Source organism: Gossypium arboreum, chromosome 5, assembly GCF_025698485.1.
Source record: "Gossypium arboreum isolate Shixiya-1 chromosome 5, ASM2569848v2, whole genome shotgun sequence".
Classification (NCBI taxonomy): Eukaryota; Viridiplantae; Streptophyta; class Magnoliopsida; order Malvales; family Malvaceae; genus Gossypium; species Gossypium arboreum.
Genome location: NC_069074.1, coordinates 13,125,469 through 13,197,557, shown reverse-complemented (window position 1 = coordinate 13,197,557; position 72,089 = coordinate 13,125,469). Strand labels below are relative to the sequence as shown.

The window sequence follows — 72,089 nt, the reverse complement described above, 5'->3', positions numbered from 1 at the left end:
TAATGAAATGATTGATATATACTTATGAAGAAACGGTAAGAGAATGATATATTTCATGACATGTACATATATGATTATCTTTGATATGTTGATACAAGGAAATTATGTAAGTAAAGACAATTATTAAACTCAAGTGTGACATGTCGAGAAAATAAGTATATCAATGTTGAATTTATATGAAATATGTGCAAGTATACTAACAATGATGTTGTTTGACACTTAGACAAGTGCTAAGCTATTGATTGAATGGTAACATGTTTAATTATAAGGAGCATTGAAATGGTAAGTACTTAGATGAAAATAAAATTTAAGATTTTGCGAAATTTTTTTCTATAATCCCGATTTAATTCCGGTTGGTTTTTAATGTATGTTTGGGGCTTCGAGGGCCCAATTGAGAGACGTTATGATTATTTTCAAAATATGAATAATAAATGACTCAGAATTATCTGAAAATATTCAGTAAACTTCGGTAATGCCTCGTACCCTATTCCGGCAATGAATACGGGTAGAGGGTGTTACACGGGAAGCTCGAGAGGGCTAATAACGGGACGCTCTTTCAAGTTGTGGTGTGTCCGCAACATATGCAGGACCACAACTAATACAGGAACCCTGTATCCAATCAAATGAAATTTATTTAAATAGGACTTATTATTTATCGGGCATCATCAAATATGTGATCAATTTTTTACATACGACATTTATACAATTCACATATACAACATCCAATTCAAACATATAAATATACACAATTTAGTTACACGAACTTACCTCGACAATGTTCGTGAACTTGAATGCTACTAATCCGTTACTTTTTCTTTACCTCGATCTAGCTCCGTATTTGATCTATCCTAATCTATACGAGTAAATTTAGCTTAATTTAATACAATTCATATTCAATTAAATACAATTCACATCCTAGACAAAATTACCATTTTTGTAACAGCCCGATTTTCAGTTGTGTCAGAAATAGTGGCTTCAGGGTCACCAAATTCGGTAAGTAAGTTTGTAAATATTAATTGTTATTTAATATTTACGGGTCAAATATGATTTTAGAAAGGTTTTTGAATTAGTAATTTGTGTTTTATAAAGATTTATTCGGTTAATTGGTTTTAGAAAATGAGGTGTCGGGACCTCGATTCTATAAATCAAGTTGTAAATATTTTTATAAATATTTACAGAGTGTCTTTAGGGTGGGATTAAAGTTTCGTTAAAAAGTTTTAACGTTTCGATTGTTAATTGATTAAAAAGAACCAAATTGAAAAAAAAGAGTGCATTCCTAGGACTCCGTTTTGGTAAATCAGATTCGTAAATATTTTTAATAAATATTTACGAAGTTAGTTGTGTAGTTAATTAGGTTTTGGTTAAGTGAAATTTGCTTGAATTAAAAATAATTAAGTAAAAGATTAAATTACAATAGAGGTGAAAGTTTAATTATATATTAAAGAAAAGCTAAAGGGACTAAAAGGCAATTATGCCATTCTTTATAATTGAGGCGGCATACATATAAAAATATCAAAGATTTTATGATTAAAATATATATATGTTTACTTAATAAATAAGAATATTATTATATATTATATTATATTAAATTATATATATTATATAAATAGGTAAAGAAACATAAGAAACAGAATGAAATTGAAACGAAACAGAGAAGAAACAGGGGAGAAAGAAAGAAAGAAAAAGAAAAAGAAAAAATTGGGGTTTCAAGGTTCAAAGTTAATTTGGTAAGTAAATTTAATCAATTTTCTTATAATTTTTGAGTTTTTAGAAACCTAGAACAATATATTATTGGATTTATGTTGAAAATTTGAAAGTTGGTGGATTTTTGGATATAGTGCATGTTGAATTAATTGATGAATTAGGGGTTAAATTGATAGAATTTCAAGTTAGAATTGGGTAAAGGATTTAATTGTAAAGTAAATTATAAGTTTTGAGTAATAGAGACTAAATTGAGAAAATTTTGAAATTTAGGGATTTAAGTGAAATTAGAGAGTTGAAATTAGTTAAAAGTGGAAATTGAATGAAAATATGGAATTAGTTTAAAGGAAATAAAGTTAGTCTCAGTTTAGGGACTAAATTGGAATTTGGGCAAAAGATGAATAAAAAAATGAAATATTTAATATGAGATTGAATTGTGTTGTATTGATAAATTTTAATTGTTTTAATTCCGTAGCTAACGTCGTACCGGAATTCTCGACTAAAAAGGGAAGGATAAAATCTACGTTGAATAACTCAGAATTCCTGATTTGTATTTCTATAATCTGAATCGAATTATTAATTGTTGTATTTTGATTAATTATTATGGTAAGTGATTGTTTTGGTATGTGATGAAATTATATTGATTGAATTAAATTGAAATATATATATTATGAATATATATGTGTAAATGTGGAATTGTGGAAATATGATAATTGAATTATTTTTTATATGTATGAAATTCAGTTTTATTGCCCAAGTAGACAGAATTTAAAACTACTAGGATATTAGTGGCATGCCATTAAGGAACTTTAGCACACTCTCTTATAAATAGCACATTAGTGCTCTCCGATTACTGGAACATTAGTGCTCTCTGTTTAGCACATTCGTGCTCTCTGTATAGCACTTTAGTGCTCTCTGTTTAATAGTTGTAATACCCCTACCCGTATTCATTGCCGGAATAGGGTACGAAGTATTACCGAAGTTTACAAATTTAATTTTTTTTAACTCAATATAACCCCTTTATAGATATCTAACCTTCCTTGAAATTTTAAACCAAAAACAATCCACATCAACCAATCCAATTTAACATATTTTCAAGATAAATTCATGCATATTTATAAAATAATGTCATCACATACCCAAAACCAGGTTTGTTAGCCATACTAATGGCTAATTTTACATTCATTTCACGTTAACATTTACTTTATTAGCTTATACATGCCATTGATTTCCAAAATAAAGTTTCTTTATATACCGAAATCCTGAGGTTGATAGTGTGATGTGTCTCCGACTAAATCCGACCTCCGAGCTCTTAACACTACAAAACGGGGAAAATGAAACAGAGTAAGCACTTTGTGCTTAGTAAACTCATGTAACAAGAATTATACTTACCTAATATTTTCAAAACAATACAATAAACATTCATATATCCATTTAATGCATTATTACCCTAATATGCACAAACTCAACATTCAAGTTAGTACAATAATTTTCATGTACCAATAATATATACCATGATTGATGAGCTCATCAATATCATAATTTCCATTTCCTTGTTATTTTTCCATATTTATCCCGTTGAATTTATCAGAATTTCGATAGATTTTTAGAGGTACACTTTTAGTGTACAATTCCGGGTCCGTCAAATCATATTCATGTGCGCACATTTCCATTTCAGAGAGCACACTCCCGCGAACCTCAACCTTGCAGCAGGACTACCAGTCCAGGCTAAATCCCCTGCAATATAAACTCATAGAGTATTGTCGGGATTACCGGTCGAGCTAAATCCCACAGCGACAATTACTCTAATGAGCTTGGATCTGAATTACCAGTCAAGGCTAAATTCAGACCCTAATTTGGATTACCCGTCCGGGCTAAATCCATTTTACACATATTCTTCGGGAGGGCTATATCAGGATAGGATCACCCGTCCGGGCTAGATCCTTTTTACCGTCAATTCCTTTTCAGAGATCCATCGAATTTTCCTTCCATCCAACAGGGATTTCTTCCGCTTTTTATCAAATATATCAATGTTTCATCAATTTTCATACAATGAACATTCAAATCATATTCACATCAATAACATACATTTCAAGCATTTAAGAATATAATTCAAGTTACACGTACTTACCTTGATACTTGTTTGTAAACAAAAAAAATCTACTAATCCCGAACTTTTCCCTTTCCTCGATCTAGCTTCGTATTTGAATCTTATGGATCTAAATAAATAAATTTAATTATCAATTTAATACATTTCATGTTCATATGCAGCATTCTCTATAATTCAACTATTATTATTTATAGTTTATTCAAAGTTGTCTATTTGAGTTATAGTCACTAAATTATTTATAACTCGAGCTACGGAACTCCAAATTAAGATCCGTTAATTTTCCCTGAAACAAGACTCATATATATTCTTACCATAAAATTTCAGAATTTTTTGGTTTACCCAATAAGTACAGTTTATTCTTTAAAGTCACCCCTACTCTGCTGTCTGACATATCTGACCCTTCTTCACTAAAAATTAATTATCTCTTCATACAGGATTCAAATGGTGTTCTTGTTTTTTCTATTAAAAATAGACTCATTCAGAATTCTATACATATAAATTTAAGCCCATAATTAATTTTCTTCAATTTTTTATGATTTGTCAAAGTTAGAACAGGGGAACCCGAATTCATTCTGACCTTGTCTCACAAAATTTATTATATCTCAAAATTTACAAATCCATTGCTTACACTATTTCTTCTATGAGAAACTAGACTCAACAAGCTTTAATTCCATATTTTGTTCATCTTCTAATTTTCGATTTCTAAAACTTATGGTGATTTTTCAAAGTTAGTCTACTGCTGCTGTCCAAACTGTTTTTGTGCAAGCTGTTTATTACCATTTTTCCCCTAAGCTTTTAATAAATGATAATTTCATCCCTACTCAATTAGCCTCTCAATTGAGCTGATTTTTCTCAATTAACATTTTATTCTATCACCTTAAACTAGTTTACAACCTTTAGGAATCAGAATTTCAGCAATAGACTTTAATTCCAAGCATTTTCATAATTAGGTCCTAAAAATCAATTTCTATTGAAATTACCTAATAAAATCATCTCATAAACAAATTAAAGCTTTAATTTCATTCTATTTCATCATAAACTTACAACACTCAACCATGGTGACTTTCAATTTCATCCATGAAATCAAAAACTAATGAATTTAATAGTAGGACCTAGTTGTAAAAGTCTTAAAAACACAAAAATTACAAGAAAAGGGCAAGGATTAACTCACTTGGTGCAAAAATTATGGAATACCAGCTTAGAGAACCCTCCTATGGCGTTTTTAGCTGCTGGAATTGAAGAGAAATGAAGAGAAATCTAGATATTTCCTATTTAGTCCTAGCTTTATTTAGTTAATTTTGCAATATTCCAATTTTGCCCTTAATTTATCAATTTTCCTGCTGATTTCATGCCCTTTCCGTCCAGCCATAATAAATTTTGGGTCTAATTGCCTTTTAAATCCTTTCTCATTAGACTCTTAAGCTATTTAATCATTATAGCAACTTTTACACCTATTACAATTTAGTCCTTTTCATTTAATTGACTACCCACACATTAAAATTTCCTATCGAAATTTTAATACCACATTACTAACATTTCATAAATATTTATAAAATTATTTTCGACTCGGTTTTACGAGATAGAGGTCCCGATACCTTGTTTTTACCCAATTTCTTCAATAATTTCTTTTTCTAACTAACCACTAAATCGGTAAATTTTTTCTATCAATATTTTCATACGATTTTCCTATCATATCAATTTTCACGCAAAAATATTGAAATAAATTTCTCTTTAAATCGGATTTGTGGTTACGAAATCACTGTTCCGATAACTTTGAATTTAGGCCTTTACAATAGTGCATAATAATTGACCTCTGTATTTGTTCCGTATATTCGGTGTGTTCTCTGAAATCTACTTTGGGCTAAGAATATGAGATAGTGAACTGAAAATAGAATGTGAAATATGTTGTAAATACATGGAATACACGAGTTATATATTCATGAATTGAATGTGGAATGGATAGTATCATTATTTAAATGATACGTGAATAAATTATGGAAAACTATTATATATAGCAAGCGATGAAAATTGAGTATTGTATGGTTTTAAATGTTCAATTGTGCTTAACATTTTATTATACATATTTTATTGTTAATTTTTTTAAATATTAGGATTATAGAAATACCACTGAGTTTTTACTCAGCGTACGGTTTTATTTCCTGTGTGTAGGTTAAATACTTAAGTTTGATCGCTATTTCAGCATCCAACAACGATCCCAAACTCAAAAATGGATATGTTTATTTATTTGTGTCTGTATGTACCTAGAGTGTCTAAATAATAGTTATTTTATGGTTTGATTGTAAATGAAGTTATAAGATTAATTTTGGAAAGTTTATAATCTAGATTAAAATGATGCTTTGATGTCTTATTTCGCTGATATAAAATGTTTGAGATTTCTGTCTGTTTGATCTGTAAGCTCCGGTAATACTCCGTAAGCCGGTTCCGGCGAGGGATACTAGTTGAATTTATTGGTATCAGAGCTTTGCAGGTTTAGCCGATTCTCGGACTAAATCAAGCTTAGAATTGAGTCTAGAGGTACATGCCAAAATTGAGTCGAATTGAGTTGGGATTTGGATGCTGATATATTTGTTTTTGTTTTAGAGTTGAAAATGTCAAATGATTAAAATGATTATGTTGATGATAAATGTTATATTATACGTGTGTATATATGAGAATTAAAATTTTGAAGCTTTACGACCTTCATCCCCTCATCTGTACACTATTATACAATGGTATTTACAAGATTTATATTCATTGAGCTTACAAGTGTGAAACTAAAGAGCTCAATATTTGAATGAATAATAATGCGGTTAGAGCTGAGGATGGGTTAGCAAGTAAAAAGAGTTCTAGAAGAGATATTAGATTTTTCTAAAGATTATTCGGGATACACAATGTCACTATTAAGGAAGAAGTTATTCACAAGTAATCGACTTATTCAGGTATGGTATTTAAAGAACGAGTTAACTGGAATTTCTTCTGAATTGATTTCTTTAGTGATTGGGTTAGTGTGAGATCATTGATGATTGTAATAGTTAGTGGGATCGTGTCAGAATCGCAAAGATATTTGAATGCAGCTGTTATAATGTTAGAATTGCAAAGATATTCTCAGAGGTATATGTAATAATTCATCTTCAAAGGTGATTTTTTATCATAAGATAACGTTAGCTAATCATAATGTTAGATAGAATTATTATTAGTCTGGTCATCTTTCAACTAAGGCCGATATTAAATCGGCACAGAGGTCAGGTATCTGAATGTACGTGTAACGCCCCTAACCCAAATCCGTCACCAGAATAGAGTTACGGAGCATTACCGGAGTTACCGATTCATTTATCAGATATTTCATTAATCCGATATCTTTTCTTTTCCATGTTCAAGTCTCGTATTCAAGTCATCCAGTTCATTTATTTCATGTTATAATACATTCAACTAATGCTCTAAACAAAATTATCATTTTACCCCTAAACTTTTAATTAATGACGATTTCATCCTTAGGTTAAAATAAAATAAAATTATTGCAATTTAATCCTTATTTCCAGCCGTTATTCTCACACAAATTGATAACAACCTATGAATTCTATAAAATGTCAGAATTTTCCATAATTTCAACACTTTTCAATTTAATCCTTAAAACATGTTTTTCCCTTATCTTGAGCTAAATTAATAATTTCATTCAATTTTTGTAATTTAAATAATAAAATAATCCATTTCATGCAAATTGGTCATTTCTAACATTTTTTTTACAAAATTGCCCATAAAATTTTACTTTTATTCAATTTAGTCCATGAGCCTAAAACATACAAATTAGCCATGCTAGCTGAATATTCATACATATTTTCCTCTTCCTCTACATTCCACATCCTTAATTTATATAACATGCAACAAGTAACATTATCAATAATTTCGCTATTTACTTATGTATATTCAAAATTGTCCATTTGCGTCATAGTCACTAAATTATTTATATCTTAAGCTACAGAACTCAAAATTAAGATCCACTAATTTTCCCTGAAACTAGACTTACTTATCTTATTACCATAAAATTTTCAGAATTTTTGGTTTAGCCAATAAGTACGGTTTATTCTTTAAAGTTTCCCCTATTTTGCTGTCTGACAGTTCCGACCCTTCTTCACTAAGAATTAATTATCTCATCGTACGAGATTCGGATGATGTTCCCACTTATTTCTATTGAAAATAGACTCTTTAATGATTTTAAACATATAAATTTAATCCCTTAATTATTTTTATCCAATTTTTGATGATTTTCCAAAATCAGAACAGGGGAACCCAAAATCATTCTGACATTGTCTCACAAAACTTATTATATCTCATGATTTACAATTCCATTGCTTACACCGTTTCTTCTATAAGAAACTAGACTCAATAAGATTTAATTTCATATTTTATTCATCCTCTAATTAGATTTTTACAATTTTTGGAGATTTTTCAAAGTTAGACTATTGCTGCTGTCCAAAACTGTTTTAGTGGAAAATGTTGATTTTCATTTTGCCCCAAATTTCACAGTTCATACAATTCAGTCCTTACTTAATTAACCCCTCAATTAAACTAATTTTCTCAATTAATACTTTTCCTAGACATTATAAGTTATTTCATAACTATTGAAATTCAGAATTTCCACATAAAACTCTAACTTCAAACTCTTTTACAATTTAGGTCCCAAACATTCACTTTCTATTCAATTCTTTCAATAAAATCAGCATATAAACAATTTAAAGCTCTAATTCTATATCAAATCATCATATAATTCCAGCACATATTCATAGAAAGTTTCATTTTCTTTCATAGAATCTAGAACTAATGAATTCAACAAATGGACCTAGTTGTAAAAGTCACAAAAACACAAAAACACAAAAATTTCAAGAAATAATCAAGAATTGAACTTACTTGAAGTAAAAATATGAAAAACCAGCTTAAGGGAACTCTTCCATGGTGTTTTTGCTGATGAGAATGCAGAAAAATAAAGAGAAATCTAGATAATTCCACTTTAGTCCTAGCTTTATTAAGTAAATTTTGCAATTTTCCAATTTTGCCCTTACTTTCTTGGTGATTTCATGCTCTTGCCGTCCAGCCCAAATAGACCTTGGGTCTATTTGCCTTTTAAACTCTCTTTCTTTTATCATTTAAGCTATTTAATCATTTCCCACAATTTTGCATTTGATACAATTTAGTCCTTTTTGTTAATTAGCTATCAGTAGTTTAAAATTTCTTGACGAAACTTTAATACTAACTTACTAACACTTCATAAATATTTATAAAAATATTTATGGCTCGATTTAAAATTCTCGAGGTCTCAATACCTCGTTTTCAATTCTAATTATTTTAATATATATATTTTGTACATTTCACTATTTCAAAATTTTTCCTAACTTCACATTTAACTTATACTCACTAAATTAATAATATTTCCTACTCATTTGTCGGATTTAGTGATCTCGAATCACTGTTCCGACACCACTGAAAATTAGGCTGTTACAGTACGCGGCTACCCAAAAACCTGTGACATTCAAATACAAAAAAACTCTTCGATCAAAAAAATAACTGGGATCATACAACCGGGGTCTCACGATTCGGTATAGATCTTGCATTTATAGTAAATATAGAATGTTATATTTCTTGCTTAAAAAAGAAATTAAATGAAGATTTAAAATTAAATGAGAAATTTTTCTCTCATTTACTTTATTCACATAGGCTGTAATGTGGTTGTTGTCAATTAAAATAATATTAGGATTAAGATCCATTGAGTAATCAGCGGCGGTCGACAGTGGTTGACGGTGAACGACGGTTGTCGAAGGTGTTTGGAGGTGATCGGTAGTCGTTGATCAGCAGAAGACTGTAGCAATCAACGGTGAGTGCAGTTATCAACGGTGGTAAGCAGTTTTCGGTTGAAGTAGCCCATTTATAGTAAGGGACTATAGTGGCTGAGTAGGGGCAAAATTGAAAAAAAAAAACTTGTTTAAATTGGCCAGGATAGTGCCAGCCAATGGAAGGCCAAATTGGCCCCTGTTAATGTTGACGTAGGCCTGACACAAGCACAAGCACAAGCACAAGCCCTATCCTTTCAAAATTTTTTTTTCATTTCATTTCATTTCCATTTCCATTTCCATTTCCATTTAATTTAATTTTTTCCATTTAAATTTATTTATTTCTCATTTCAATTTTTTTTCATTTTAGTTTTTGTTTTCATTTAAATTTACAATTTATTTTCATTTAAACTTTCATTCCATTTCATAATTATCATTTCATTTCATATTCATTTAACATTTCATTTCACTTCTTATTCATTACAAATTACATTTTATTTCATAGTCATATTCTATTCCATTTCATTTGTATTTGTATTTGTATTTCATTTCCATTTCCATTTTCCATTTCATTTCATTTAAATTATTTTTTTTCCTTTTAAATATAATTTTTTCTCATTTCATTTAAATTATTTTTCCATTTAAATTTAATTTTTTCTCATTTCATTTAAATTATCTTTCTTTCCATTTTAATTTACATTTTTTCATATTAATTTTTCTCTCATTGTAATTCATTTCATTTTAATGTGTTTTAAATTAAATATGTATTTATATTGTATTATATTTAATCAATCTGTATAATTTGAATAAAATATATCATTTGTATAATTTTTCATATTTTTACAATGTTTTTATAAAACATGCGCTCAATAATATATCATTTGTCATCATTGAGTCTGGCATAATGATACAATTGATCAGAAACATAGACACGAACAGTTTGGGTTCGCCCGTCTCCTTGACGTCCGTGTCATTTCGAATTCTCCTCAATTATGGTCTACCTTTAGAATGTCTACGAAGACTATGATTAGGCACCATCTTAAAAGCAGGCGGCGGAACTTCCCAGTTTGAGACATTGGGCATTACAGGAAATTCGTTCCCCCATATACGCAATTTGCGTTGCAACATGTAGATCTCGTCTATGAATTGTTCAACATTTAAGTTTGCTCTCGCACATGCTACATAAACATGCGTACATGGATATCGAAGTGTCTGAAATATCCCGCACTCGCATTGCCTGTTTCATAGATCAATTACGTATGACCTAGGTGGAAGACGTGAATGACAATCGATGTACTCTTGAACTCAAAAAGTCTCCAAATCGTGCAAATACAATTCTACGTTCATTGTTTGTGCCCTTCGACTATTTACCGCCATGGCCTTTTGGATGTCCTCAACGTACACGTGCCCGGCCTCGATATGCTTAGCTTATCTCAGCCCCATCTTAGGCATCAATATGGCCAACCTATAGAATGTTTCCGAGAAAACAACAGAAATCAATAGATCACGTGTGCGCCTGAATACAAAGTTGACCGACTCTACCAGGTTGGTCGTAATTTGTTTATACCGAAACCCGTCATCGTAACTTTGAGTCCATTGCCAGTTCTCCATGCCAGCCAACCATGTCTAAAGATTTGTTGGTAAATATGACATTTGAAATTCAAATCTTGCGAACCCCTGCCTGAATCTTCGCAGTTCTAACTCATGAGTTGTATATGCAATTTGGAATTAGTATTTTAAAAACTTACAGGCTGAAAAATTTGAAATGAAAATTTTGAAATAAATATAAAAAGTTTTTTTATCCATGTTCACGAGTTCTTTTTTCCAATCTTTATTCTTATAATCTCTGTGGAAGTTTGCTGCGATATGCCGGATGCAATAAACAGGCCTTCACGAAACCTCTGATCGCCTTATCACAACAAGTAATCCTTTCGATCTATCTGATATAAGGAAAATGTTGTCTTTTCTAAAAACGTGCCTTCGCAGATTTCTGAGAAAAAAATTCTCAAGACTCGAAGCACTCACACTTCACGATGGCGAAAGTGATCGGAAGTTTATTTCAGTTTTCGTCTTGTGCAATAGCAATCAGGAGTATTTGTGTGTATTTGCCGTAAAACCAAGTCCTGTCCACCTGCACCATCGACTTGCAGTAAGAGAAGACTCTAACACACGACTCAAATGTCCAAAACAATCGGTAAAAAACTCATTTCCTTGATTGTGTCTCCCTGTCCGAGCTTTTATACGACAGTGTTTGCAAATCAGTCACTGTCCCGGGCACATACTCTCACATCTCGGCTATCCACCCTTTAAGCTCGTTGTATGATGCATCTCAGTCACCATACAACTCTCACATCGCCATTTACTTTGCCCACTATGTCTTTCAGTATGACACTTTATACTTAAATCGAGCTTGCATGTCTGCAATAAGGACCGACACCTAAATGGTGGGCGACTCTTTCACCAAAGGGATGATGCAGTTGCATATAGTTTTTGCATCTAACTTTCGATGGTCTTGTGATGTACGAATAGGCGTGCATGTGTATGGACCTTCTAGTTTCCTTATCATCCACATCTGTGTCCACTGTATTAACGCGGCTTGAACACGCCAGTTATAACCACTTGAGGCTTTCCAACATTCTCTTACGGAAAAAGACTGTTTCAACTTCGTTACTTTATAATCCACACCTAACTTCAAGCTATAAGTTGTTTTATAACATATAAACAATCTTTTTTTGTTATCGAATTGTTGTCCTACAAATAACTCTTCATTGTTAAATTTATCATCAAGTAGGTGAGTCGACACAATGTTTGTATATTCCGGGAACTCGTGTGCAAGAGCTGCATCAGGATCTATGTTGGTAATGAAGGACCCTTGATTATTTCTTATAACTATACCAGAGCCCGTGTTACAGGCTGAATGGGGGTTTGCATTTTCAGCCTCCACTGGCCCTTCTTCGTCTATGTCTTTAGGGATTTTATCCAAATTGAGGTCACTGAAATCATCGTTGGGATCACGGTAGGACTGATCATCATTATCGAACCCTTCATAACCATCTTCTATGGTGGCCAACACCTCTGGATGGATCTCTAGACGAGAACACGAGTTTGTGATGTTATACTAACATCCAAAGGTGTTTGGATTTTCAAGAATTGGCATTGACTTTCCAAAACCTGACTGATCTTCCCAGGAGACGTTAAGATCAAAATCAATTCCAAAACTCTGGCTTGCTGGAATTAAAACTTGAATTGGATCTGGTTCAACTATTTTCACGAAAAAATCAACCGGACTGGGATTTTCTATCTCAGGGGGGCAATAAATTGCTATCATTTTTACTAGATTATCATTATTTTCAAGCTCTATTTCTGAGAACTTGATTAGATCTGTTGAAACCGGAAATTTGTAAAAGAGTCTCAACATTTGCTTTCCGTATCGGGTTGCTATTTTGTACTGATTTTTCGTTTTAAATCCGCTAGCGAAATACACTTGTTGAATCTCATTCCTATTTTTTCCGACTTTGAAATACACAGCCTTCTTCAATTGTATTTATCATTTCTCTGTCAAAATGAATCTAAACAAACAAAATTTGAGAACTCATCTTAAAAAATTTTTGCTTCCTTCTCAACAAAGAAAAAACTAATATTTTTAATCTCGATTTTCAACTAATAAAGTAAAAAACAAAAAAAACAAAAACTCAAATGGAAGAAAAAACACCTATATATATCTGATAAATTTAGAAGACAATTTTTTTTAAATGACATTGGTACTGACCATCAGTGTCCCAAAGTAAAAAAAAAAATGCATTGGGAGCCGAAAATTGTACTTGGTAAGGGCCATCTACTGGCCAACACCAATTTTTTTTTAATTAAATGTACTTGGTGCCGCCCATTACATGGCTAACACCCAAAATTTTTTTAAATACACTGGTGCCGGCCATCAATGTTCAAAAAAAATGTATTGAGAGCTGAAATTGTACTTGATGCTGGCCATTATATGGCCGACACCCAATTTTTTTTTTAAAAATACGGTAGTGTCAGCCATCAGTGTCTGATACATGCACAGATTGGGTGAAATTTATTAGATTCCAATCATCAAAATTGTCAATTTTCAGGCTTGGGAAATCAGAAGAATTTGAACAACTTTTTGAATGGGATCATGGCATTTTTAGGTTGAGATGTCTCATTTGTTTGAAGATCTATCTCTTAGCTTCGAAACGCATTTTGATTCACTCAATTTTGAGTTCAGGAGCTCAAGTTATGACCATTTTAGTGAAGACTGCGCGAGCAGAATTTTTAAGACGGGAATTACGAGTTTCGGGCTTTTAATTCGAGTTTAAATCATATTGGGTTTGGGTTTTAGGCTTAATTTTTTATTATATATGAGCCCAATATTTTATTTATCAGCTCTTATTATTTTATTACTGTTTTATTCCGAATTTTTGATAATTATTAAGTATTTTAAGTTATTTAGGAATCTTATGTTAGCAAGAAAGTTTAGTTTCAAACTAGCAAGAAAGTTTAGTTTAAAACAACTTCTTGTTTAGATTAAATTAGAGTTCTAGTATATTTAAGAGTTTTATTTAGATTTATTTATCTAGCCTATATATAGGCCTTTTGCATTGTTACTAAATAGACAATTGATTATTATTCTATTTCTCTTTTGAGTTAATAAATTCTCTTTGAGTTTTTTTTTCAAGAATTTCTCTTGAGTTTCTTTTAGAAGAGTTTTAACAATCTATTTAGATTGTGGGGATCATCTTCAAACTTTTTCTTGCCAAGGTTTTTATCTTGGAGGGGAAATTAGAGCCGCTTGAAGGGGGTTGTGGATTTTTCGTGTTTCCAAGGCTTCTTAGGACTTTTACACGCCACGTTCTATCTTTCCATTTATCTTCTTTATTACTTCTGAATCCTTGATTTATTATTTGTTTTAATTATTTTATCTAACTTGGATTTAATTTCGTTTCAGTTGTGTCAAGAAAATTCAAGTTTCTTTCCTAACGTCTAGAGCCCTAAGTCAAATCCATGACTTTGACAAACTTTACGATCCTTTGCGTTCATCCTTCTCAACCTTTATCATTTGGTATCGATTTGGGCGTTTTAGGTGTTCTTTTTTAAACTGATTTCTAGAAAACAGCCTCAAAACAAATTTTACCCCTACAGTTTTCAGAAAAAAATATTTTTCAGTGGGTAAACGATTTTCAAATGATCTGAAATTTTGCATACTATTTCTTGGCACTATTTTAAAGTATAAAAAATATTTCCCACAAAAAAGTGATAAAAAAGTACAAAAAAATACGAAAAAAATAATAAAATAAAAAATTATGTGGGTTGAATTTTGTGCCGAAACTTTCTAGATCAAATCTACATTATTTGAGGAGGCTCCAGTTTAAATTTTGTGATTTTTGGAAATCAGGAACACCTTGAACGAAGTTTGTCAAGTTGCTTCGCAGTTTTTCGGGTTTTGGGTTTCAAACAATTTTCATTGACTCTTAGCTTTAAGTTTTCATTTGTTTTCCTTTTATTTGTTCCTTACGCATTCTAACACTTTCTTGTTTCTTGTGTTAGTAGGTTAAAGCACGTTGCATATTCCTTCCTCCGTGCAACAAAATTCTTTGATGACTAAGCCAATTTTTGGACTCATAGTGCTATTAGGTTTGCTTTGATAGTTTGATTCTAAAACATCTTGATTGATTGATATAGACACTTTTAAAAGACTCACAAGATCAATTCTTACATTATTGAGAATTTGATTTTTCTTTCTGAGTGCATAGCTATGAGGTTTGCTAAATTTTTCTTTTCTTGAGTGTTGTGCTATTTTTAGGCTTTCATTATAACTCGCAATAATATGATTGGGAAGTTGAGAAGGGATCAAAAGGTTCGAAATGTTCGAGATCAGCACCGTGACACTATTTTAGACACGATCAACAAAAATTTGGATTGTCTAAGTACCAAAATTGAGTGTCAGAATCGTAATTGGAAAGATAATGTTGATCAGCCTCGGCTTTGTGCATATAATGCTCGACGTAACTTTCGTGCAAATGATGAGACTTTGGTTAATAATGACCGTATACAATATTTTTTAGATAAACCAAAGTTCAACATTCCACCATTTCGAGGGAAGTATGATCCCGAAGCATATTGTGAGTGGGAATCAAAAATTGAACTTATGTTTCGTTACTATAAATGCTCAGAAGAAGAAAAAGTCCAATTGGCGACCCTTGGATTTTCGGATTATGCATTGAGTTGATGGATTCAACTTGGAATTGATCGTCAAAGAAACCGCGAAAGGGTAATTGAAACATGGGATGAGTTGAAGCAAGTGATGCGAAAGCGTTATGTTCCTTCTCATTATTATAGAGAGGTCTTAACGAGATTTCAACTCCTTGTTCAAGGTAATCAATCTGTTGATGAGTACTTTAAGGAGATGGAGATGCTTATTCAAAGAGCAAATATACAAGAGGATGAAGAAATTACCATAGTGCGATTTGTAAATGGCTTGAACGTTTCGATAGCCAATGCTCTTAATCTTTACACCTATATTGATCTTGAGGAGATGGTACACAAGGCAATTGAGATTGAGCAACAATTTCAGCAACATCAATCTCATCCATTTGGAGCATCACACTATTATCGAGGTACAAGTTCTAATTTTACTTTTAAGAATTGAAACCTCCTTATGCTACTAATAAGTTCTTTGTCAAAACATGCTGAGATTAAACCTTTTGAGTGGAAAAGTAGGGCTCCTACAAAACATTCTTCTACATCTTTCAAGCAACCCATTTCTACTAATTTTTCACCACAACAACAAAGAGCTCATGACATTGAATGTTTTACGTGTAAAGGGCGTGGGCACTATAATCGTGATTGTGCCAACACGAGACTTTTATTGATCAAAGAAGATGACGAACTTTGTGAACTGGAAAAAAATGATAATGAGAATTCTTTCTTTGAATCTATAGAGTTAGATGAAATAGAAACGTCATGTTCTCCTACCGAGATTTATTGTACTGAATTGAATATTCATAATACTTGTGAGGGGGATATGGGAAGAAAAGAAAAATCATGTGAAAAGACAGAGAGAAAAGAGACCTTCAGTGATAAAAGTCTACTTAATGGTCCAAATTTGGTGAGTGAAAATCCATATGAGGTAAAATTGGAGAGTTCTCAAATGAACAAAGAAAATGAAAAGCAAGAAAATACCCATACAAAAATGAGGAGTGGTTATGTTTTACCTGGTTATGTTTTAACTGGTTATGTTTTAACTAACTCTAACTTAAATTTGTTTAGTGGTGTTTCTTTGTTACAGGATTTCACGAATCCAATGACGGACTCCCAATTATATTACTCTACCATCGATAGACAATTTTACTTGTGGGAAAGAGCTAAAGATTCGGGGACGAATCTTCTTGAAGAAGTGGGGAATGATGCAAGTCTCAAGGCACAATTTCAGACCTATGGATGTGATGGATTCACACTACTTCAAGACTCAACAACTAAGCAAATCAAATCAGAACTTGATCAAAGACAAGATTCGAGAACGAATCTTTTTGAGGAAAAGGAGAATGATACATGCACAGATGGGGTGAAATTTATTAGATTCCAATCATCAAAATTGTCAATTTTCAGGCTTGGGAATTCAGAAGAATTTCAACTACTTTTTGGATGGGATCCTGGCATTTTTAGGTTGAGATGTCTCATTTGTTTGAAGATCTATCTCTTAGCTTCGAAACGCATTTTGATTCACTCAATTTTGAGTTCGGGAGCTCAAGTTATGACCATTTTAGTGAAGACTGCGCGAGCAGAATTTCTAAGACGGGAATTACGGGTTTCGGGCTTTTAATTCGAGTTTAAATCATATTGGGTTTGGGTTTTAGGCTTAATTTTTTATTATATATGAGCCCAATATTTTATTTATCAGCTCTTATTATTTTATTACTGTTTTATTCCGAATTTTTGATCATTATTAAGTATTTTAAGTTATTTAGGAATCTTATGTTAGCAAGAAAGTTTAGTTTAAAACTAGCAAGAAAGTTTAGTTTAAAACTACTTCTTGTTTAGATTAAATTAGAGTTCTAGTATATTTAAGAGTTTTATTTAGATTTATTTAGCTAGACTATATATAGGCCTTTTGCATTGTACACGAAATAGACAATTGATTATTATTCTATTTCTCTTTTGAGTTAATAAATTCTCTTTGAGTTTTTTTTTTCAAGAATTTCTCTTGAGTTTCTTTTAGAAGAGTTTTAACAATCTTTTTAGATTGTGGGGATCATCTTCAAACTTTTTCTTGCCAAGGTTTTTATCTTGGAGGGGAAATTAGAGCCGCTTGAAGGGGGTTGTGGATTCTTCGTGTTTCCAAGGCTTCTTAGGACTTCTACATGACACGTTCTATCTTTCCATTTATCTTCTTTATTCACTTCCTGAATCCTTGATTTATTATTTGTTTTAATTATTTTATCTAACTTGGATTTAATTTCGTTTCGGGTTGTGTCAAGAAAAATTCAAGTTTCTTTCCGAACGTCTAGAGCCCTAAGTCAAATCCGCGACTTTGACAAACTTTACGATCCGCTTTCGCGTTCATCCTTCTCAACCTTTATCAGTGTCCCAAAGTAAAAAAAAAGGTGTCTTGGGAAGTGAAAATTGTACATGGTGCCGGCCATCTACTGGCCAGCACCAAAATTTTTTTTAATGTGTCTGGTGCCAGACATTACATGGCCAGAACCAAATTTTTATTTTAAATACTAGTATTTTGTATACCAGTATGATATGATTTAAAAAAAATGCCCTGGTGCCGGCCATTAGGTTCCCAAACTCAATTTTTTTTAAAGCCTGGCACAATCATCAGGCAATCATTGGGCCAAAACACTAGGTAGAGCCGGCCATTGGGTTTCCAAAATCCAAATCTACTGTTCATTTCAGGTCATTTTGGTGAATATTTTTAAACTAGGGTTATTTTTATAAATATTAAATTTCTTTGGGTTAGATGGGTAAAATAGTCCGATTTGATTTTCTACAGCAACAGGGGCAACAACAACGAAGAGAGGGAGAGAGTTATTTAAGTATTTTTTTTATATATTTTAAAATTTTATTATTATATATTTTTTGAAAATATTTATGCATTTTTGTATATTTATTTAAAATTTTAGAATTAAAATAAAATAGAGAAAATTTTAAATTGTGAGAGTTATTTTTAAAATTTCAATTAAATTAATATAACGGTAAAAGTTGAGAACTAAATTTATTATTATAACGAATTTTCAACTACCACATCACCCTCTTGTTAATACAATTAACGAAAATAGACTGAAAAACCTTAATTATTTAAATGATCGATTAAAAAATTTATAATTGAATCAACAATTCTCATATATTTTTATTATCAAGATGAACCCATAAAGAGACACTACATAGTTTTGTGGATAAAATGATGTGCAATTCTGACATGCCAAGGCATCAATTGAAATAGATTGCAGTCCAATAATATGATATCTACCCTATGTCCTAATCCAATTTATGTTCCCCGTTTTGTGGTGGGACTGCAAAAAGTAAAACAAAATTGCAGTTCAAGATTCAGGAACACATCGATATGGAAAATGGGGGATAATTGTTTGATGGTTACTAAGGCATAGGAGAGTGATGATGAAGCTAGCTACCCCAACTCAAATTCCATCAGCAATTAATGCAATGTAGAGGTCAAACTCTATTATTCATAAGCTTTTACAGGATGCCGGTTCCTTCGTTTTAATTTGTAAGAGAACAAAAAATGGTTCAACATATGCCTACTCAAACCCCACTTTGTTAGTGCAAGCTAGCAAGTGTACTGCTTTCAGTTATAATTATATTCTATGGAGGAAAAAGATTTATGTGGGGACTATTATTCCTCATAATGTCACTTTAAAATCATTCATTTCTTTTATTTTTATGAAAAATATGAGATTTTTTGTTGTTGTGGTTTCTATCTTCATGAATATTTATGGGCTCCAGCTTATTAAAGCATGCATACATGATCACGTGAATATCTTTTATTTTGATTGTGTAATATTACATATAAATTTTGATTTTGATTGTGGAGCATCCCGTGTTTAGATTGATCTTCATCATGTGCTTTGATCCATCTCATATCAATATATGAACTGTCAGCTTCATGACAAATGACATGTAAAATTCACTTTTTTTTCCTTTATTTAATGGATGGTAGGAATGGTAATGGAGCGAAGCAGGGTAGAGTGATTATTACTAAATTCATTATCTTTTTATAGTTGGTACAATCTATTTCACTATTTATGAACATATAATCTTAAAAATAATTATCACCTTTATGGATATTAGATACATCCATCACCATCCCATCTTAATTCCGCTTCAATTTAAGTATTTAAACATAAAAAATATAATTTTTTTTTTATATTATGTTATTTTATTTTTACCATTTTTATAATTGATACATACAAAGATAAAATGATAATTTCATATAGTGGAACGAGTTGTCGTAAGACAAAAAGAAAATAAAACCTACCTCGTTCCATATTACTTTTCAAACTGTTAAAAATAAAATAAAATAAAATAAAGAACACACAAAGATTTTTACGTGGAAACCCTTTCGGGAAAAAAACCACGGGCAGAGGATAAAAAAATTCACTATGTCGAATTCGAATTATTACAAGAGAAATAGACTATGTCTATTTATAGGGTTGTAAAGCAATATTCTAGTAAGACTGAAACACCTTATTCTAATCAATATTAAATAGATGGAATTTAATAAGGTTTAAAAAACCTTATTCTAAAATAAAATAAAAGAAGTGTAATTCTATATGGATTCTTCTTTTATTTTATTTTACCACTGTATTTTATTTAAATAAGGATTTGGGTCACTTAATTTTAACAATCTCCACCTTGACACGAATTCTCAATGAACAAGTTCTTCATCGCGAACTCTCAATGAACAAGTTCTCCACCTCTTCCATAAAACCCCTTAAGGGTTTAACTTCAACAATAAACACTAACCAAGTCTAAGCAATGCTCAAAAACTTGGTTATAGGAAGTGACTTAGTCATCATATCTGCAGGATTTTCATGAGTACTAATTTTGCTCACAACAATATCACCACGAGCAATAATATCACGAACAAAATGATGCCGAACATCAATGTGTTTTGTTCTCTCATGAAACATTTGATCTTTTGTAAGGAAGATTGCACTCTGACTGTCACAAAATACTGTATTGATTTGAAGGTCTTCATTGAGTTCACTAAAGAGTCCCTTCAACAAGATAGCTTCTTTACAAGCCTCAATAATTGCCATGTACTACTTTTGGTAGACAAAGCGATCAGAGTTTGCAAATTGACTTTCCAACTGATTGCACAGCCTCCGATTGTAAAGACATAACCTGTGAGAAATCTTATTCTATCAAGGTCTCCAGCAAAATCAGCATCAACATACCCAATGACTCCATCTCTAGTTCTTCCAAACTGTAAGTAAACATCAGTAGTACCTCGTAAGTATCTTAAAATCCACTAAACTGTTTTTCAGTGTTCTTTACCTTGATTCATCATGTATCTGCTAACTGCACTAACTACATATGATAAATCTGGAAGTGAACAAACCATAGCATACATGAGAGATCCCACTGCACTAGAGTATGGAACATGTGACATGTACTCAATCTCATCATCTGATTGTGGAGACAAAACCGATGAAAGTCTAAAATGAGCTACTAAAGGAGTACTAACAGGCTTAGCACTCTGCATATTAAACCTGCAAAGAACTTTTTCAATGTACCCCTTCTGACTTAGGTACAATTTACTTGCTTTTCTATCTCTGAAAATCTCCATACCAAGTATCTTCTTTACTGGTCCTAAATCTTTCATCTCAAATTCTTCACTTAGTTGGGCTTTGACTTTTCTTATCTCTCCTTTATCTTTTGCTGCAATCAACATGTCATCAACATAAAGAAGTAGATACACAAAAGAACCATCACTGTTTTTCTTAAAGTAAATACAACTATCAAAACTACTTCTTTTAAAATCATGAGAAGTCATAAAGGAATCAAACCTCTTATACCACTGTCTTGGTGACTGTTTCAAACCATAAAGGGACTTTTTCAGCAAGTAAACATAGTCCTCTTTTTCTGAGACTGTAAAACCCTCTAGTTGCTGCATGTAAATATCCTCCTCAAGTTCTCCATGCAAAAATGCAGTTTTTACATCTAACTGCTCAAGCTCCAAATCATGCTTGGCCACAATACTAAGCAAAGCTCGAATTGAACTATGCTTAACAACTGGGGAGAACATATCTGTGAAGTCCACTACTAGAATTTGAATATAACCCTTTGCAACAAGCCTTGCTTTATATCTGGGTTCTTCAACTCTTGGAGTTCCTTCTTTCTTTTTAAACAACCATTTACAACGAACAACCTTTTTACCTTCAGGAAGTTTCACAAGATCCCATGTTCTGTTTTTGTAGAGTGATTCCATCTCCTCTTGCATAGCAAACATCCACTTTTCTGAGTCTTCACAGCTAACCGCCTCAAAATAATTAGATAGCTCTTGATTTGCATCTATATCTTCAGCCACATTTAAAGTATAAGCAACTAGATCAGCTTCAGCATACTTCTTTGGAGATTTAATTTCTCTTCTAGCTCTGTTTTTGGCGATAGAGTATAGCGGTGAATAAGCAACTCTATTCTCAATTTTTGCACTGGCTTGAGGAGTTGACTCTGTATTAATCTGATGCTCCACCTGCTTTTGATTTTCTTTATTAGAAGAGTCTTTAAGAGATAAGTTAGGCAGCATAGCAGTTTCATCAAAAACAACATCTCTGCTAATCAAAACTTTTCTATTTTCAGGACACCATAATTTATACCCTTTTACACCAGCTTTATAACCAAGAAAAACGCATTTAATGGATCTAGGTTCCAATTTTTCATTATCAACATAAGCATACTCAGGACACCCAAAAATCTTTAAATCAGAATAATTAGCAGGATTACTAGACCATACCTCGTGTGGAGTCCTTTTCTCAATGGCACCGGATGAAGATCGGCTGATCAAAAAACATTCAGTAGAGGCTGCTTCTGCCCAAAACGACTTTGGTAAGTTGGCATTTGACAACATACATCGAACCTTCTCCATGATCGTTCTGTTCATTCGTTCTGCAACGCCATTTTACTGTGGAGTATGGTGAACTGTCAAGTGTCTCACAATCCCTTCTAACTTGCACAATCTATTAAACTCATCAGAACAGAACTCTAAGCCATTTTCTGTGCGGAGGTATTTTATTTGTTTTCCCTTCTATTTTTCAATCATAATTTTCCAAGATTTAAATGCGAAAAACACATAGTTTTTCTGCTTCAGGAAGAACGCCCAAACTTTTCTGGAAAAATCATCAATAAAGGTTAGCATATAATTAGCTCCACCTCTCGAAGGCACTCTGGATGGCCCCCACAGATTAGAATGAATATACTCCAACGTTCCCTTCGTGTTATGGATTCATCTAGTGAATCAAACTCTCTTTTGCTTCCCAAAAACACAATGCTCACAAAAATTTAGTTTGCAAATTCATTGCCCATCAAGAAGTCCTCTTTTGCTCAATTCTGTCATGCCATTCTCACTCATATGCCCTAGGCGCATATGCCAAATTTTAGTAATATCATCATCTGACAAGGAAGAGGAAGCGAAAGCTGCATTACCAGTAACAGTAGAACCCTGCAAAATATATAACTTGACAGTCTTCCTCTGCCCTTTCATCACAATAAGGGAACCTTTGGAAATCTTTAAAACCCCACTTTTAGTTGTGTATCTGTACCCTTTTGAATCAAGAGTACTCAACGAAATTAAATTTCTTTTTAATTCTGGAACATGTTGTACGTCACTAAGTGTTCTGACAACTCCATCAAACATCTTAACTTTAATTGTTCCAACACCTGCGATTTTACACGAAACATTATTTCCCATTAAAACAACACCTTCAAATACTGTTTCGTAAGTTGTAAACCAATCCCGATAGGGACTCATGTGGAAGGTGTAGTCTGAATCAAGTATCCATTCCTCGCTTACTTTAGAATCATTGACAGAAGCGACTAGAAGTTCACCATCGTTGTAGTCTTATACAACATTAGCTTCACCGGAATTTTCTAGTTGTTTTCCTTTTTGATTCGCAGTCTCCCTTTTAATCTTGTTCTGTAGCTTATAGCATTCAGATTTAATGTGCCCTTTCTTCTTGTAGAAGTTACAAGTTTTACTTCTGTTTGAAGACTTCGATCTACCCTTAGATTTACCGCGAGGATTCCGTTCCTGTGTCCTTCCACGGTAATCATCAGCATCCCGATCTTGTCTCCCACGAACAATGAGACCATCTCCTTAAGAATCAGGTTTAACCACAAGGTGCTTCATTTTATCATACGAGGTCAAAGAATCATAAACCTCATCAACTGTGAGAGACTCGTGGCTATATAAAATCGTGTCTCTAAAGGTTGAATAAGACAGAGGCAATGAACAAAGTAGAATCAACCCTAGATCTTCCTTATCATACTGAACCTCCATGGCCTCCAAGTTTGAGAGAATTTCTTTAAACACTGTTAAGTATTCGTGTACAAACGCACTTTCCTCCAAATGATGAGCATAAAGACGCCATTTCATATGCAACTTGCTTGTTAGAGTTTTCGACATACATATTTGTTCTAGCCTCTTCCATAATGCAGCGACGGTTTTCTCTTTCATCACATCCTGTAAAATTTCGTTGGATAAATGTAGATGTAATTGTGTTAACGCCTTTCGATCTTTATGCTTCTTCTCTTCATCTGTTAATGTCAAAGGCATCTTATCTATCCCTGGTAGGGCATCCTCCAAATCTATCTGGGTAAGAACTGCTTGTATCTTAATTTGCTACAATACAAATCTGGTGTTGCAATCCAACAGCGAAATTTCATACTTCAAAGACACCATTACCGTGATCGAGATGAAGAACCCGGAAGCTCTAATACTAATTTGTTAAAAATAAAATAAAATAAAATAAAGAATACATAAATTTTTTTACGTGGAAACCCTTTCGGGAAAAAAACCACGGGCAAAGAAGAAGAAAATTTACTATGTCGAATTTGAATTATTACAAGAGGAATAGACTATGTCTATTTATAGGGTTGTAAAGTCATATTCTAGTAAGACTGTAACACCTTATTCTAATCAATATCAAATAGATGGAATTTAATAAGGTTTAAAAAACCTTATTCTAAAATAAAATAAAAGAAGTGTAATTCTATATAGATTCTTCTTTTATTTTATTTTACCACTATATTTTATTTAAAAAAGGATTCGGGTCACTTAATTCTAAAAAAAAAGAAAGAACTATTTAAAACAGATGGATACCAAATGTATTGATCGGGTTTTGTGCAATAACGAAAATTCATAGCAAGTGTTAAATTCCCCTTCCTTCTTTTCTTATTGATTCTGCTATGCTATGAAAAAGAATTTATCTCCCAATAATATAAGTATGTTCTATATGTCAATTTCCAATTTATATATTTCATTATTTTGCTAAAAGCGCCAATAAATTATAGAATCTCAGTTTCGGGATAAAACCAAATTATGAGTAAAATTAAATATATATATATATATATATTATCAATTAAATTTATTTAGATTTAACATATGATTATTGTATAAATATTTATATCTAGATATGTTTTTGTTAGTGAACCACATATTACATATTAATAGTGTGCAATTGTGATTATTTATTTTAATTTTATAAAAAATACATTATTTTATTATTAAAATGTTGTGAGTATATAAAATTATGCACCAAATCCAAACTCAAATGTTATATATTCTTTGAAGAAACAACATCTATTATTAATCAATATATAAGATTCTATTGAGCTATCACTTTAGAATAAGAACCTCGTTCATTTCATACCAAATTTATTCTTAGTTATTGCCTTCATATAAATAATAAAAACAAAATAAAATTTCTGAAATTTTTTATCAACATTCATGACAATGACAAGTTTCAAGAGATTTAGGTCTTGAAAATTATACTTAAATAATCTTCAAGACTGTGAAAATCGATAATCAAGATTAAAGGCCAAGAACAAAAACTGATAAAATATCATCAGTACCACAATTTCCACATAAACTTGTATTTGCAATATTAAAAATCTTGCTTCTAAGGTTACATACATAATATACATAATCCAACATTAAAGAAAATCAATAAAAAGAAACCTTAATGGATGGATGTCTAAAAGTGAATCACATTAAAATATGAAGAAAACTGCAAACTCCATTTTTTGAAATCCAAAATAGTACTAGTATGAGACAGCGTACAGGGAGATGATCAATAATTATTAAGGGTCTCGGAGATGCTCTCTAAGTGCGGTCTCCACAGCCCAACTCGCCCTCTTCTTCTTCTATCCCTTTCCGTTGACAACTTATCCGAAAGTACCTCACTAAAACAATGTTCATCCGATGTCGAAAGATTCGCCACTAAAATTGTGTTGTTTTTGGTGTTGCTCGTGCTTCGGCTTTGACGATGCTGGCGGCCATTGTGGTTGGCGTTTTGGCCTCTTTTCTTCATGGTTGTTGGGGGCAGAGGCAGGAGGAAATAAATCTTGCCACATTGGAGCTTTGCATCGGGTGGGACGACAACAACTTTCGAGAGCATCCCATCATGGGAAGGAGAGGAGGGTAGCTTAAGGACGTGTTTAGGGTGAGCCTTCATGATCTCGGCGGCCATGATGGAGCCACTGATTTCTTCAATGAGACCGTTGGAGTGGACTATGCGAACCACATCCAGTGCTCCACAAGGAAGAATGCAAGAGATGCAGCACCGAATGCTGTTCTTCATGCCTCTTCAACTAATATAGAAATATATTGAATTAAACAAGTCTTTCTTTTTCGGTTACCTTAGCTAACTCAAAAGAGAGAGTGGGAATTAGATGTTTTTATTATGAGGAAATTATATATACTACTCCTAGTAGGCCTACCACTTTTTTTTTTTTCTTTTTCTTTTTCTTTTTAAGTTTCGGGTTTCTTTTATTCCTTTTTTTTAAGGGAATTCTTTCTTCACTTGCCATAAATAACAGCAACTGACAATGTACTTTACCTTTTAGATCCATCATTTAAAGTGACTCCCGAAAATAAAAATTTAAGGATATAAAAGCTGTCAAATTTTGTTAAAAAATAATTAAGTTGTATTTTTTTTCACTCAATCACATACTTTAATTTTAAATTGAATAAAAAATATTGTTAAATTTTTAAAGAAAAAGCAATTAGACTCGTGTTTTTTTTTGCAATTAATTAGGTATTTAAACTGTTAAAATGTATCAAAAAAGCCTTTTAACTATTAAAGTTAATTGTCCATAAAATTTTCTAGTTAAAACATCCCGTGTCACAACCACAGTTTGACATGTAGCAAAATATATATATATAAAAATAAAAAATAAGTTATAAAATTTATTAAATTTTAGTAAAAATATAAAAATTATAAAAATGTAGAAATATATAAAATTTTATAAAAATCATAAAAAATTATAAAATACATCAAAAATGCCCTCTAACTATTAACTTTAACTGTTAAATGTTAAAGTTCATGACCTCAAATTTTTTCCAATTAAAGCCATTATGTGTCGCAACACAACGTGACATGTGACGATAAATGATAAAAATAATAATAAAATTATAAAATGCTTCTTTTGATACGATAATTTTTATATTTTTTACTTAATTTTATATTTTTTACATTTTCTATAATTTTCTTACAGCTTTATAAAATTTTATAATTTTTCTATATTTTATAATTTTTACGATTTTTATAAAATTTTACAATTTTTATATTTTTTACGATTTTTATTTTTAATTTTAATAAATTTTTTCTAGTTTTAATATTTTTATTAAAATTTAATAATTTTATACATTTTATTGATTTTTATCTTCTATTATTTTTTCCACATGTCATGGCATGGTTGCGGCACTTGGTGGTTTGAACTAAAAAAATTAAGAGCGATTAACTTTAACGGTCAACAGTTAAAAGTTAACGTTTAAAGAGTTTTTTTTGATGCATTTTAGTAGTTCAAGTACCTAATTGAATGCAAAAGAAAAGCATGTGCTTAATTTCTTTTTTTTTCTTTTTTTTTTAAGTCTGAGGGTCTTTTTTATGCATCTTGAAAGTTTAATTACTAAATTGAATGCAAAAAGAAAAAAAAGACTTAATTACTTTTTCTAAAAATATTTGAAGACTTTTTACATTTTTAAGTCAAAAAATAATAGATGATGAATAGAGAAAGATTAAAAGTGAAAAATATATAAATTAAAAGCATTTGAAATAAAAATAAAGTTAGAGAAATGTAAGTCTAATGTAAAATATTAATAAGATTATTCATCATATACATTCTAACTATTAACCTTTCCAAACCATAACGTGATGAAATAATATAACTTATTTTTATATTCGTATTTTTTCAATTTAATCGAATAAAGATTAATGTTTTTATCATAATGATAAAAGGCTTATCTTAATCTCATGTTTTTAAAATTTAACTCTCTTTTGATTTGATTTCATCATGACAGACAATCTTCTCCTTTAATCCGTCAACCTCTTTGTGTTTATAGGTTTATAAATTTTTTTCTATTGTATTTGACTAGTAGGAGCAAGGTCTACTTTCACTTTGTCAATTTAACTTTCATCCAAATATATTCTAAAAGAAAAAAATCACATTCAAAAACCTAACTTTTGACATGCAAGAGTTATATCCCTCTTCGAGGAAGACACATGCCAAGCTAAAGAAATATCATTGACTTTATATTGATTTTCTAAGCATGATCACCGGTCTCGCTTTAAATTAGATCTATTACTCGGGCTTAAAAGTGAATGTTATCTTAATGTGAACACACTTTCAAGACAATAAAGAGTCTATTTAGGCTTAACTACCCATAATGATAGAATCACATGATACATGCCTATGATTATCTATTACGCATTTAACGAGATTGGACGCTTATCTAGTCGTCTCATAACAGTGGACAGAGAGACCTTTTGTAACACCCCTATACCATGTTCGACTCAAGGAACCTAATATAGGAATATTACATTTGGTGCCAAAGTAATTCTTGGCTAATTACTATTATATTTGAACATAAAAACGGACAAATAATAAATTTAAATAATTTATATTTAAATCCATTACTACCACTGGGTACATACTTAATTTTTCCTAAGTACATGTCATTCTATTCAAAATTTTAAAATATACCCTCTTGTTGCTTGAAGATGTGATGAGATGAAGACTCGTAATCTCAACTCTTCAAAATTTCTGTACCTAATCTGTGCACGGAAACAAACCGTACACTGAGTATTAACCCAGTGGTATTACTATAATTCAAAGACTTAAGGTAAAAACAATATATATACACATTAAATCTTACCACTATTTTACCTTCAATAAATCATTTATGCATTTAAACTTTAAATTCATTCTAATAATATATATCTTAAATAGCTTATTTTATTTTAATTTATATATCTTCTTATTATATTAATATCCATTTTATGCATCTCATCAATAACCATTTCATAACATCATTATTTCATATATTTCATTTCTATATCCTAATTCAATAACTTATTCTATTCCATATCTAAAACCTTACAACATTAGTCTTTCAATAATTATTTAAACCAACATTTTCAATAAAAATAATTATAATTAATTCATAAGATTATATTCAACTAACTCATACACTATTTCATTATTTCAAAATCATTCTATTTTCATTTCTTATTTCGATATCTCAATTTCAATTCATAATTTTACTTTCTCATACTTTCAATAGTTCAATCGATCAATTCATTTGATTTTCTCATTTCATTTATTCAACTGATTTCAATATCAATAATTTGATATTTTAGCAAATTCATAAACCTTAAGTTCATGCTTCAAATCTCACATCTTATGTAATACCCCGAAAATTTTTACAGAAAGATATTATCCTTGATATAGTAAAATAAGGAAATAAAGTGATAAAAAGGAAATTTTGAGTTATGTCAATATTGAGAAGTATATTATGATATATTAATTCAAGAAAGGACTAAATTGTAAAAGTGAGAAAAGTTTTGTTGCACAAGAGTAAATATTCATAATTTGAGGGGTTAAAGTGTAAATATGAAAAAGTTGAAGGACTAATAGTGTAAATAATTTAAGAGTGGAATGATCTAGAAACTAAGGAAAATGGATGAATTAGGACCAAATTGAATAGATGAAGAACTATGAGTGACTAAATTACAATTTTACCAAATTAAATGATGACTCAAGGATGGAATTTTAAAAGATAATGAAGGGCAAAATGGTCAATTGGAAGAGAGAGAAATCTAGAAAGTAATAATGATGCTAGAGATATTTTGATATTTTATAATTATTTAATTAGATAAATATTATTTTATTAATACTTTGATAAGATATTTTATTATTATTTTATTAGTATATAAAGAAAGAAAGATGAGAAATTCTCATCCATATTTTCCCATGCACTAACGTGAGAGAAAGAGAGGAAGAAAGAAAGTTTTGCTTTCTTTACAATTTGGTCCTTTTACCAAAAAATCATCATTTTCACCCAAAAATCAAATGAATTTCCATAGCTACCAAGAGACAAAAATGTTAAGGAGAGCATGGGGAGTTAGAATATCAAGTTGGATTCAAGAAATAGAAGCTGGAGGAGAGATAAAATCAAGTTAAAAATTAGTATCAATAGAACAAGGTAAGTATATCAAGATTTCAATATGTTTTTAAGATTGTTATTATTGACAAAGTATGGAAATAATGTTATAGTAGAGTTTTCTTACATAAGGTCCTATGTTTTTTATATGTTAGTGAAGAGAAAATATGAGAAAGTGATGAGAAATGGTGTAGAAAAAGAAAATAAGAGTGTTATAACATGGTAATTAATAGCTTGCACAAAAACAGTTTGGACAACAGCAGTACACTAAATTTGAAAAATCACCATAAATTGTATAAATCGAATTAGAAGATGAAAAAAATATGGAATTAAATCTTATTAAGTCTAGTTTCTTATAGAAGAAATTATGTAAGAAATGGAATTGTAAATCATGAGATATGATGAATTTTGTGAGACAAGGTTAGAATGATTTTGGGTTCCCCTGTTCTGAATTTATAAAATCATAAAAAATTTGATAGAAATAATTATGGGATTAAATTTATATTTTTATAATTCTGAATGAGTCTATTTTCAATAGAAACAAACGGGAACATCATTTGAATTCTGTACGATGAGATAATTAATTTTTAGTGAAGAAGGGCGAGAACTGTCAGACAGCAGAGCAGGGGTAACTTTAAAGAATAAACTGTACTTATTGGATAAACCAAAAATTCTGAATATTTTATGGTAAGAAGATATATGAGTCTAGTTTCAGGAAATATTATCGGATCTTAATTTTTAGTTCTATAGATCCAGATATAAATAATTTAGTGACTATGATGCAGATAGACAGACTTGAATATTCATAAAAGTAAATAATAAAATTATGGATAATGTTACTTACAAGTGTGTTATCTACATTAAGGATGTGGAATGGAGAGGAGGAGGAGGAAAAATATGTATGAATATTCATCTAGCATGGCTAATTTGTATATTTTAGGCTTAGGGACTAAATTGAATAAAAGTAAAACTTTATGGGCAATTTTGTAAACATGTCGGAAATGACCAAATTGCATGAAATGGATTATTTTATTATTTAAATTACAAAATTGAATGAAATTATTAATTTAGTTTAAGATCGGGGGAAAACATGTTTTAGGGATTAAATTGAAAAGTGTTGAAATTATAAAAAATTCTGATATTTTATAGAATTCATGGATTGTTTTCAATATATATGAGAATAATAGCTGGAAATAAGGATTAAATTGCAAGAATTTTATTTTCCTGACCCTAAGGATGAAATCGTCATTAATTAAAAGTTTAGGAGCAAAATGGTAATTTTTCCTAGAGCATTAATTAAATGCATTAGAATATGAAATGAATGAAAATGATGATCAGATTTATTTATAAAGATCCGGACGACTCAAATATGAGACTTGATCGTGGAAAAGAAAAGATATCAGATTAATGAAATTATAAACACAAACAAGCAATGAGGTAAGTTCGTGTAACTTGAATTATATTCTTAAATGCTTGAAATGTATGTTATTGATGTGAAAATAATTTGAATGTTCATTGTATGAAAATTGATGGAACATTGATATATTTGATAAAAGGGGAAGAAATCCCGGTTGAATAAAAGGAAATTTCGAAGGATCTCTGAAAAGGAATTGACGGTAAAAAGGATCTAGCCCGGACGGGTGATCCTATCCTGATATAGCCCTCCCGAAGAATACGTGTAAATGGATTTAGCCCGGACGGGTAATCCAAATTAGGGTCTGAATTTAGCTTGGACTGGTAATTCAGATCCAAGCTCATTAGAGTAATTGTCGTTGAGGATTTAGCTCGACCGGTAATCCCGACAATACTCTATGAGTTTATATTACAGGATTTAGCACTGACCGTAATCCCTTTGTAAGGATGAGGTTCATGGAGTGTGCTCTCGATATGAAATGTGTAAGACCATGGTTGAAAGATACCATGGCAACCTGATATGAAATGTGTAAGACCATGGTTGAAAGATACCATGGCAACCTGAGATACCATGGCAACCTGATATGAGATGTGTAAGACCATGGTTGAAAGATACCATGGCAACGTGACATGAAAAGAATAAGACCATGGTTGAAAGATACCATGGCAACATGACAGAAAATGAGTAAGACCATAGTTAAAAGACACTATGGCATCACGTCAAAGATAAATAAGACCGTGGATGGGAGACGCTATAACATCTGTTGGACAATTGATATTCAGGTAAAATGTATCAGATGACGAATGGTTATATGAAATGGTTGTGTGAAATGTTTACAAGAAATGGTCATATGGAAATATATGTACAAAAGCGTTGTATGAAATAATTATGAAAATGGATAAACGAAATAAGTATAAGTACATGGAATATAATTTATGTTAAGTTTGATATAAGCTATTACCAGAATAAATATACATAAAATATATGGAAATGATGAAGCATAAAATATTGATATAATGAAATGAATGATATATGCTTATGAAGAAACAGTAAGAGCATGATATGTTTCATGACATGTACATATATGATTATCTTTGATATGTTGATACAAGGAAATTATGTAATTGAGACTATTATTAAACTCAAGTGCGACATGTCGAGAAAATAGACATATCAATGTTGAATTTATATGAGATATGTGTAAGTATACTAACAATGTTGTTGTTTGATGCTTATACAAGTGCCAAACTGTTGATTGAATGGTAATATATTTATTTTATATGATGCATTGAATCGGTAAGTATTTTAATTTTTTTAAATGATCTGTAAATGGTAGTAATGCTCCGAAACCCTGTTCTGGCAGCAGATACGAGTTAGGGGTGTTACATCTTAATTCCATTCACAAATTCAAGTCACATTTTCAATTTATAATCTACTTTCTCATTTCTTTCCAATGGCTCAATCGATTCAATTCAGTTGATTTAACTTTCCATTTAATTACCCCTATTAACAGACTCGAACTTAAGCGGATACGCGGATCCAACCAAACACAGCAGATTGGCACCCAGTGCCTCATCGGATAGTTCTAAGCAAAGTTGACACCTAGTATCTCATCGGCAGAACCAAAGCAAAGTGGTACCCAGTACCTCATCAAATCTATCCAAAGTAAAATAGTGACACCCAGTGTCTCATCGACTCAAGGTCGAAGTATCCTTGAACTCTTCCAATTCTATGCACACCAACTATAGCCGACTTAGCCCGACTAGTTAATAGGGTCTCCAAATTCACATTTCAAATCACTTTCAATGTCAATTTTACTTTCAATTCAAATTCACAATTCAATTCAATTCTCATTAAATTCAAATTCACTTTTCCACTTTCTAATCAATAAACAATTCCACACCAATATATATTTTAGATAATCACATATAATCATATTTCGATTCAATTTAAACCACTTTTCAATCAATACACAATTCACATATTCACACATATTCATAAACTAATTCATTTTATTTAATTCATATTTTTAATTCATTTTCCAATCAAATTCAAATCACTAATTACTTTTCAATCAATATACATTTCAAATACTCACATCTTTTCTTCATTCAATTCAATTTGATTCAATTAAAATCACTTTTAGCTTCCAATCAATATACTTTCAAATATTCACATAATTCATAATTCAATTACTTAATTCAAATCACTTTTAATTTCCAATTTGTTCACATTCAATTTCAATAGCCATAAACATTTTTGAATCAATTTCATTCAAATCAATATTATCACCTCAATTGCTTACCTAATTTTACTTAGCATGCATTTTAATTAAATATAACAATTAATAATAAATAGATTTGAATTATAGTAATACAAACCGTGATTTCTCGCTTTTACTCCTCATCTATTTCTTCTTCTTCTTTTCTTCATGAATGCCTCAGGTGCAATATTGGCTACAAAAAATTAAGATAGATTTCATAATCATTAATACAATATTAATTTTTATCTAATAAATTCAATTTTCTACTTTAATTTCAATTTAGTATTAACTAAATTCACTTACTTTTCTATCTCAATTCATACTTTATTTCTATTGATAAGCCATAAAAGTAACATGTTCTTAATCCCATTCTTGATGCGTTTTTGGATGATTTATTATGTGAATTAGTGAATTTGATGCTCTTAATCTTTTAAATTCATGTTTCTATACTTAGCTGAGCATAGGGAAGCGAAAAGAGCAAAAAACGAGCCAAAATTGGGCAAAAAGAGCTGTTTCCAGGATCCACACAGCCTGGGCATTTCCACACGGCCTGGCCACACGCCCATGTGCCAGTCCGTGTCGATTTCACACCCTGCTTCCCTGTTATGCAGAAAAACCCAATTTTTAGGGTTTTTAAGAATTCTAAAGTCTATAAATACACACTAGAAAAGGACATAAAGGGACACACAGAGCAGAAAGCAAAAATTACTCGAAGGAAGCCGTTGGAATCGTCTCAGAAGCAGATTCACCTCAAGATTGAAGATCTCCATTCAAATTCCTCTCGAAGTTTATTTGGGTTTTTTTATGTCTTGTTGTTTTTCTAAATTTTAGATGTTTTCCTTTTACATTATGAACTAAACTCCCTAAATACCTAGGGAGGATGAAATCTATGATGGATCTTGTTATTTAATTATTTGAATTACACGATAAATACTTATTCTTGTTCTTAATTATGTGTTATTAATTCTTGTCTTAATATTTTCAGGATATTAATTCAAGTTTGATTGGCTTATTCAGTGGAACAAAAGTCCCTATTTAAGAGTAGATCTAGCATAATTTAGCGAAGTTGATTGCAATCCTAGAAATAGGACGACATAAATCTGTGGGGTTAAAGTCAAATCTAATAAGGGAATCCATAGATTGATTTAATGCGACAATAAGGGTTTTAATTAGAAAGAGATTTCAATTAATCAACCTAGAGTCAGTTGTTATTAGTCTCGAAAGAGATATTAACATAATTTAGGGATTTCTACGGATCAAGACAAGTGAATAAATCGTTTGATTCAGAGTCAGAATAATAAGTGAAGTCTAGATGAATTCTTCCTTAGGTATTGTCTTTATTATTGGTTTATTTGATTATTTTCTTCACTCTTTGTCGTGTTCATTAGTTAATTAGTTTAGTTAAATTTAGATTAAAACAAATCCCTTTTATTTTAGGCTAAATAATAGAAAGATAATTAATACTAGTACTCTTAGTCATTGTGGATACGATATTCTCGACTCACCATAATTATACTACTAATCGATAGGTGCGCTTGCTTTTGTCGTTATCGTAGTTTAGTTTAGTGAATCATAAAACGATCATCATCTACTCAATTTTCAACCAAACTTAGACATAACTATTTAATTTCATCATAAAACCCTAATTTTGAAATTCTTGCAATTTAGTCCTTACTATGTAAAACTAATACTTCTTTTACAATTTAATCATTTAATCAATTCTAACTAAAAATTTTATCAATTAAACCCTTAATTCATCATTTTGTTCAACATGAATTATGTTTAAAAAACTTAAGAACTTCCAAAACTTCAACTTAATTTCAACAAAACTTTGTTCTAAAGCTTCCAAGACATCAAAATTAAAAGAAAAAGACTTAATTGACTTACCTATTTAAGTTCTAAGCTTTAAAATCCCTATTTCTCCCTTTCTTTTCTTTTCTTCTTTCCTTTCTCCCTATTTCAAAAGCTTCTGTTTCTTTTCTCCTTTTGTTTCCTTTTTTATTTTACTTTATTTCATATATATATATATATATTAGTTAATAATATTAATTATTATACATTATAATAATAATATAATATAATAATATATAATTCATAAATATCTTTTACTTAAATTATAAGAAAGTATTTTATTTTATTACAAGTGTATTTATATATATTTTACACATGTACCATTAATCATTATACAATTGTCTTTATTTTAATTTATTTTAATAATAATAATAATTTAATAATTTAATATAAAACTATAATAATAATTATAATAAATATCTATTTAATAACAAAAACATATATCCCAATTGTACATATAAATATTTTTACATTTGTATATTATCATGACCATCCATTTGTCTTTCTTTTATTTATTTATCATACAAAAATCTTATAATATAATTATTTAATTAATAAAGATCTTTTAACTTAAATTTTAAGTAAATAAATAATTATAATACAAGTGTATATATATACATTATTACACTTGTATCATCTTATCACCATACACTTGTCTTAATCTATTTTATTTCATAATATAATAATATTAATAATAATAATATTTAAATAAAAACCATAATAATAATTATAATAATAAATTGATAACAAAATCTCACGATTTTTATATTCATTAATCGTCTCATTCTAAGCAATTAGTTTAATTGCTTATTTAGCCCTTAAGTTTTTCTTTAATCTATAATTATACTTTTACCCTTAATTTAATTTAATCCTTTTTCCCAATTTCTCTAATTAAATTAAATTCACCAAACTAAAGCCTAATTAAACACACTACTAGACCCATAAATATTTCTATTAATTATTTACGAATAAAGTTTATTAAAACGGAGGCCCGATAATGCACTTTTCCGATGCCCGTGAATTTTGGGTCATTACATTTCTCCCCTCCTTAATAAATTTCGTCCTCGAAATTTACCTGAGAAAAGATGAGGATACTGTACTTTGTGCTCTTATTGTTTCCTCCGATTCCCAAGTTACTTCCTTCACATTATAACTTTTCCATAATACTTTCACTAAAGGAACCTATTTGTTTCTTAACTCTTTTATTTCACCAATTTGTCATCTTCTAACTATGCTGACTTAATCTGATCAATATCATCGGTTTGATTTTAATTCAGCAAATAAACTTTCATTACCATTGATACTAAGCTGAGTAAACATTGTTCGCAATTCAATTGCTGCATTCCTACTTAATGCATCAATTATAAAATTAGCTTTATCAGGGGAATAATCAATAACACAATCAAAGTTTTTCAAAAGCTCTATCTAATGACGCTGTCTTAAATTCAACTCGTTTTGAGATAAAAGATTTTTGAGACTTTTATTATCGGTGTAAATATAACAAATTTTCATCATACAAATAGTCTATCTAAATCTTTAGAGCAAAAACCACAAAAACTAGTTTCTAAATTGTGTGTCAGGTAATTGCGTTTATACAGTTTTAGCTGACGAAATGCATAAGCAATCACTTCTAGTCTTACATCAGAACACAACTAAAATCACTCAAGGATCATCACTATAAACGGCAAAATTCTTTCCATAAGAATCGAAAACTTTTAGTAGATTATCGTTGGAGTTATATATTATTATTATTTATTTATTTTTATTTTTCTAGGCTCTACTTTGTTATTATTATTATTATTATTATTATTATTATTATTATTATTTTTTTATTTTTATTTTTATTACCACATGGAATCCCCTTGCCCTACTTTTGAATGCCTTTAACACTCCTTCGGTTAGCCCTACCATTATGGGCCTCACCCTCAATTTCCAACACACCATTTTCTCTACCGCCTCACAAGACCCCAAAGATATCTTAAAACAAATCCTCTCTTGTTTAGCCTCACAACCTCAACCCATTATTGCGGCTATTCCCTCGAACCAAGATTCCCAATAGCAACAACTCACTGGTCCTTATTAGCACATGTTACGAAGATGTAGGAAAATATGCCTCTTATGGAGGAACAACCCCTAACTCAACAACGTTAGTTCCAGGAACAACATGAGCATCAACGCCTACTAGATCGAAAAAATGCCCATAATGAGCAATTGATCGCGGAGCTACACTCAACAAAAGACGTTGCCAAAGATGGTGAATTACCCTTGTAAGGCCCAAATTATGCCCGGGCCCAGACCACAAGAATAAACCAAGAAAAAACAAAAATAATTATAACAGTCCATTATCTGTCTAATTACAACCCAAAATCAAATATCCTAAAACCCATTAACGGATAAACCCGGACCCAAATTACATCAGCCCAAAAGGCCGAAACATTTCAAGAGCGAAACCCTAGGGCTCTCTTTGTGCGCCGCAACCATTCAGCCTCCACCGCCTCGCACGCCCAAGACACCACCAGCCACGCCAAAGACACCCTGCACGCAAAAAAAAAAAAAGCAACAGCAGTAGAGATAAACAAAAAGGACGACAACAGAACAGCAAATGGAGAAGAATAAAAATGGATTTTTATTTTTTCTTTTCCTTCTTTCTTTTTCGGATAAAGCCTACTATTTTCAATTGTAAAGGGGGCTTCTTTCTTTTTACGAATACAGACACAAAAACAAAAAAAATCAATACAGAAAAGCTTGAACAAAAAAGTCTCCACAAGGTGATTTGATTCTCATTTTTCTTTCGATTTCATTTCTGTTTTCTTTGATTTATCTATCGCATGAAAAACGAATGAAAGGGAGGGGGCATACACACATACATTATACGAAAATTGAATAGAAAAATTCAAAAACAATTTCTGAAGAGGTGATCTTTCTTAGTCTTTTTAATTTTTCTGTCATTTTTATTATTATTATTATTATTTTTCCATCGATTGTTTTCATCATTTTCATTCTAAAACAAAGAAGGGGAAAAAGAAAACCTTACCTTGCGAAACGGCCATGGATCTGTTCACTTCGTTGAGATCGAGGTTGGAAAGGTCCTAAGGCGCCGTTGATTGTTGTTGATATGCTATCGACCACCTGATTAAGTGGTGGATTCGGTGGTTACTGGAACAAACCTTAATAAGTTGATTTTCTAAGGCTGTGAATTTTGGCTAAATGATGGTTGCGTTTGGGAAAAGAAGAAAGGAAAAAAAAGGTTTTAAAACCTAATTATCAAACGTCACCGTTTATAATGAAAAAGCCCCGCTTGTTGACCCATTTCGCAAGCCTAATCTGCACATTCCCACACAAAAATGGGGAATTTGTGCGATGAATCCTTCCTATCGCACCATGCTTTCAATCTGCTCCCCAGTTTAATTACCTTTTTTCTTAAATTTGGCCTTATAATTTGTGCGTCTTTTCACTTCGATCCGTGGTTCAGTCTAGCATTGTAAGTGCGGGATATTTATCATTCTAGTCCCCGCATATTTGTGCGCATGGCACATTGACCCTATTTTGCAATTATTTTATTTTTAAATTGGTTCTCTTGTTTTAACTTTGTTTCAATTAAGTCTTATCCACATTTTTATTTATCGCACATAATTTTTTTCTTACATGCTAGATTATTAATTGTGTTATTTTGTTGCTTTGATAATTGAATTTTGTTTTGAAAAGCATTATAATGATCTTTTATTTATTCTCTCATCTTAATAATTGGCGTATTATTTGTAATATAATTCATTTTAGTTTATGTATGCTATTAGTTTCATGATATTTTGCAATTTCTTTTGGATTTATCCATATATTTTAATGTTTATTAGATATATTTAGTGTTTATGTTTAATCTACATATGTTATTAAAGCCCTGTTGTTCTTATATATATATATATATAGCTTTTTAGTAAATTTGTACCTAATTTTTTTAGTTTTAGTAAATGTATAATATATGATAAGATTAAGCTAATTTAAAATTCATATTTTTTAATGTTATTTTAACATATAACTATCTCTAAAAGTGTCTTCACATGTGTATAGCCTATATTAAATCATTATAGTACATGTTATTAATTTCATATAGCTTTATGTAAATATTTTATGTATATATATTTTCCTTAAAATTGTTTATCCGTAATATATTTCTTTTAAAGACCACATTTTAAATTGTACAATTTACTTATCGTATACATTTTTATATTTTATTATCCTTATGTATGTATTATTTGTATGTACCATCAATTTAAATTAATTTGTTACATGTAAAATTATGTTATATATTATTTGTTTTAAATTTCCTTTATAAATATAGTTTTATAAATTATGTATTTTGTACATATAGTTTTTTTGTACATATAGTTTTTTTTCTCTCCTTTTGTGTGTATGATTAGATTTTTAAAAGATTAGTTACATGAATAATTTATATATTCACTTATCCTTTTTATATACTTTATCAATTTTATGCTACCTCTTTACAAATAATTATTCCTAAATAAACGTATATCTTATCGTGTATTCCACCATTTTTCATATTTTTAAGTTTTCATGTACCTTGTCAATGTTTAAATGAATTTGTGTTTAAAATATTTTGCATACGTTTTAATTTAAACTTCATTTATATATATATATATATATATATATATATATATATATATATATCTAGCCTTAGTTCTTGTATATGCATAAACTTGTCAACCCACGTTTTAAGTACCATTTTATTCGTCGTTACTTTAGAATGGTTTTATGCCATATTGCTTCTTTAATTTGCATTTTGTTTCGTATATCTAATGTTAATCATTTTATTTCCCATGTATGTTATCGTGGCATTATCCATTTATTCATTGTTTCATAGTAGCTATTCTCCATGTATTATTGCGATCGGATTACGTTTTTAAGCTAGCTATTTTTTAATTATTAGTACGTTAGTTGATCACATCTCGTACATGCATATTACCTTACTCATTGTCTTCTGTTTGGTTTTCGAAATGTGGTTTTGTAAAATTCAAATCTTTATAATCAATTTCGTCTCATTTCAAAATGCATTAATATGTTTTAAACTAGTTTTATAAGTATCCATTTAAAACAATTTTCTTTAAAACGAAGGTGAAATCCGATATTTGGCAATCCGCGAATGCTGCCTTAACGTGTTGGGTGGCAATTTCGCTTGCTCAAAATAATCGAATGTCCTTCAAGATTTCCCTCATGCCTTTTAAAAGAATTCTTTAAAACAAAGGCGAAATTCGATATTTTGCAATTCGCGGGATAGTGCCTTAACGTGTTGGGTTGCAATTTCGCGTTTGCTTAAAATGATCGAGTATCCCTTCAAAAATTCATTCATATATTTTAAAAAAAATTATTTAAAACGAAAGCAATATTCGGTGTTTGACAATTCGAGAATTATTCCCTATCGTGCTGGGTTGTGATTTCTCGTTTGTTCAAAACGATCGAATATTCTTTTGTATTCTCACTCATGTTTTAAAAAAATATAAATACTTAAAAACGAAGACGATATTTGATATTTGGCGTTTTGAGAATCAAGCCCTATCGTGTTGGGTTGCGCTTTTTCATTTGCCCGAAATAATCGAATATCCCCTCGGAATTTCACGCGTATTTTATAAAATAAGGCAATGGTCAATATTCGGAAATTCGAGGAATCGTACCCTAATGTGCTGGGTTTCGATTTTTCGTTGGACCAAATAATTGGGTATCCTTTTGTTAATTTCAATATTGTAGGCTTTCGGACGTCGAAACAAGAAGATTTTGGTAACCCACTCGGTTATTTAAACTTTATTAAAAAGAGCCACATTCAAAAACATTTTTAATTTTAGACATAAGGACAGTACTTAATCGATTTGGTACCAATTTTGGGCGTAGTGAGGGTGCTAATCCTTCCTCATACGTAACCGACTCCCGAGCCCATTTTCTCATATTTGCGTAGACCAGAATCGTTGTTTTAGTAAACCAAAAATATTTTATAATCGAATTCTTAGGTGACCCGATCACACCAAAACAAAAGGATCGGTGGCGACTCCATATTTTTATTTTCCAAAAAGTCGACTTCACCATTTCTCATTAAAATTAAATTTTTTTTAAATCGAGGGATGGTTTAGACAGCTTGGCGACTCCACTGGGGACTTAAGAGTCGAGCCATGAAAATCGATTATTTACTGTCCTTTTGTCAAAAACTGAAAATGAATTTTAAAAAATCATATATCTTTCGATTGCATTCGATTGTATGATTGTTTTGGTGCGGGTCTTGTATAATAGTACTGCATTTCATTACATGACCACCGTGGTCACACCTTCTAAGTGGGACTAAGAAACTACGCTTTCGTGAGGTTTTCACCTCCGCATGGGCTAGTGGATTGCTTCCGAGGTACATCCGTACCTATGATTTTGTGAGATTTTCATCTCCGCATGGTCATAGGGAAATGTATCCCCCCGAACCGAACTTGATCTATATGAGTCTATAATGGGTGAGGATCAAGGAATCTGCTGGTTCGGGTACCCTTACTCTAGAACCAAACAACATATAGAGAGACCTAGGAGCTTACCTTAGGTAGAGCCACTCCGAACCCCTAGTGATCACCCGATTAGGTACTTTGTTGGTTGTTTATTTCTATACTAACGTGTTTTGTTTGTTCATGATTTCATTGCATTACATCATCATAGAAAGGAGGTGTTGATTCATATTCAATTGCTAAATAGAACAATTTGTCATAAGAAAACAAATTTCTTAATAACGCGGATTACAATACGGTTGTCCGAATTTGGTCCAAGTGAACACGACAGAAGAAAGCTAATAGTTCGTGGAGGAAAACAAAACTTTACCTAAGGATTCAAGTTGATAAAGATTATCCAAAAGCCATCGCATCCCGACTTTCTTAAAGGAGCTAATTAACATTGCGAAGATAGTAATTCATGGCCTGGATCAAGCAAAATGAGCCAGTAGAGGCATGCATTGGAAGCTTGCGAGATTTGACTTTCACGAAGAAAGGGATCAAGTGTTTTCGCCTCGAATATGAAAGCAAGGTCAGATATCGTAATTCGTTTTATGAAAAAGAATTTGTTTTATAGAAAAGTTATTCTAGGGGAATTGAATTCAAAATCAACATCTTCCTTTCCTTTACATTGCATCATTTGCATTGCATTGCATTGCATCATTTGCATTAAATTTCCCAAAAGAACCCTAATTAGGTAAAGTTATTTCAGAATCGACAAAAGATATGGACCAAAGGTTGGAGAGAATGGAGCAAAGGCAAGTACAGATGCAAGAGCAGTTGATCGAAATTCAACAAGATATGCGAGAAATGCTAGAACTCCAAAGAAATATGATGGGCCAGGTAACTTATTTACTGGCTGGAGAATTCAAAAAATGGAGTGGCCCAGTGGTCAATGGTGGGGATGATGTTGAAGAGATCATTTACTCCCCAGGCTTTACCCCAATAAGCGTCCCGACCCAACCAGACATGCAAGGGGTACCTGCTGTTATCGGACACCAATATCAGACGGATACATCAACACTGATGAGTTTCTTGATGGGTTCAGGTTTTAACCCGAAAGATGATCAAGCCAAGCCAGTTGCTCTGGCAGAAACAAAAGCAAGGGGAGAGCGGACTTCAACGGCCCCGAAAAAGAAAGAAAAAAAGGCAAATAGTACAGGTAGGTATAACAAGGGTCGTTCGGAGTTGATTATAGCAGGCCGGCCAAGGTCGGTAGCTACCAGCCATCAGGCCTCCTCAAGGCAAGAACCCAATCGAAAATCGAACTCAGAAAAACCCCAATACACACCCATTCCAATCACATACGAAGAGTTGTACCGCGTTCTGTTCGACACACGTGTTGTATCCCCTTTTTACATAAAACCAATACAACCTCCGTACCCTAAATGGTATGACCCAAGCAGTCGATGTGAATACCATGCGGGAATTACGGGGCATTCTATCGAAAACTGTATCGCTTTTAAGAAGCTAATCGAAAGATTTATTAAATTGGGTATTGTGGAATTTGATGGTCCCTCCGAGCGGAAATCGCTTATCCAACCTTTCTATTAAAGAGGCGAATGTTATGAGTTCCATGCTGGATTGGGGCACGAGATTTAAGGGTGCATCGAGCTTGGGACTCTAATGCAAGGCCTGGTATTGGGGAACCCGACCATCAACGATGTATCAGAAGAGGGAACCCGGGAGTAGACTTTTCCAAACTTCTGTCTTTACGTACTTAGGGTGTTTTGGAACAATAGGACTGTGAAAAGGATCTTTATATTTTTTAGAGCTAATCTAGAGTAATATTCAAAACACACTTGTTGTTTTAAGCCTAGAAGCAACAAGAATCCTTTTGTGAAATAGGCTTATATCCAAAATCTTTATTTCAATGAAATACATGTTTGAGTAAGTATTATTTTATTCTTTCTATTTTATATGTCTATTCTTAGATTCTTTCATTCATGATCATACCATACAAATAATCATTCATAGAATCATTTATTCTTTGAAATATGCTTTCGTACCTCTAACAGGTCTCTAGATATCAATGACGTGAGCGGCGCTGTCATTAATTTCGAGTTTTTTTTTAGCAAGATATGTGTCTAGAGGGATCTCAGGACCTTGAAGATGACAGAGATTGTGACTTATTTCCTGATTTGTTAAGGACGGTAGAACAAGATGAAAAACTGATCCTACTTTACAAAGGGTCAATGGACATTGTGAACAAAGGGCAAAAATTCAAACCAAAGTCACCACAGGGACAAAATGAATTGTCTTTGAGTTACTTCAAGAAATTCAAAGATGTTTTCACATGATCATGTCGAGATATATTTGAGATATTAAGATCTGTGGATGATACAAAATGTCTATACAGTGCCAAAAGGACACATGTTAAAGGTTTCATAGTAGCTATGCTAATCATGACGTTTAGTTATTGTTGATCCACCATGGAAGAGGATTACATTGGTTAAAGCCACATTCATTTCTTCAAAAAATTTCCCTATACGAGGCAAGGATGTTATCAGGCCATTCTCATCAATTCATCTTGGCAGTCACGAAGGAGGTGAGGGTCACTTCATGTGTCAATAATTACAAGATTAATAGTCGTCAAATTTCAAATTTCAAAAAAAAAAAGAAAAAGAAGAAAGAAAAAGAGAAACGGTTGCTGACAAGTAATGTCAAAAAGGATTATCTTCAAATACATTTGCACAATGTCAAAAGTTTGCAATTTGTTCAAGGATCAGACACCATATTACAGTGCAGTAAAGGCATCCAAAAAGAAAGACAAAAAGTTCAAAAATATAAAAAAAAGAAAAAAGAAAAAAAGGGAAAAGCAAACAATAGAACAAAAGCCATAGTGAAAAATGACCGAGTCTTGTAAATATTGGCATAAAGAAGTTATCATTTACCCTCTATATTTGTCAAACGTCGGCGTAACCTTCACGGGCAATACATTGTTCGATGGTTTTGAAAGAAAGATTTCTTTTGGTCAAGTCTTAGCTGAAGTTGGATTAGGCAGAATAGATTTAACCCCGATATGATCAGTTGAATTTGAAGGAAGGAGATTGAAAGCCATATGACATGGCCCAATGTACCAGAAATGAATGATGCAAGCTTACATCGGAAAGGTTCTTCCTAGAGGATTCCATGAGGGAGACCTGGCATTGAAAAGTTCCTTTTTACATAAAAGGACTTCCAAGGAAAGTGAACGGCCAAAGCGAAAACCCTCAAATGATACTCTGAGATCTTCAAAAAATAATAAAATAAAAAAATTAAAAAAAAAAAGAGAAAGAAAGAAAGAAAGAAAAGGAGAGGCCAAAGCGAAAATCCACAAAGAGCGCCTTGAGACCAAGGGGGATTTGAGTTGAAAACCCGAAAGGGCGGCTCAAATTTGGATCAAAGTGAGGCATATAGTACTCTTGCTATATCTGAATTAACAATAAAGAAGTATGCTACATCTTGGGGCATCGACAAAGTGCCGCGGATCCCCTAAACACATATTGAGATCAGAAAGGTCCTCAAGAAGTTAGTACAGAGAAGCTCAAGCTGCGATATCTGAGGCACCTAGTTTCCATTTTGCTCATTTTTGAATTTGTTATCTTTGATTGCCTTATTCTTTTCAAGATACATCCCAATAAATTTCCTTCTTATTGCATCGTTATCTTTGATTAACCCATTCATGTTGAGTTAATTGCCTTCTTGTTGCATTTGCAATCTTTGATTAACTTATTTGCTTCGAGCTGTGCTCTTACCCAATTTCCTTCTTGTCCATTGTTTTGATCTTTTTAAAGCATGTTGCATTGAAATAAAGATTAATGGACCAATAATACTTTCATAAAAAAAATTTTGCATATTACTCGAGAGGCTTCTAAATAGTACAAGAACCTAAAACAAGACTGTTGTTGAGAACCCACCAAACCTAAGGGATGGAAATGTTTGAGAATGAGGAGTCTATATTATGGCTATCTCTTCGAATTTTCTATCAAAGGTATCGGTTGAATGAAGAGGCAAGATATTTCATCGGTGATACAACCTTGACAAATGACGAACAATGTCAACCCAAGTGTAAAAGGGGGATTGTTATCAGGAAAAGAAAAATGATATTCCGCATTCACATGAATATCAGACATGCACACAAAGTCATTACACCCGAAGGATGATCAAATTGATCCTATACCCTGAGTTGCAGTGGGTTGGATAAGCAAAAACTCAATAAAATTTCAGTAGGGCAAGCTTACCGAGCAGATTGAGAGTGTTTCTTTGGGTTTTCTGTCAAGAATACCAGCTGAACAAGGTGGCCGCGTAATACATCAGTGATAATGTCCTGATGAACGAGCAATGATACCTAGGTCTTTTTTATTTCCATATCATTCATAACACATCTAGTTAGAAGCGTTAGATTCATTTCAATCATAGCATTCCAATTATTTGACACAAACATCACATCTAGTTAGGAACAATTGATTCATGTTGATCATAGCATCCTAATTATTCGGCATAAGCATGGGCCTATGAGGCTAAAATTTTAGATCTTGTTTCCCTGAAATTGAAGTGAAGCAGATCGAAGACGGCGAATCTGAGCTTCCTGAAGTTGCAGTGAAGCAGATTTAAGCCACCAACCTAGCTCCCTAAAGTTGTAGTGGAGTAGGCTGAGGATCGTAGATCGTAGATCTCGCCTCCCTGAAGTTGCAGTGAAACAGATCGAAGACAGCGAATCTGAGCTTCCTAAAGTTGCAGTGAAGCAGATTTAAGCCACCATCCTAGCTCCCTAAGGTTGTAGTGGAGTAGGCTGAAGATTATAGATCTTGTTTCCCTAAGATTACAGTAGGGCAGATCGAAGACGGCGAATCTAGGCTTCTTGATGTTGTAGTGAAGCATATTTAAGCAAGTCCTAGCTCTCTAAAGTTGTAGTGGAGTAGGCTGAGGATCCTAGATCTCGCCTCCCTGAAGTTGCAGTGAGGCAAATCAAAGACGATAAATTTTGGCTTCCTGAAGATGCAGCGAAGCAGATTTAAGCATCCTAGCTCCCTAAGGTTGTAGCGGAGTAGGCTGAAGATTATAGATCTTGCTTCCTTGAGATTACAGTGGGGCAGATCGAATACGGCGAATCTAGGCTTCCTCATGTTGCAGTAAAGTAGATTTAAGCAAGTCCTAGCTCTCTAAAGTTGTAGTGGAGTAGGCTGAGGATTGTAGATCTCGTCTCCCTGAAGTTGCAGTGAGGCAAATCAAAGACGATAAATCTTGGCTTCCTGAAGATGCAGCGAAGCAGATTTAAGCAAGTCCTAGCTCCCTAAGGTTGTAGTGAATTGGGCTGAAGATTGTAGGTCTTATCTTCTCGAAGTCGCGATAGAACAGATCAAGCTAATTACAGAAGAATAGATTAAAGCAACAAGCCTCAAGTAGCCGTAGTGGAATAGATCAAAGCAACAGTTCTTACACCTTTAGAAATGCAATGGGGCCACTTGAAGAAGAGAAGCACCAAAGAAGTAAAGATCCTGCAAGACCAGACAGATTTGGCGTCTCTGTAGTAGCGGAGAGCAAATCGAAGATAACAGATTTGGCATCTCTGTAGTGGAGGAGAGCAAATCGAAGATAGCAGATTTGGCGTCTCTGTATTGACAGAGAGCAGATCGAAGATAGCAGATTTGGCGTCTCTGTGTTGGCGGAGAGCAGATCGAAGATAGTAGATTTGGCGTCTCTGTATTGACAGAGAGCAGATCGAAGATAGCAGATTTGGCGTCTCTGTGTTGGCGAAGAGCAGATCGAAGATAGTAAATTTGGCGTCTCTGTATTGGCGGAGAGCAGATCGAAGATAGCAGATTTGGCGTCTCTGTGTTGGCGGAGAGCAGATCGAAGATAGCAGATTTGGCGTCTCTGTATTGGCGGAGAGCAGATCGAAGATAACAGATTTGGCGTCTCTGTAGTGGCGGAGAGCAGATCGAAGATAACAGATTTGGCATCTCTGTAGTAGCGGAGAGCAGATCGAAGATGACAGATTTGGCGTCTCTGTGCTGACAGAGAGCAGATTGAAGATGACAGATTTGACATCTCTGTATTAGCAGAGAGTAGATCGAAAATAACAGATTGGTGTTCCCGAGTTTTCAAGAAGCAAGTTGATAAAAGCCGATTTGACACTCCTAAAGACATCAGAATACCTTTCCGGAAGATGAGGATCAAGATTTTGAGACTTAGCCAGACAGGGCAAATTTGGTCCTTTTTATAGTCTTTACTTCATTCTCGTTACACGACAATGAGCAAAGAGGGGCAGCTGTAAGGCCCAAATTATGCCCAGGCCCAGACCACAAGAATAAACCAAGAAAAAACAAAAATAATTATAACAATCCATTATCTGTCTAATTACAACCCAAAATCAAATATCCTAAAACCCATTAACGGATAAACCTGCACCCAAATTACATCACCCAAAAGGCGAAACATTTCAAGAGCGAAACCCTAGGGCTCTCTCATGCGCAGCAACCATTCAGCCTCCACCGCCTCGGCACGCCCAAGACACCACCACCACGCCAACACACCTGCACTGCAAAACAAAAAAAAAAAAGCAAAGATAGTAGAGACAAACAAAAAGGACGACAACAGAACAACAAATGGAGAAGAATAAAAATGGATTTTTATTTTTTCTTTTCCTTTTTTCTTTTTCGGATAAAGCCTACTATTTTCAATTGTAAAGGGGGCTTCTTTCTTTTTACGAATACAGACACAAAAACAAAAAAAAAATCAATACAGAAAAGCTTGAACAAAAAAGTCTCCACAAGGTGATTTGATTCTCATTTTTCTTTCGATTTCGTTTCTGTTTTCTTTGATTTATCTATCGTATGAAAAACAAATGAAAGGGAGGGGGCATACACACATACATTATACGAAAATTGAATAGAAAAATTCAAAAACAATTTCTGAAGAGGTGATCTTTCTTAGTCTTTTTAATTTTTCTGTCATTTTTATTATTATTATTATTATTTTTCCATCGATTGTTTTCATCATTTTCATTCTAAAACAAAGAAGGGGAAAAAGCAAACCTTACATTGCGAAACAGCCATGGATCTGTTCACTTCATTGAGATCGAGGTTGGAAAGGTCCTAAGGCGCCGTTGATTGTTGTTGATATGCTATCGACCACCGATTAAGTGGTGGATTCGTGGTTTGCCGAATGCAGACCTTAATAAGTTGATTTTCTAAGGCTGTGAATTTTGGCTAAATGATGGTTGCGTTTGGGAAAAGAAGAAAGGAAAAAAAAGGTTTTAAAACCTAATTATCAAACGGCACCGTTTATAATGAAAAAGCCCCGAGTGTTGACCCATTTTGCAAGCCTGATCTGCACATTCCCACACAAAAATGGGGAATTTGTGCGAGGAATCCTTCCTATCGCACCATGCTTTCAATCTGTTCCCCAGTTTAATTACCTTTTTTCTTAAATTTGGCCTTATAATTTGTGCGTCTTTTCACTTCGATCCGTGGTTCAGTCTAGCATTGTAAGTGCAGGATATTTATCATTCTAGTCCCCGCATATTTGTGCGCATGGCACATTGACCCTATTTTGCAATTATTTTATTTATAAATTGGTTCTCTTGTTTTAACTTTGTTTCAATTAAGTCTTATCCACATTTTTTATTTACTGCACATAATTTTTTTCTTACATGCTAGATTATTAATTGTGTTATTTTGTTGCTTTGATAATTGAATTTTGTTTTGAAAAGCATTATAATGATCTTTTATTTATTCTCTCATCTTAATAATTGGCGTATTATTTGTAATATAATTCATTTTAGTTTATGTATGCTATTAGTTTCATGATATTTTGCAATTTCTTTTGGATTTATCCATATATTTTAATGTTTATTAGATATATTTAGTGTTTATGTTTAATCTACATATGTTATTAAAGCCCTGTTGTTCTTATATATATATATATATATATATATAGCTTTTAGTAAATTTGTACCTAATTTTTTTAGTTTTAGTAAATGTATAATATATGATAAGATTAAGCTAATTTAAAATTCATATTTTTTAATGTTATTTTAACATATAACTATCTCTAAAAGTGTCTTCACATGTGTATAGTCTATATTAAATCATTATAGTACATGTTATTAATTTCATATAGCTTTATGTAAATATTTTATGTATATATATTTTCCTTAAAATTGTTTATGCGTGTAATATATTTCTTTTTAAAGACCACATTTTAAATTGTACAATTTACTTATCGTATACATTTTATATTTTATTATCCTTATGTATGTATTATTTGTATGTACCATCAATTTAAATTAATTTGTTACATGTAAAATTATGTTATATATTATTTGTTTTAAATTTCCTTTATAATTATAGTTTTATAAATTATTTATTTTGTACATATAGTTTTTTTGTACATATAATTTTTTTCTTTCCTTTTGTGTGTATGATTAGATTTTTAAAAGATTAGTTACATGAATAATTTATATATTTACTTATCCTTTTATATACATTATCAATTTTATGCTACCTCTTTACAAATAATTATTCCTAAATAAACGTATATCTTATCGTGTATTCCACCATTTTTTCATATTTTTAAGTTTTCATGTACCTTGTCAATGTTTAAATGAATTTGTGTTTAAAATATTTTGCATACGTTTTAATTTAAACTTCATTTATATATATATATCTAGCCTTAGTTCTTGTATATGCGAAAACTTGTCAACCCACGTTTTAAGTACCGTTTTATTCGTCGTTACTTTAGAATGGTTTTATGCCATATTGCTTCTTTAATTTGCATTTTGTTTCGTATATCTAATGTTAATCATTTTATTTCCCATGTATGTTATCGTGGCATTATCCATTTATTCATCATTTCATAGTAGCTATTCTCCATGTATTATTGCGATCGGATTACGTTTTTAAGCTAGCTATTTTTTAATTATTAGTACGTTAGTTGATCACATCTCGTACATGCATATTACCTCACTCATTGTCTTCCGTTTGGTTTTCGAAATGTGGTTTTATAAAATTCAAATCTTTATAATCAATTTCGTCTCATTTCAAAATGCATTAATATGTTTTAAGCTAGTTTTATAAGTATCCATTTAAAACAATTTTCTTTAAAACGAAGGTGAAATCCGATATTTGGCAATCCGCGGAACAGTGCCTTAACGTGTTGGGTGGCAATTTCGCGTTTGCTCAAAATAATCGAATGTCCCTTCAAGATTTCCCTCATGCCTTTTAAAAGAATTCTTTAAAACGAAGGCGAAATTCGATATTTTGCAATTCGCGGGATAGTGCCTTAACGTGTTGGGTTGCAATTTCGCGTTTGCTTAAAATGATCGAGTATCCCTTCAAAAATTCATTCATATATTTTAAAAAAATTATTTAAAACGAAAGCAATATTCGGCGTTTGACAATTCGAGAATCATACCCTATCGTGCTGGGTTGTGATTTCTCGTTTGTTCAAAACGATCGAATATTCTTTTGTATTCTCACTCATGTTTTAAAAAAATATAAATACTTAAAAACGAAGACGATATTTGATATTTGGCGTTTTGAGAATCGAGCCCTATCGTGCTGGGTTGCGCTTTTTCATTTGCCCGAAATAATCGAATATCCCTTCGGAATTTCACGCGTATTTTATGAAATAAGGCAATGGTCAATATTCAGAAATTCGAGGAATCGTACCCTACTGTGCTGGGTTTCGATTTTTCGTTGGACCAAACAGTTGGGCATCCTTTTGTTAATTTCAATATTGTAGGCTTTCGGACGTCGAAACAAGAAGATTTTGGTAACCCACTCGGTTATTTAAACTTTATTAAAAAGAGCCACATTCAAAAACATTTTTAATTTTAGACATAAGGACAGTACTTAATCGATTTGGTACCAATTTTGGGCGTAGTGAGGGTGCTAATCCTTCCTCATACGTAACCGACTCCCGAGCCCATTTTCTCATATTTGCGTAGACCAGAATCGTTGTTTTAGTAAACCAAAAATATTTTATAATCGAATTCTTAGGTGACCCGATCACATCAAAACAAAAGGATCGATGGCGACTCCATATTTTCATTTTCTAAAAAGTCGACTTCACCATTTCTCATTAAAATTAAAATTAAAATTTTTTAAATCGAGGGATGGTTTAGACAACCCCTTTTCCAGAACCGGAAGGTACAACACAATCCACTGTCCGTAAAGATAGAAAAGAGTACAATGATAATGAGGTGCTACAATATCTTCAGCTTGTCAATTGTCCGGATCGAGAACCCCGAAACAAGACTATTCCTATTAAAGAGCAAATTGTAGCACTTTGGTTTGGAACTTCTTTTAAATCTGATGAAGTTTCTTGGAGCTACCTAATCAACCTTTATCCCTTATTGTGTTGACACTTAAATTATTTTCTTCTGTTAAGTTTCCCAAGTTAACTTAAATTATTTTCTTCTGTTAAGTTTCCCAAGTTAACTTACACTGGTATTGGAGACCCAGAAGATCACCTAACTCATTACAACAACCATATGAACATTCTTGGGGTCTTAGATGCTGTGAAATGCAGAGCTTTCTCCAGGAACCTTTCTAGCACTGACCAACAATGGTACCTCTCATTCTTTCTAGGATCCATAAGTAACTTTGATTAGTTGGTTGGGTTATTCATGTGTAGATTTTTAGCCAACAAGACCCCACAACAGTCCCCAACTTACCTCATGTGCATCCGACAAACGGAGAATGAACTTTTCCGTGATTTCATGAAGAGTTTTATTGCTACAACTATGATAACCAAAGGTGTCTTTAACGCTTTAGTCATTCAAGCCTTCTTTGTGGGAGCCACTCACAAATTTCTCCAATTTTACCTTATTGATAACGCTCCGAAGAAATTATCCCAGTTTTATGAAATGGTCCATCACTTCACGGAAAGTGACCAAATGGACATTGATCAAACTAAGTCAACAGTCCAAGCAACCTAAGAATACCCCTAATATCCTCCCTTACGCATCACCATCAGATGACAATACGCCAATATCAACCCCAGCAGCGATCTCGTCCTCCAGTAAGTGATAGGCGATTCCAATATTATAACCCACCGCAATAAGGGAGTAGGTGGATGGTTAATATTGTAGGTTTACCACGTCACCTAGGACTTGTAAGAGACAATCGCCTAAACCAGTATATGCATGAATGAGTTTCGTATAATCAACATTTCACGTACGTAACCATCAACTTAAGCTCCCTTGCTACCATATTTGAGCAAGTCGAGTATCAAGTCCATCAACTATATTTTTTATTAATCCTCACTGAGATGATTTACCTTTTCTTTATCATTACCATAATGCTGAGGTCCACACTAATTCGTATCTATTAAAAAAGGGATGTTAGATGATTCAAAAGGATGTGTAATTTCTTTTTTCACTCAAGACAACAATTCTACTATTGGTTTTTTTTTTTTTTTTGCTATTAAAAGTTAAAAAGTGTAAATCTAAGTAATGTCCAATCTAAGCAGTGGTCTACAAATTAAATGGTTAATATAATTTAGATATTAGTGGGCAACATGTGATCTTGAAGGGAGGAAAAAAAAGAAGGAGGGTCTTTACAAATTACCAAATATATAAAAATGCCATACTTTATGTGCTGTTTTGGACCAAAAATCCTATATCTTCATATAAATTAATTCATATTGTAGATTGGTTATGTCTTTTTAACTAGCAAAATAATTAAATAAAAACGATAAAAGACCCCCCCAACTCCTTATAATCTTTTTTACCAAAAACGATAAAAGAAAACAAAAATGACAAAAAATAAAATAAAAACTAAAATAACTCTTTTATAAAGTTAAAATGCACCGTTATATCATAAAAGTTTTACTTATTTTAAACACAACATATTTTTGTCCAGAGAAATGACATCTATATACCATACATAGTCCAAACCTTCCGTTATTGACACGCGGACATATTCTTTTCTTTTAATTTTTCTAAAATGGTTAAATTTTAGATTTAGTTCCTCTATCATGCTTTAAATTAAGATTTAATTTTTATAGTTTAATTTTTAACATTATTTATTCTCTATATTTTTAAATATTATTAATTAATCTAAATAGTTAATATTATTATTATTTTAATTAAAATATTAAAGGGTTATATGTAATTTAATTGCTTTACAAGTTTTAGAGATTAATACATGACTGATGGCTTCCTTTTCATAGTTATATATATATGACAATAGTTAAATTTCAATTTTAACCCTAGACTATGTTGAAATTTAATCTATATACTATAATTTTTAACATGATTTGACTTATCTACTTTTATATTGTCATTCGTTAGTTTAATTAGTCAATATTGTTAACTATTTTCAATCAAAATGTTGAGGTTAATTATTCTTAAGAAAACTATTTCAACAAAAAATTATTTTATCAAATGAATTTGAATGAGTGTTTTTTAAAAAATTCTAATAAGTATTTTCAACATTATTTTTATTGTTACATAATTTTTTTTAAATTTTAAAATGTCACACTAGAGAATTTAATAGAACAAATTTAATGAAGGTAACAACTAAACCTAAAATTTTAAATCTGAGAAGTAAAAAGAAAAATTAAATTTCTAAAAATAAAAATAAAAAACTAAATTTTAAATATAAAAATATATAACAAATTAAAACATATTTCAACTTTCAAGATTTTACTCTACAATTTAAAACAAACAAATAATTAAGTCGATGCAAAAGGTTAGCAGCATAGCTAGTAAATGATAATTATTAAGTAATGGAAAAGGCAGATGGAAGATATTTGGGTCTAATTTAGTGTATGGACTCCATTTCTCGTAAGCCTTTTATTTTACCCCAAGTTTTTCTGTACTGGAAATAGTCCATTCCTTTTGTTAGTTGGACACTTAAGCCCATACCAGTTTTATTCCTGATTCTGTATATTTTCTCGTTTTCCCTCTGTTTTAGATTTGAATGGATTGAATAAAACTGGAAGGGTTTTAACTTTGGAATAGGTAGATGAAACTGGAGAATGACTGATGTAGTTGAATGGTTGTTGCAGTTAATTATGATTTGATATAATCTGTAACGTGCTTTGAAATTAAATCATAGCTCACACGTTGAACATTCAAGGAGCAAGGGAAGCTGCTACAACTTGTTGAGACATAGAAGGGTTTGCAAAAGGTCTGGTGTCATAGTTTAGAGTTACAACTTGCATAGCCAAGGTCATTTAAGAGGACAAAGAAAAAAAAATAGGAACTTTGTCCCAATTGGTTGTGGCAAACACTAGTCCTGACTTGATGCTTGCTTAAGAAAAAGCACAATTCTTAATTTGAAGCACAGGCACAAGTTGAGGAAGTGATTAGCAATTTACAATGAGTTCTCAATATAGATACGTGTAGTTGTAAAGGTTCACATTTCGGTTAATGATGCAATGGGAATTAAACAAGGACGTATGTGTGCTCTTTTCTAGTTGTTTTCTTTTATTATTAAGAACATTGTCGTCTGTTGGTTTATTTTAGTTTCATTTTTAAAGTATTAAAAGTTCAAATATAATTTTGAATTGAAAAAATATAGTGCGAGTCAACCCTCAATAATTACATTCATACTATCTCAATAAAAAGGAGTAGGTAGGGAATTGGTGTTGTTTTCTTCTCATAGTGGTTTTGGTTTTAAAATTTCAGTCGGTTGGTTGATCCTCGGTGAGTAAATCTCTGTCTTTTTCTTAGGGAAATTCGCACAGATGATGAATACATGCAATACGCCTAATGACCTTTGTGCTGTTATTTTTTTTTTATTGAGGTAGTCATTTAAAATTTTTATTTTATTCAAAATTAATCATTTAATATTTTAAATGTGTCGGTAATTAGTTTAATTTTTTACTTAATATATATATATTTTTTAAAAAGTGTTAAATGAGATAATTAGATTAATAGCTATTTAGTGAGTCAATAACTTATCAATGTGATGATCGGTAGCTGGTCCGAGAGGATAACTAACCACATTGAGACTGAGACATAGCCCAAATTGTTACGAGAGGTAGTAGTGGGGAATTTTTTGCAATGGGTGAAAGCTTGATGGAGCAATGTCTCGTGGAGGTAAAAGCCTTACAAGTCATGAACTTCTTTTCTCGGAGAAGAAGCAATGACTATATTTGGGGAATAAGCATCAACTAACTTTGTGCCAATAGTCGCGGTAATACAGAGTACACAAATGTTATCCGGAATGATTGGGCGCAAAGTATTTGTAGGTGACTTTTTAAGTTTGACGTTAAATCCCATGACTCAACCCTAGATAGGTGGGGAAAACTATCAAGCTGGGGTATGGTAGTGGCAAAGCACTTTGTTGCCCCAACATTGACATTGAGAGACAAAAATAGAGTTAATTACACCATACATCCTCAAATTATAACCTTCATTCTAAGTTGGTCTCCAAACATTAAAATATTCTAAGTACATCCTTAAACTCAAAGTTATATCAATAAGATTCTTTCATTACTAAAATATGTCAAATCTCATGTGGCATAGTTTAGAATGATTTTTTTTTTAAATGAACAATGCAAAAATGAATGTTGTAAAAATCTTGGTTTTGAGGTTATCAAAGTTTTTACAAAAGTGTTATTGTTCACTCTCTATTTTTTGGATTTATTTTATTTTTATTTTCAACTTTTAAAAGTTTGTAGTAACATTTTATTTTTTAAAAAATTATTTTAAATTATGTCACATAAGATTCGATGTATTATTTAATAGTTAAATTAACGATTTTTATAACAGAAGAACTAGAGGCGTAGCAAGGGGGGCTGGCAGGGGTCTTGACCTCCCCTAAATGGAAAATTTTATATTTAGGCCTATTTAAAATTTTTAAAATTTTATATTAGTAAATATAAAATTACACTTTGCCCCCTAAAAATGATAAAAATTGATTTAATTCTTTAAAATTATAAAGATATAGTCTATTAAAATAGTGAAATTACATTTTTACTATCATAAAAATAATAATTTAATTTTAACCTCCTAAAAGAATTTTTGGCTTAGCCCTAAAAGAACTTGATTGATATAACATTGATAATTTAGAGATGTAATTAAAATGTTTTAAAGTTTAGGACCAATTTAAAATGAAAGTCACATTTTAGAGTTGTATAGTGTAATTCACACTTACAAATAGTAAGTTCATTTTATTTCATTAAAAAAGAAATAAAATTTTCTTTTCTAAAAAACGAATATTTAAAAATATCATATTTTAAATTTTATCTAAAATAACATAAAATATTATATAAATAAGATTAAACATAAGAAATAAATGATTTTAAAAATAATATTTATTTTTATAAAAAATAATTGTATTCAATACTTTAGGTTGTGCTAATTTGACATTAATTTTGTAATATAAATTTAACATATAAAATTTCAATTTAGAAAAATTCTAATCTGTAAATTGAAAAATTAATCCTATGGTTGACAGCCATGAAAATGAAGCGACGTGGTGAACTGAAGGGCAAAGAAAAATAAAGGCAAGGTAAAATGTTGTAAAACACATGGCTAACGAGTTGCGAGCGCTAAAACTAGAGAAGGACAAATTCAATGATACAGCGAATGTGTTGCCTTCGCTATTAATTAACCGCCTTCAATTTCCCAACTAACTTAGAAACAAATAAAACAGGGCGTCATCCTCCTCACATCAATAACTATATAACTATACCTATAACCATAATTTAAAATTTATTTTGATTGTCTGTTTTTATAGTGTTAAAACCTTATCTTTGGTTCTGAAATAAAGTTTATGATGGGTGATGATGATTGGTCTGACACTCAAGAAAGAAGATGAAACAACACTCAGACAAAAGGTAACCGACATAAACCGATAAATGCCATGGATATTCCAAACTACGATATCACCTCACCCTCCAGATTTCCCTCAATTTACAAATCATTTACCGCTCTATATATGTATTTAGACGGTGATTCAAATACCAGACAATCGACCAAGCAAAGAGCTTCAACGCCATCCCAAAACAGAAGCAATGAAAAACCAGTATCACACCCCTCAGCTATCATCCAACCAGTGCGGTTCAAGCCTAGTTCAAACCATCGATGCCCCACTTCCTCTAGTATGGTCCATAATCCGGCGTTTCGACAACCCCCAAGCATACAAGCTATTCGTGAAGAGTTGTAAGTTGAGGTCAGGCAACGGCGGCATCGGGAGCGTGCGTGAAGTGATGGTGGTGTCAGGGTTGCCGGCTGCCACCAGCACGGAGAGGCTGGATGAACTTGATGATGAGTGTCATGTTATGATGATTAGCATCATCGGAGGTGATCACAGGCTTGTTAATTACCGCTCTACTACTACGCTCCATGAAATTAGCGAAGAAGGAATGAATAGGGGGAAAACAGAGGTGGTTGAGTCGTACGTGGTGGACGTTCCCACGGGGAATAGCAAGGAGGATACCTGCTGTTTTGCCAATATGATAATTGGGTGTAACTTAAGGTCTTTAGCTAGGATCACAGAAAAAATGGCCAAGTTTCACTTGTAATTGTATATTCGGGGGTTGGGTATTAGCGAGTAATATCCTCTAAGTAATTTAGGATTAGATTAAAAGAATGTTCTGAAAATTTTTTTGGTTAAAATTTTAAATTAGAGGAGATGGAGTAGTAAAAATAAGTTGTTCTCATGATTCCAACTTTTGATAGGTTTTTTTTTATGGGTTCATATTGTTTGTAAACGAAGTATTACTACTTCGCTAGGAGATGGAGTAGTAGAAATAAGTTGTTTCCATAATTCCAACTTTTAATAGATTTTTTTTATGGACCAATATTATTTGTCAACGAAGTATTACTACTTCGTTTTTTATGATATAAATATAAATTACATTCTTTTCTCTCTCTATTGATTAGTGCTCGCCTTATAGCTTGATATAGATCGATATTTATGGCAGCAAAAAATTCCGATTTCTATTGCTCAAATTGTCTTTGTAGTGAAAAGTTGCATAATGAACTTGCAACTCAAACCATCGTCATTTGCTTGGAAATAGTTGAAGACATTGTAGAGGCCCAGATTCAGACAAGCCCAGAGACAGGTAAAGCATTGGGGCTTGAGAGACTAGGCTAAAAGTGCACTTGAGGGACCAAAATGACCCCTCATTGTGTAGTGGGTGTTGGATGGATGGGACGTAAGAGTGGTTGGGTCTTGCTATTTAATATAAATGGAAATAATACAAACACAGAAAGTTGAAAATGCGCCATCATTATCACCATGTGTGAGAAGAGAGAGGAGAAGCAAAAATTTTAGCTGACAATTTCTCTCAACACTTGATTCGGGGCCTATGGAATCTGGATTTGTCTCTCCTATTCCTATATTGTGGCATTTGGATTCTGTCAAGATACCAGATCTTAAGAGACTGAACTAGTGGAGAAGATAATAATGTGTTAAATATGAGCAGCACATGTTTTAGAGCCGCTGATTCAGGAAATTAGCGGAGGTAAATATCTTTTAAAAGTTATCATCATTAACGTAAGAAATAAATCTTAAAATTATATATGATTTTTAGTTTAATATATAATTATATATAAATTTTAATTTTGTATATTATATATATATATGAGATTTTATTAATATAATTATTAATGCAGCATCATTTTAAGTTTATATTTTAATATAAAAATAATTTTATTTATTTAATATAAAAATAATTTGATGTATTTATTTTTTAAATATATATGATTGAATTAAAATTACATTTATATACATTTAAATCACAATCAAAACTTCATTTATATAACTACATCAAATTAAAATTCATAAATCAAATTACATATTAAATCAAAATTTATTTATAATTTTAAAAATTATCCCTTAAAACAAATATAACCATTTTTTAAAATGCATTATCCTAGTATTTCCGAGGCAAAGAGCTTAGCCAGGGCCCGGGCTTGATAGATCTTTACGCCAAGGATTCTCCCCTGACTTACTTTTTTTTTTATTTTATAATATCTTAAAGAAGGAAGAAAAATAAGTTGAATTGCCAGGTTCTTAACCATACAAAATGGGTTTACTCGGCTTCCGTTAAATACTTGTTAGGGATTTTGTGAATGTTAAGATTTCATGTTGGAGCTTAGTAAGAGTTTTTAGTCTAAATTTAGATTTATTTTATTTAAATTTGTGTATTTTTGGATTGTAACTACAATTGTGTTTTGTAATATTGATTGTAATTATAAAAGTAAATTATAAACATTATTTCAATTATTAATTTTCTCGAATTAATTATTAAATATTTTATTCACACTTTTATGGTACAAGTGAGAGAAATTTATAGATTTATTTATTAGTATAATAATAAATTTAGTTTTCTAATGTTTACATGTTTTATAAATTTAATTTTAAATATAAAAATTTAACAAATTTAACTATTAATGTTTACAAAATTTATCATTTTAATTTAAATTCTAAAAATTTAATAAATTTAATTTTTAAGAGTTATAAATTTTTTCTAATTCTAATTAAAAAAGTGAGGCGCGTGGTTTCAAACGCGACATGGATTTAAAGTGGTAAGACTGTAGTTATTAGAGCCAAAGCTCGTTTAACAGAACAGTTTATCCCTATCAATCTCTTTAAGTACAATCTACACTCAATGACTCGACTCTGTCTCTCAAAGGCAATATACATAGAAAGCAAATCTCAAGATTGCACCCCCCCAAAGACAAAAAAAAAAAAAAGGCGCAGTAGTGTCCAACATCTCTCTCCCTTCTTCACTTTTCTTTATCCTTACTCATTCCATGAACACTTGTCATCATTTTAGGACACCCCCGAGCTCAAAACCTCAAAGAACTCACCCATCACTCCATTACTCTTTACTACCCATATCTTCTTTTTCTTTTTGCATCATATAATGTTCTTTTTTCTGTAAAAGAACTGCTTGCTTCAAGCAATGTTAATGTTGATTACAGGTTGATAGTCACACTTAAAGATTCTTGTTTCATTTGTCGTTAGTGATTTCCATATTTTCTTTTTCTTTTTTTGGTATCATAATCTTGAAAAGAAAATTCAATTCTGGGTTGTGTTGTTAGCATAGAGAATGTTTTAAATTGGTGAATCGTAACCTAGGAGGAAATTAAGCTGCTGAAGTTCTTGAATATTACAAAGTGTGATGGAGGAATGCAAGTTAAATTTCAATGCACCACTTTTATCAGTGAGGCGCTTTTCTTCAACATCTGTTTTTTCAGCTAGAGATAAGCAGAAGATAGTTGAGAATTCTCCTTCCACAAGGGCACATACTCTCCCCTCGGAAGTGAGTTGGGATCAGGTAACAGAAGCGGTTGCAGTTCCTTTTGTATGGGAGCAGTTCCCTGGGAAAGCAAAAGGTGGCATCCGGCACGAGTTTCAGCCTAATCAGGAAGCTTTGGGCACTCCTAGACTTCCGCCAGAGAGGGTTTTGGATCTCATAAAGTCTCCTGTGGAGAGTGAGTTTGAAAATCAGTATGTGTTGAGGCCCCAATATTCTATGAATGATAATGTGACAAAATCAAACTGTTTAAATGAGAAAATCTCAGGGTTGGAGAAAGAAGATGCTGTTTATTTGAATGCACTTGATACGTTGTCCCCAAAAGATTCATTCTCAATGAATTGTAGTGTAAGTGGATCAGTTGCAAGACCGTCAGGAACATTTTCTACAGATCCCCAACAGATGAGTCATTTTTTATCTGCTGCCAAGGCAATGATTCTGAAGACACCTCGATCTTCAAGGAAGCAATGTACGGCACCTGAACAACGTAGAGAGCTAAGGGAAGTGGCTGTTGGGGGCAGGAAACCTGTTAATAGTTATGAATTAGCTATCATTCCACATTATAATCATGAGGCACATGAAGAGAAAAAAGAAGACTACAATATGTACAAGGATTCCCGTAATTTATCAAGAGCAGCTGGTGGATTGTTAGCTCGGTTATGCTTTATGAACTTTATGTGCCTCTTAAATCCTGTGGCTGGATTAAAAGTTAGGACTCGCTCCTCGCTGGCTTCTACTTGTGAGGTTGCAAAACCAGGAAAAACTACCTTCATCAAGTCTCAGAGCCAAATTGTTGACAAGGTTAGTACGGAGACTTTCCATTTTCCTTCATCACTCCTCTTTCTTTAAATGTTAAAGATTCTAATTCATTGCAATACATTTACGATTTTTTTATTTGAACAGCACGATTGGGCTATTGCTTGTAACAACAAATCGGATGGTGGAGTTCAATCCTCCAGGTTCCCAGAGAACAAATCAGATGCCGGAGTTCAATCCCATAGGTTTCCTAGATGGGATCAATGTAGCAACTCAAATGACCTGCAAATGGTAACTTGGTTACCCCACAAGAGGCTTCCAGGTAGTGCTCGTATTCCTTCCTATCGTAGAGAGAGACCTCAATCTCCCTTTAGTGGAGGAGGCTTTCTTGGTTTGCCCAAAGACGCTGAGAAATTCGAAACAAATATGTTGGTTAAGTATACAGGTAGCAATAACTACTCCCAGGAATTAGTACCCTATCAAAGCAGCAAACGAGGGTCATGTTCATTGAGCCCTGCAGATGAGAAAACACTGTGTCTCTATGTAGATACGGTAAAAATTGGGAGTTCAATTTCCAATTCCTCAAATACTAAAACCCCAATGGACTCTACGGGAAAACATTCTGATACCATAGTAATGAATAGAATGCTGGAAGAAGCCGCTAGTGTAGAATCTTGTCTTCAAGACATAAAAGGCCCCAACCTTTTGGACATAAAGGGCGTATCAGGAAATGAAATCACAGGGCCAGTGAATTCCAGCCGCTCTTCTTTCTCCGACAAATCAAATCTCAGAGGTCAAGCTGATCAAGGAGAAGCTAAGGGTGGCTCTGCTGATTACACTCCTCTTCCTGTTCCTCTACCGAAAGCACCATCGGAGTCCTGGCTTTCGCGTGCACTGCCTGCAGTTGCATCAAGAAATTCATTTCCAAAGTCTTACAATGGCACTGGTTTTAATTATCCCAAAAAACAGGAACCTAAGATACCTGCAACTGATACCAAGTGGGAAACAATTGTCAAAACTTCTTACTTGCATCCGCTATTCTGAGGTAATATCAACATTCTTTAAGAAGGATATTATTGTGTTCAGAAATATGAGTTTCATTTCGTAAACACTAACACTCATTGTCCTTTATAGGAATTAGTAACTCACCTTTCTGAGCAATCCAAAACTTAAAAATAAAGAGGGCTGCATTCAAATACTTGCACTCAACATGGTCAGAGCTGGTTAAGATTTTGCAGCAGCCTACCATTTTCGTTTTCATCTTTCCTCCAGGATCTTTTTTTTAACTTCAATTTGTTAGACCTTGTTATTGTATAAGTTTGGAAGTGGTTCGTTTCTGTTTTCCTACATCAGCCATCAGTGAATCAAAGTCGATCCAAATCTTTGTAACGTCCACGATTTGATCTCGAATAGCATAAGGAATTTGACTAGAAAAGGTTGAAATATATTAATATGTTATTTTCTTGATCTGCCATTTCAGCAGCTGCTTAACTTTTGTCACAACAGCAGATCACATTAGTAATTAATTCATGTGATGTTCCTGTCTAAAGTTGCGATTTCTGATACCAATATATAACCGATTCGATGTTATGTCCTTGTGAATTTGATGTTCCGACATCTAATGCAACTGCTCCGACGATGAAGAAAGAGACATAGGTCCAATATGCTCACATCGGGTGGTACGAACAAAGCAGCCATTTATTTAATTGGCCTGTTGGGCTTGGAAAAACTAGTTTGTATAGTTGTTGGGCTTGCTGAGCTGATCATTTATTAGCTTCGACATGCATGCATCAGCATGACTCTCGATGCATGAATGATATCGTTGGTGAAAATATATGCCCCACACACTCATCTAATTGTCAATCACAAACGCTTCCTATTTCCTAAAGTCGAGTCTCTATCTGATTCGACAACAAATAATTAAAATGAAAAACAATTACACTTTCTATCCAAAAAAGAGAAGACAATTATAGGACAAGTACTTAGTAAGATGTCAGTTTCCTATTTTTTGTGTTTGTGGTGGAGAAGCCTTTATCAAAGCTACGAAAGTGAAAGTCGGGTGTTGATTTCGTGGGTGCCTTTACAATGGGTATTCTTCTTATCCTCAATTCCAATTCTTTGGCTTAGTCTTAACTGCAGATCAGGCAGCCATTCTCTGTCCATCACTTTATCTTGGTTCAACTGCATTTCAAGCAAATTAATTATGAGAAAACATTTCAAATGCTAGGCCAGCATTTGTAATTTGTTTTTAAATTATTAAAAAGAAAAAATGTCCAACCAAAAATGGTTATTACCTCAACCAAAAAGGGGGCGTCAAACTCACTAGTGAATTTGCTAAGGTTATCCGAAACAAATTGGCCAACAGTACTTGTGTTGTTTCCTTGAGTTGAGCTAGTTGAGTAGTGTCCCCCAATGAAAGTGTGTTTGCTCATTTCTCTCTCAACTTCCCATCTGTTACAGATCATTTGCCACCTCTTCTCTTCAAGAACCCACCCTCGTCTCATGCCTCCAATTCGCATTTCCATTCCATGAATTTGGTTTGACTGCCCTTCATTGCTCAACAAGCCACCTGTCTTTGGGAAACCATTTTTTTCTCCACCAGCTTTGCTTATCAAGGAATTTGGTTCTAAGTGATGCCTATAAAAAACCACATGCATGTCATAAGTGGTATATAAGCAGAAGTTAAGAGAATTACATGTTAAATTTTTCTTTTTCATATTACTGAATTTAAATTCGCATCTATCATATTATTATTTTTGAATCTTGTAGTTATATTTAAAAGATTTTTATCATTATACAAATGTTTGAGATTAATAATTTTCACAAAGTATGAATCCATTCAATGTTACCTTGGAAAGCCGGGTTTGAATTCTAGTGATCGTTGGTAAAGAGGAGACCGGAAACGAGTTAGCGTGATGTCATTTTCAAGAGATTCCGCGGCTAAGACGATTCCACCATTTTCCATTCTTAAACGTTGATGAGGACTTGAGGAAACGGCCGCTGCCCGCTGCAACGACATGCGCCGAATTTCATCCCTTCCTTTTATTGATCGATTACTTTTACTTAATACTGCAAAAATAGAGTAAAATGAAATAAATACTTGAAGCTCTTTTTATTTTTTTTGAAAAATAATATTTTTATTTTTAATTTTTTTTGACATTTTGGTTTTTTTTCACTTTGACTTTTAATATTTAAGATTTAGTTAATTTTTTTAAATGAAAAAGTTAATTAAACCATTAAATTTTTAATGATATTAATGTGGCCATTTGTGCGAAAATTATGTATATTTCAACAAATTTAAAAAGTTGAAAAATTTTAAAAATTTATCTCATACTGCTACAATATTAATGTCATTAACATTTTAAAAGTTGAATTAATTTTTTCTAAATAAAATAATTTAATTAAAATTTGAAGATTTAAAGTTAAAGTGATTGAAAAAATCGTGCCAATGATAATATAGATAAACATTACTGGTTTTAGCAACTGGTTTTCAAGCTTTGTTTAGTAATATTGTTTTTATGCATGTTTAATTAAAAGATGAAAATTCACCTTGTCCACTCTCATCAAGCTTCTTACTTCTGTACATCTGAAACAGGAATATGCAGAGAGAGTGAGAGATAAAAATGAGAATTAATGGTGGACTGAAAAGTTGTAAAAAAAAAATAATAATAATGTTTTTTTTTTTGGTACCTGCAAATGGCTTTTTACATGGGCAATGCTAAGTCCCTTCACATTCATCAATTGAAGAACTAACTTGGGAGTTGCTCCTGCAACAAAGAATGAATTTAGAGTTCCATTTGTATTTCTCATATCAAAGATGAAATAAAGAAAGGAGAGGATGCAATATTTGAAAGAACTGACTGTCTTGTCCACCAAGCCTCTCGACAGCATGCACGAAGGAGAGATGAAGATCAGGAGTCCACCGAAGGCGAGGCAACTTTGACCTAACGTATTGCCTCACTGTTCTTCTTCTATCATTAATGCCACCTTCCTCGCCTCCATTGTTATTGCTACTACTCCCTTCTTCAGTTGATCTCTTCTCAATCTCTTCCTCTTCAACGCTAACTTCACCTTCCTTTCCAACATAATCATTATCTTGGCAGCTAGCTTCTTCATTCAAGTCAAAGTTGGTGCACTTGTGGGAACATACTTCACTATTAACCCTCTTTTCTTCTCCATGCATCTCCATCATGTCTTCTGCCGTTGCTCAAGTTCAGTTGATAGAAATGGAAAGAGAAAACAAATGATCCACCTTATACTGCCCCTTATCTGTCAAATCTGTTTATATAAGTCAGTATTTCTATCATAAATATTCCCGAAAAGTAGTTGATTAAAAATATACATATTTATACTACCATGAAAGCTTCCCCTTATTTCCGAAAGAAAACAAAATTTCTTTATACTACCATTTTATGCCCCAATGAAAATTATTATTGATAGCTCAACATTGAATTCCCATCCCATATGGCGCTGAAGTAGGAATGTGTGGGATTTGATTACTTGCCAGCCTTTTAGCCGGTACTGGGTGTGATAGGTAATTAAAAAGCATATATTTGGTGCAAATTGTAAGACCATTTCTTACATTACATGGTTGCGTACCTGCCTTGCCATTATTTGGGCAATAACTTCAAATAAATGAAAATGATCAAGACTATGTCGACATTAATGCACTGCTAAGAATCTAATATGATAGTTTTTACGAGATCCTGTTCACGATGTTTTCCAAAATGGTATGAAGATTTTTTAAGGTGAACACCCTATTAACGAAGATAAGAAAAACACAATATAGAACCAAAATGAAATAAGCTAGCATTTCAAACATTTGTTTAAGAAGGGTTGGAGCTGCATCTCATGTTGGATCCTATGCATGTCATGTCAGTGTGAGGCCAATTGTTTTAGGTGATAGGTTTAACTGCACATACTTATTGTAGAGTGCTAAGCATTTTAAACTGTCAGAAACATTGATGGTGGGTGAAAACCATCATCCACCTTTGTAAATGAAAGTAATTTCAAATTAATGGTTTCTGGCTTTTAAAGAATGCGGGGTTTTACTATATTTAATATAAACAGGTTAAAACATTCTACCTGTTTCCCTCTTTGTAAAATATATATATATATATTGCTAATGAAGAAAGAAAGAAATATTCTACCTCTTGATCTAAAGCTTGATCGAGTGACACAGCGAAAGCCAACCCTAAATATTTTTGTAACTCCCTAAACATCCAATTTCTGGAAAAAAAAATGGAATAGCCAAGTCAATAATAATAATTTAGTTTGAAGCTATAATGTGACAACAAACTGATAAACATGATGCCAACGTTTAGTAGGTTGAGAGTGTAATCCATAAATCTGCCTTCGTGTAAGAACAATAGGACTGGAGTTTGGTTTCCGATATATGCCCTAACTTACCAAATACAAGTAAATCATGAAAAATAAATTCTAAATTCAATCTACAATTTTCTTCTTTTCTTTTTTTTCTGAATATCCAATGCATGTGTTCAATCATATATATTCGGTGCATTTAAAAAATCATATATATTCGAAATATGATTCACAAAAAAAAAAACTCTTAGATACTTATTTATATCTAATATTTTCTATAAATCTAGACAAGAAAACATAAGGTGAAGAGATATAAAATGGGAAGTTTATCATCTGCAATGATCGTTAATGTCTTTACAGTGATGCACTTGAATACTTGACTTCATACCTTATATGAAAATAAATAAATTTATGGAATCCAATGTAAAGCAGTAGCTATTTAATTTACTAGCATTTACCTGTTCCTGATAAAATTGGTCCTTTATTTAAAAAATAAAAATAAAAAAACATTCTTTTTCAGGTTCAGTCGTGATGAACTATAGGTCTTTATTAATGTAAATTTAAGGAAAGACTCAGTAAGAACAGAATCAAATCAATCAATAGTTTTGAGAGCATTCTGTATTTAGGTTTCATTGAACCGTGAAATTGGATGTTTAGAGAGTTACAAAAATCTTCTTTTTCTTCTTTAGGGTAACATCCAAGGGTAAGAGCATTATCTTGTAGGAATGAGAGCTTGAGTTTAATCTCAAACAACTTCATTCCCCTTCCTAGATTATAAAAAAAAAAGACAATCAGAAATGATTGAGTTGTGAAGAACTGGAAATATATAAACAGTTTATCTCTAAGACTAGGATGCTACTAAAACATGTTTCATCATTGGGGAAACCATTTTTTTTTAAATTTAAAAGAGAAGAAAAAGACCATCAAACCAAACACACAGAAAAGTATAGCGCAAATCAGCCGGAAATGATTTCAAATTTTGAATTAACATAGGAAAAACTAGAAAATATGAGCCAAAGAAGAAGAAAATAGACAATCAATTTAAGATAAAGAAATCTTTTTTTTTTTTCCCTCAAGGGATACAAACCATTGACGATGAAGCCTATATTCCTTCCATTCCATGTTGCCGATCCTCAGATTACCCTTCAACTTGAGAGAATCGATGTGTATATATATATATAATTGGTGGTCTTTTAAACAAATGATCAAGAGAGAGAAAGAAGAAAAAGAAGCTTCAGGGGAAAGGTTTTTCAACTTGGTCTGAGGATTTATGTATCTAGGTTTTCATTGAACCGTGAAATTTAAGTCAATAAATTATATATATTATTATATTTCTATAAGATCTTCATCTTCATGGTCTGGACCAAAGCAAACAATATTGGTTTTTTTTTTTTTAAAAAAAAGAAGAAGAAATTATTGAACCATCACATGTTATCTTTATAACGCAAAATCATAGGCTTTCATCACATTATGGATACAGATGGAACTGTTGCATATATCATGTGACTATTCCACCTTTCTTTCTTTTCTTATTTCTATTAGTAATGAAGTCTTCTTTGACAGGTGTCTTGCTGCAGAAACAAAACCTAATAACACTTTCTTTTTGGTGATTAAACTAATTTTTTGACCTTTCATTTGTTAATAAGATGTATGCCCTCCTTACTAATATTATGATTAGAGATAATAAAATATGGGTTTTTCTTTTCTAGGAAAATGTGGGGCCATTTCTTCAGCAACCCATCAATTTCTTCCTACCTAAACAAGACTTTTATTATTATTTTGGTTTCTTAATTCTTCTTGAATCATAATAGCACCTTTGTCTTGTCCCCATGTTCGGATTGTGTTAAAGTCACACACTCACACATCTCTAATTTTCAGTGCAAATATATGTTTCTAGGACTTTGACAATATATATATAGTTCATTGGTTTTTCATATAGGAGGAAAAACAAAAACAAAAAATTTTCTGGTTGTCTTTCCAGCACTAGAATTATTGTGGGGTCGCAAACGGCGAGCAAGTGCTGCAAAACTTGGTCAATTTTGGTAGGTCTCGTCTCTTGTATTCAAACAAGTTGCTCTCAATCATTTTCCAAACATTTGAGTTTTCTCGATTTGCAAGCAGCAGAGTTATGAAGAGTATTTTAGATCTTGAATCTTCTTGACCTCATGGGGAAAGAGAGGAAAAAAGTGGGTGAAATGAATGTGTTTTGAATTCTTATAATAAGTTACAAATGAAAATTAGTGTTAGGGCTTAGGGCATGGTCTGGTCATAAATTAATTTTAGCTTTAGACTTCCCATACACACCAAAATACAAAAAGAAAAATATTCCGGCCCATTAATTTTATCCTCCAAAAAAAAAAAAAACAGAAATATTTGGTTGGGTAGATAAACAAATAAACATTATATAGATAACCAGTTTGCTCCACTGACACAAAAATGTACATAATTAAGTGGTTTTGTTGATTTGATTTTATACAATTAACTTTAGAAAAGAGTGATATATTCACTAATTAAGTGGTCAAAATAATCATATAATTGATGTTATAGAAATTCCATATTCACTGAAATTAATAGACAGGTGGTAGTTAAAGTTGAAGCGCATTAACAAAAGTAGCTGTATATTTATTATTATTTTTCCCGAAGGGAACTACTTTAGAAATTGGACTGATTTGTCTTCTCCGTCTATGGGTAAATTTAAAAAAAAAAAAGAGAAATATAAGCTTACCTAAATCACATCCAAAAAGTAGCCGCGACATGTTCATCTTTACTATTCCCAAAGTTAAACATTAAAATAATAGGTTTATCAGACATTGGAGCTTCTTGTGGGGGAGTTGACATGCATTTTGTTTTTTATTTGTTCAAACCCATGCGAATCTTAATTTCGAACAAGTAATACTTTTGTCTTTGCTTTGATCATTTCATGCTGAAAAATCCATAAATCAACTTTAGTATCCAATACTCTATTCTGTTTCTTATATGAAACACATGAACCGACTCCAAAATATAAAATTGATTAACCCATAATTTAAGATATATCAAAAGAGAACCATTTTGACATGTTTTTTTTTTTTGGGCGATAAAGTGCGTACAATCAAAGCAGTTGTGTCCTTTTGTGAAGAGTTAGGAAACAATCATTCATGACAAAAGAGTAATAATATTTATAAATGGGTCAGTAGTTGCAACAATTTAGACTTGAGTGGCTGTGATTAGAAAAGTCATTTCATACACATAATATTTAAAAGGAACTATCCCATCTACTACTTAATAGCTTAAATAGTTACTCTTAGACTCTATGGTGGAAATAGTTTAACCTTTTTTAAATTACTCATTTATGAACCTCACCAGTATCACCATATTACTATATAAACCTTTGATGCGAGAAAATAAAGAAGAAGAGGTGGTTTAGCCAAACCTTATTTATCCTAGAAAAGACTGCGTCACCTTATTTTAACTTTTTTAGGTTGAATTTACACTACTCATCGTTCATTATATAGCTACTTGTCAAATTTGAAGTTCCCTTGGAGGCTATTTAATTTAAATGTTGATGCAAAAACAAGCAGTTGAAATGTAGGCAGAAGAGAAATAACACAAGTAATTAACGGTTGATGTAGGAGGCTTCAGTGGTTTTTCTTGCAATTACTTAATACTATAATTTGTAGAATTGGAAGTTGGTTAACATCTAACCTAAATCTATTCTCAATTATATATTAGGGACCAATGAAAATAGACTACTACTCATTGCAGGCTGATAAACATTAATATTTCTGTCTACATATATCTTATGATTGAATTAAAATTTCAACTTTGATTACTTTATATTAATATATCCATCATTGGAAACTTTTTTTCAAATCAATTATGGAGAAAAAGTTGCTGACATGAAATGGAAACAACTCTTCTTATTCTCCTGTCTGCTGCTTAGTTACTATACAATAAGGTGGGGAGACCTTTTCACGTTGACACTTTATACTGGATATATATGTATACATAATTTTGTTAAAAAATGGAATCTCCTTTTTCTTACGCTTTTTGCTGCTTCATTATCATCCCAGATTTCCACTTTTTGTAGAAAAGCGTACTAGTAATAGACAAATTACAGGGCACTTTCAATTGATTTGATTTCATCATGTGCCCAGGGAGATTACTAGGTTTGCACTTGGGGCAAATTAAACACAGATTCATATATTTGGAACAAAAAAAAAAAAAAAAACAGACTATATAGTATACATATATGGTATTCTAAGTTGACACCTATTCTTGGCATTCGTTTTGACTTTCAAATTAGTTACTTGATTGATCATGGGAGACAGCCAAAAAATTAATTCATTGTATGTAAAAATAATGTCCTGTCCTGGTTGATCGCTCAGAAATATTCACGGAATTTGGTACACAAAAGCAGAGGGCAGAGGC

At 32.0% G+C, this 72,089-nt stretch overlaps 4 protein-coding genes across 5 annotated transcripts; 2 read left to right on the top strand and 2 right to left on the bottom strand.

Moving 5' to 3' along the window:
• Nucleotides 1–25,748: 25,748 nt before the first annotated feature.
• LOC108452683 (uncharacterized) lies at nt 25,749–26,773 on the bottom strand. The gene has a single exon (XM_017750482.2). It carries the CDS (start codon nt 26,469–26,471, stop codon nt 25,962–25,964), a length of 510 nt encoding a protein of 169 aa, XP_017605971.1. The 5' UTR covers nt 26,472–26,773; the 3' UTR covers nt 25,749–25,961.
• Nucleotides 26,774–58,048: 31,275 nt separating this feature from the next.
• LOC108452297 (abscisic acid receptor PYL12-like) lies at nt 58,049–59,135 on the top strand. The gene has a single exon (XM_017750074.2). The coding sequence runs from the start codon at nt 58,347–58,349 to the stop codon at nt 58,854–58,856; it is 510 nt and encodes a 169-aa protein (XP_017605563.1). The 5' UTR covers nt 58,049–58,346; the 3' UTR covers nt 58,857–59,135.
• Nucleotides 59,136–60,969: 1,834 nt separating this feature from the next.
• LOC108452812 (uncharacterized) lies at nt 60,970–63,792 on the top strand. The gene is made up of 3 exons (XM_017750602.2): nt 60,970–62,402; nt 62,505–63,402; nt 63,492–63,792. Exons 1-2 carry the CDS (start codon nt 61,467–61,469, stop codon nt 63,399–63,401), a joined length of 1,833 nt encoding a protein of 610 aa, XP_017606091.1. The 5' UTR covers nt 60,970–61,466; the 3' UTR covers nt 63,402; nt 63,492–63,792.
• A 418-nt stretch (nt 63,793–64,210) lies between these two features.
• LOC108452637 (uncharacterized) lies at nt 64,211–69,022 on the bottom strand. 2 transcript variants are annotated; one of them, XM_053027874.1, is made up of 8 exons: nt 68,767–69,020; nt 67,508–67,586; nt 66,219–66,635; nt 66,048–66,124; nt 65,907–65,943; nt 65,207–65,426; nt 64,652–64,994; nt 64,211–64,538 (listed from the first exon to the last, which is right to left on the bottom strand). In XM_053027874.1, exons 3-8 carry the CDS (start codon nt 66,547–66,549, stop codon nt 64,398–64,400), a joined length of 1,149 nt encoding a protein of 382 aa, XP_052883834.1. In that variant the 5' UTR covers nt 66,550–66,635; nt 67,508–67,586; nt 68,767–69,020; the 3' UTR covers nt 64,211–64,397. The 2 variants fall into 2 exon arrangements, with proteins under 2 accessions (XP_052883834.1, XP_017605929.1); XM_017750440.2 differs by lacking the exon at nt 67,508–67,586 and having other exon boundaries at nt 68,767–69,022.
• Nucleotides 69,023–72,089: the final 3,067 nt, after the last annotated feature.

Coding starts and splice junctions, on each gene's coding strand:
- LOC108452683 (XM_017750482.2), bottom strand. CDS start 26,471: ATGAAGAACAGCATTCGGTGCTGCATCTCTTGCATTCTTCCTTGTGGA.
- LOC108452812 (XM_017750602.2), top strand. CDS start 61,467: ATGGAGGAATGCAAGTTAAATTTCAATGCACCACTTTTATCAGTGAGG. Junction 62,403..62,504: donor AGAGCCAAATTGTTGACAAG/GTTAGTACGGAG, acceptor TTATTTGAACAG/CACGATTGGGCTATTGCTTG.
- LOC108452297 (XM_017750074.2), top strand. CDS start 58,347: ATGAAAAACCAGTATCACACCCCTCAGCTATCATCCAACCAGTGCGGT.
- LOC108452637 (XM_017750440.2), bottom strand. CDS start 66,549: ATGATGGAGATGCATGGAGAAGAAAAGAGGGTTAATAGTGAAGTATGT. Junction 65,944..66,047: donor ATGTAAAAAGCCATTTGCAG/GTACCAAAAAAA, acceptor TTCCTGTTTCAG/ATGTACAGAAGTAAGAAGCT. Junction 64,995..65,206: donor TTCAAACCCGGCTTTCCAAG/GTAACATTGAAT, acceptor GGTTTTTTATAG/GCATCACTTAGAACCAAATT.